General features: G+C 41.8%; 1 protein-coding gene across 5 annotated transcripts; it reads right to left on the reverse strand.

Moving 5' to 3' along the window:
- Positions 1-486: 486 nt before the first annotated feature.
- Mospd1 (motile sperm domain containing 1) lies at positions 487-26,492 on the reverse strand. 5 transcript variants are annotated; one of them, XM_029473522.2, is made up of 7 exons: positions 26,376-26,492; positions 13,444-13,697; positions 13,280-13,355; positions 11,516-11,733; positions 7,539-7,661; positions 3,697-3,749; positions 487-1,878 (listed from the first exon to the last, which is right to left on the reverse strand). In XM_029473522.2, exons 2-7 carry the CDS (start codon positions 13,595-13,597, stop codon positions 1,807-1,809), a joined length of 696 nt encoding a protein of 231 aa, XP_029329382.1. In that variant the 5' UTR covers positions 13,598-13,697; positions 26,376-26,492; the 3' UTR covers positions 487-1,806. The 5 variants fall into 5 exon arrangements, with proteins under 5 accessions (XP_029329382.1, XP_029329381.1, XP_085694351.1 ...); XM_029473521.2 differs by having other exon boundaries at positions 3,588-3,749; XM_085838225.1 differs by lacking the exon at positions 7,539-7,661.
- Between the last annotated feature and the right edge of the window lie 42,789 nt (positions 26,493-69,281).

Raw genomic sequence — 69,281 nt, forward strand, 5'->3', positions numbered from 1 at the left:
CTGGCACACTCTCTGGCCTATGTGGGTACCAAGCACACATGTGTACATAAGGGTTAATTTATACATATAAAATGGATTCTTTTAAAAGACATTCAACTATTTTAGAATGTCAAGAAGCTCAAGATAGAGATCTCTATGTCATTTATTTCAATATTTTTCTTCTTGTATGATACTGGTAATTGAACCCAGGGCCTTATATATTACCACTGAGCTGTAACTACAGCTATTTCAGTTATTATTTTCCGTATTTAGCTCACAGAAATATGAATCAACTTGAAGACAGAGAACAGATAATTTTTTTGGTGTTCCCCAGAGATGACGCAAAGAAAATGCTTAAGTCAGTAAAACTCAAGACTCCATTTTCTTTTCTTTTTAAAAATACTGTCTATCTTTTCTGATGTGCTATCAAACACAAGTGCATGCATGCATATGCACTCACACTTGCACTCAGTCACGCACCCTTAAGAAATGAACAGAGAGATAACAGAGCTTCACAAACATGTTTTCTTTATGAGTTCAGTGTGCCTTTCAATCATTACACAATGTACAGACATGATCCACTGAATGATTGCTGCTCCACAAATGGGTAAACGATGATTTATGAAATGCTAGACAAAAAGCTTCTACAAGCAGAGTATTGTTTTCTGCCAAAAAAATCAACTTCAGGCATACATTTGTGTGTACATATATTCCTTGAGAGTGCTACATTAGCAGTGCATAAAGTTTATTCCATAAAAAGAGCTAAAAGAGAATTCGATTTTCAAGAGACTCGATGCATTGTGCTTTCAGATAAAAATCCTAAGAGGAGAAAGATCAGTTGCTGTGACAACAGTTAAACACACAGATGTGAGACGCCAGAGAACACTATCAAGAAATGGAAGTTTTTGTGCTTAGGGGGCTTTTTTTTGGTAAATTTATTTGAATAAATAAAAACTTAAAAAACATCCCAGTGGTCAATACAAAATAGACACGGGCATCTAGGGCTTTCTCTACTTGGCTTAAGAGTTTGAATGTAAAAAATTCATGTCCTCAGAAACTAATTGTCATCTGACATTCCTAACAGGGCAAGTCACTTACACTCAGGCAAGCAAGGGACCTGGGAGAAACCCAAAAAGTGATTTTCTCCTTAATACATCAAGGATTAACCAGAAGTAAAGCCAGGACGGACCAATTAATTTAAAAAATGCCTACCTTTCTTTAGAAACAGAAAAACCAGTCTACTTCTGTGAGGTGCCTGTTGTCTGAACCACAGTCTGTTCTGTAGTTCACAAAAAGCTAATTTCGATACATCTTGTCTTCTCTGAAGAGTCCAGGGTAAGCATGATCGCTCAGTAAGTACCTTATGTTTTCAACCCCTCACACACTGACTGTTTCCCCTTAGAAACCCCACAGCAGCTCCTTGTAATGATAGGAGGAAATCTATGACTTACATAGTAATGTTGCTGCTTGCGTCTAGGCAATAAATGTCATTTTATATTTGCAAGCTGGTCAGTTGTTCATTTAGGTCTAAAACTTTGAAGGACCCATGACCCTTATCAAAGTGAGTTCAAAATAAAAAAGATGAACAATCTCGTCGAAGTTATTTGCACAACAGGTATAGATTTAAAAAGAATGTCTTCAAATAATTTCCTAGGTGTCACTCAGAAGTATCTTTGTTGTCTGTAACATTAAGTGCTACAGTCCTTCAAATAAAATTATAGACTAATTGAAAATATATATTATACATTTGCAGTTATTTGAAATCATTCGATAATTTGTAGTGTGTTAATGGAGTGAAAGAGATAAAAGGCAGTCCACATTCATATTTTAAGATAAATTTGCTTTAGAAGTCAGTTTCAATCCTTGCTCATGTTCTAAGTATAGCCATTGTGATAAGACCTGAAAGGGGAAAAATGGTGGACAGTTAGAGAAATGCATTTTATAAAATCTCCCATTCAATAAACAGTTGTTTGGCACTCAATGAGCAGATAAAATACAGAGCCACAGGCAGGCACTCTACCAAGAGCTCAAAAGTCAATTTGAATTGAGTTGATATTATACAGAAGAAATTCAATTTACAACAATAGGCAGTCACTGGATAGATTTTAATGAAATCACTTATGTCTGGTCATAGCTAATTCCACCATCAAACATACCTCCTACTTTATCCAGTCACATCAGCTGTAATAACAACAGACATGCCATTTAAGTGTCTGTAAAACCAAAGGGGCTTCAACCGCCTATTTGTATCAGGACCCTAAGGCCAGAAAGACTCCACATATAAAACCATAACCATCCAATAACATACTTCAACTTCTGACTTCTTTTTTTTTTTTGGTTTGGTGTGTTGTTTTTGTTTGTTTGTTTGTTTTTTGACAAGATCTCTCTCTCTCTCTCTGCATAGCCCTGGCTGTTCTGGAAATCACTCAGTGGACTAGCCTGGCCTTGAACTCACAGCGATCCACCTGCTTTTGCCTCCCAAGTGCTGGGATTAAAGGTGTGTGCCTCCATGCTGAGTTGCATTCTCAGTCTTAAATGCTGGGGAGGAGTAAAAAAAAAGAGCAGTGTGAAGGCAGATGAGTGCTTGGGACGAGTCAGAAACAGTCTCCAAACCTCAGGAGAGGGGCAGGAAAGATTCAGAAGGAAAGCGGGCATTTTGAGAAAGGGCCCAGCATGAGCAAGACTCTAGAAGGAGGCCTGGAATTCCAGATGACACTTTCTAGAATCAATGAATAGTTCAGCAGGCTCTGTTCAAAGATGGATAAAGCAGGTTAGCTAGAGATGAGCTTAGTGAGGTTTGTTAGACAGCTCTGTTGTAAATGCTAAGCTATGGGATCCACTCTATCCCATGGATTTTGGGGACTGAACAGAGACCTTTAGAGCAGGGAACCATCAAGAGCCTGAAACAGAAGGACATCAATCTCATAACAATGTGATGGATGGTCTGAGGGGTAAGGTCAAAGGGGAAGAGACAGGGAGAGTAGGCACACAAGAACAGAAAGCCAGGCCTGATGGTACATGCCTGTAATCCTAGCACCTGGGAGGCAGAAACAGGAGGCCTCCTGCTGAGTGTGGGGCTAGCCTGGGATACATATTAAGCTCCAAGGCAGCATGATCTGGAGGGAGATACTGTCTCTGAATTAAACAAACAAACAAACAAACACACACACATATACATACATCATACATACAAACAACAACAAAAAGCAAGCCTAGTGTGATGGTGCATGGTTGTAATCCCAGTACCAGGGAAGTGAGTACAGGAAGGTCAGGAGGTCAAGGTAATTCTCTGCTATACAGAGTTCAAGGAAAGCCTGGGCTATGGTGAGATTCTGGCTTGAAGAAGAAGAAGAAGAAGAAGAAGAAGAACAACAACAACAACAAAGGCACTCCAGGGAACCCTGAGCACAAATTCAAGAAAGAATTGGCATCAAAGAGGTGACAGGAGACCATCAGTAAAGATGGAAGCTGGCCTCAGACTCACTCTAATCCTCCTTGTCTACCTCCCACTTACACCTCTATGCCCAACTGTATTTCACACATATTCTGTAACAGGAGGAATCAGTAAGCCCTACAAAGACGTACCAACGCATCTTTAAAACCCTTACCTAAGATATAAGCAGCCACTAGTTTTTGATTCACACTTAAGTGGAGGTAGAGAGGCACCAGCGATTCCATATCCCCTAGAGTAGGCAGCATCAGGGCCGCAATACATACCACACCCAGGAAGACAGTTAGCAAACTAGGTCCTGAAGAGACGGCTCTGTTTTCTGTTTTGGAAAAAAAAAAAAAAAGGATAAAAATAAAAAAAATCTCCAAGCTTGCTTCTAAACCCAATGAGTAAGACAAAGGTTCCGTCACAAATAGTGACCACCATGCATCAGTGTTTTGCATGTGTGTTTTGGCTGTCTTCACCACCATTCTAATTCCATGAAGACTTTCATCTTGTATGCATATGGAACTCCATCATGTAACCCTTAGTCATTTTCCACTGGCTTGTTTAAATGGCTATGGGAGGTAGTGAAAGAACAGTATTACAAACTCCTCAATCTACAGGAGAAGACAGTTTTAGAAATATGTATCATAAATACCTGAAGGATTTCATTTGTTTGTTTGGTCTCTACATATAGTTCTGGCTGTCCTGGAACTTGCTATGTAGACTTGGCTGGCCCTAAACTCACAGAGATCCACCTGCCTCTGCCTCCCCAGTACTGGAATTACAGGCGTGTGCCACCATACCCAGCATGTTTTTTGATCGTATGCATGACTGCTGGACTAGTACATACACAAAATGGAAAGCATACAGATAGTTCTAAAAGAATGTGGTAGAAACGAATGGATATTCAACACCTTATTCCTGTACACCAGTGGATTACTTGTTTATCCCAGCAAGTCCTGGCTTAAGATGGCTCAACTGTACACTGATATGAAATGCAATAGGTATTACAGAAACCACGTCCCACGTTGTGACTTCTGCTTTCAGGCTTTACTGACATATGTATGGCATGGTAGTCAGGCTAACTAGGCTGCAGCAGTGAGCTAGCTGTAGCACCCAATCTGCACAGCAATCTCAAGAGAAAAACACCAACACCCAGAAGTAGACTGCGTAATCACTGCTTTCTCCACAGATAACAAGTGCAATTTATAATGGGATAATTGGGACAGATTGGGGATTTAAAACAGTGAAATCCATAGAATCAGAATTGGGGCTTCTAGGACCTGGAAGAAGAGCCGAAAGGGAGCTGCAGTTCTGTTCACACAAGTCTCAGGCAGATGAGATTTTTGTGGCTCTGTCTAAAGACACACTCTACCACATGGGAGCTATATTAAATGCCCGTGGTGGCACACACCTCTAATTCTAGCACTTGGGAAGTAGAGACAGGTGGATCTCTGTGAGTTTGAGGCCAGAATGATGTATGGCAAGTTTCACAACAGCCTAGCCTACCTAGTACAGCCCTGTCTCTCAAACAACAACAAACTCCAATAATTAGTTGAGAACCTGATGCAGTGGTTCTATCATCCCAGCACCCAGAAGGCTGAGGTCAGAGGATCACAAGTTCAAGACCAGCCTGTACTAGATAGCAGACTATCTCATGTTGAATATGCTTACAATGAAAAATGAAATAAAACAAAGCATGGTGGCTCACACGTGCAATTCCATCTATTCCAAAGGAAATGGTGGCCCAAGTCTGTAATCCCATCCACTTCAAATGTTGAAACTAGGAGGCCAACTTGAACAACTTAGTGAGGCCCTGTCTCAAAAATAAATACAGAGTTAGATGATTTACAGGGGAAAGTGCTTGCTGCATTAAAGCAAGAGGACTTGAATTTGAGCCCAGCACACACAAAAACCTACCAATACTATACATACACACAAAGTAAATCTTGTCAAGCAGGCTGGATGTGTATCTATAGTATATATCCATCTTTTAAAGAAACCCACTGTGATGGCAAGCTAATCGTGGTTGCCAACTTGACTACACCTGGAAGTAATTAAAACCCAAGCAGTTAGGCACACTGTGAGTTAACTTTCTTCGCTGGATTATTTGAGGTGGGACACCCATCCAAATTCCTGTTCACCAAGATCAGAAAATCCATCCTAAACCTGGGCCAGACCTTCTTTCTGGCGGCAGCCCACATAAAAGGAATGGAAGGTGGAAGCTTGTCACTTCTGTCTGCTTGCCTCACTCTTGCTGGCAAGCTCATGCATCCTGACCCATTCCTTTGCTGGTATTATAATCTACTTGTTCAGGACTCCAGCATCAGATTGCGAGAGCTGAGACATCCAGTTTCATGGATTGAACAACTACCAGCTCCTTGGCTTTTCTGTCAGGAAACAACGATTGTTGCTAGCGAGCCACTCTTAGTAATACTAATATATATTTTACACTATAGTATGTAATAGATCTCTCTCTGTCTATCTGCCTCTGCCTCTCTCTCTCTCTCTCAGTCCTGTTTCTTAGAGAACCTTTGCTAATCACCCAGTAACCACATTTTTCTACTATGTACCTTTCCCTACTAACCTTCCTTTCATTAAAAGGAATAGCCAAGAGCTACACAATTTGTGATTTATTAATGAAATAATGCTGTTCATTCTATTATTAAGTGAAACTTTTCTAAATTATTAATACCTTAGCTATTGTGAAATTTAATTGAACTTAACCAAAGCCAAATAGGTAAAACAAAGTCAAATTTCCTAGGAATCATTGCATGGGATGAAACATTAGCATAAATAAAAACCCATTATTTATATTTGTTGCAAGATTAATTTTAAGGAAAATGACAACTACACCATGGACTGAAGATAATTTCAAAGATCTGGGTGTGGTGGCACACACCTGTAATCCAAGCAATTGGGAGGCGGAGGCTGGAAGATTGCTTAAAACTCAAGGCCAGGCTGAGGGTTACATAGTGAGTTTCAGGAAGTTCAGGTTACCTAGCAAGACTCATAGTGAGTTTGAGGCTAGCCTTGGAATTTCAAGCTGGGTGTGGCAGCCCACAGCTCAAATTGTACTTGGGAGATAGAGGGGGCAGGAAATCAGGAGTAACTTGGGTCTACAGAGTCAAACCTTGTTGAAGAAAAAAAAAATAGTAAAAATAAAATCCTAGAAAAAAAATATGTCCTCATCTCTTCCTACAGAGAGCTCTATTAACAACTTTCAGATTTCATAAATGCCCACATAATCCTATAAACGAGGGGCTGGAAAGATGACTTCCTGGATAAAATGCTTGCTGTATCAAGTGTGAATGCTTGGAGAGTCCCAGAACCTACATGGATTGTAATTTCAACACCAAGGGAGACCTGATAAACAGACATGTGACCAAGATATACTGCCTCAAACAAGGCAGAATGACCTGGAGACTGACTTCTACACTGGTGTGCCATATAAGAAACACACACGCGCACACACACATCTTACACATGCAAAGATAAAAAATGTACATAAGTTTTACATAAATAGCATGTTATATAACTGCTTCTCCCATTTGCCAATGTACTTACAACTTTTAAAAAGATTTCGTTATTTTTATGTATATGAACATCTTGCCTGTGTGTATGTCTGTGCAACACATGTGTGCCTGGTGCCCCTGGAGGCCAGGGAAGAAGGTGTCAGATCCCCTGGAACTGGAGCTACAGTCAGTCCTGAGCTACCATGTGGGTGCTAGGCATCCAGCTGGGATATTCTGTTAAAGCAGGAAGTGCTCTTGACCACTGAACTATCTCATAAGCAGCCATAATCTAATCACTTCCCAACTGGTGGCCTTTCAGATTATTTTCAGGTTTTTATTATTGCAAACAATAACAAAGAACATAATTTTCTGAATCCAGAAGGCACTGGCTCAAAGGTGTGACAAAGGCTTTGCAGTTCATTATTGATAGAACAAATTAAGATAATCTACCAATATTCAGCTGTCTTCTAAAATATGTCTTTAATAGCCTGGGCTAGTATTTTATGAAAGCATATTTTATGTATTTCTCTTAAATTTACAGTTTATTTCTGTTACATGAAAATATTCACAAAATATAAAACCATTTTCTATATGCAGGCAACACTTACCCAACTTGTTAAGTATGTGAAACTGTAGATGTTTTTTTTCCTTTTTAAAATTTGTTTGTTGCTGTGTGGCTTTTGTTGTTTGGGGCTGGGGGCAGGTTCTCACGTAGCCCAAGCTTGAATTCCCTACGTAAGAGGATAACTGTCAGCGAGATGGCTGACTAAAACAGGTGCTTGCTGCCAAGCCTGATGACCTGAGTCGCATCCTTGGCACTCACATGGTGGGAGGAGAGAAGCTATTCCCACAAGTTGTCCCCTGACCTCTAGACATGGGCCTCAGCTCTTGAGGTCAGCCTCCTTTTCATTAAAAAAGGAATGTAAACTTTAATATATAAAATGTAGATAGGGCACTGCTTTCTTTCCCAGGCTGACATGTAACTCTGGAGCTCAGGCTAGCCAGCAAGTTGTAGTATTCCTTCTATGCCTGCCTGCCTTCTGAACACTGGGATTATAAGCACGTGTCTTCATGATTGGCCTGCTTTATGTTTTTATACATTACATTTATATAATTTCTTGAGGCTGACCTCAAACTCAACATCCTCCTGTGTGTGCACTCCTCCATGTAGTTCTCAATACATTTCAAAATCCAGACATTTCATGTTGTACCCTTCAACCCATTTCTAGTTAACAGTGAGCCAGCCACATTGCACTGTTTTACTTATAATAATTTGCTTTTGTTGAAATCTTTTAGTAGTAGCTTACAGAAAAAAAAAAAAAACATTTTAAAACTTCCTGGGGAAGCAGGAAACCAATCTCAATTTGTTTAACATTTCAGTTCAGAAAAAAAAAAAGAAGAAAAAAAAAGACTTGATCCCTACATCCCCACGAAACATTATTATCACTGTATTTACTGGCACGTGGTGAGATGAAGTAAGGCACCTACCCACCAATGAGACCACATGCTTTCCTATAACTGTTCAGTGTATCTAATGCTGAACAAGATCAAAAAGCATCTGCTCTCACCGAGCATCTCCACATAAACAGAGACCGCCATGTATCGGGCCAGCCTCACTATAACTCCTCCACCTGCAACAAGATTACAATTACATAGCTCTCTCTACTTTAGATGCTAATGTTCATTCTAAAAATAAGGCTAAGAGCAGTGGCAAATGCATGTAAAATAGCACCCAGAGGAGCAGGGTGATAAACCACACCGAGGCCAGCCCTGTCTACATAGTGAGTCCCAAGACAACTGGGGCTACATTATGAGACCTTGTCTCAAAAAGACAAAGAGTCAAACTAAGTAAGCCTAAGTAATTAATCAATTAAGTAATTAAAATATGAATCTAGGTACAGTAGCGCATACCAGTAATCCTTGGAAGGCAGAGGCAGGATTGTTCTAAGTTTCAGGACACCTTGGGCTACAGAATGAGATACTATTTTAAACATCCAGCCAGCCATACACAGATACACTTATAGAGATACACAGGCACACACAGACACACCTATTGTGACTATTCAGCTCTTGGTGTATGTGTGTGCATGCCCACATTTGTGTAAGTGCAGGTACCCATGTGTAATTGTGAGGGTGGAAGTCAGAGGATACCTTAGGTATTAATCTTTTGCCTTTCACCTTTTTTATACAGATCTCTTGGTTGTTAACCATTCTATATTCCAGGCTAGCTGGCTGCACGCCTTTATGAATTGTCCTGTCTCTGTCTTTCAGCTCACTGTAAGAACACTAAGGGTGCCAACATACATTATTATATCTGGCTTTTACATGGCTTTGGGAGATTCAAACTTAGGTCCTGACAATTGTATGGCAAATGTTTTACCCACTGAACCATCTTCCTAGTCTGCCTGCCTCTGTATCTCGGTGCATGTGTGCATGTATATGTATTTAGCCCTTTGGGATAATTTCCATCCTTCTAATGAAGAAATAAAAAGAATAAAGTTCAGGATAGAGAGGTGGCTCAGCAGTTAAGGGCACTGCTAGCTGCTTTTTCAAAGGACAGGGATTCAGTTCCCAGGACATGGCAGCCCACAACCATCTCTTTCTCCAGTACCAGAGGAATTCATGTGCTCTTCTTGCCTCCATGGGTATAGACACATATGCAGGCAAAATGCCAGCACATGTAAAATAACTACGTAATATTACAATAAAATTTGAAAAACGGTGCTGGAGAGATGGCTCAGTGGTTAAGAGCACAGACTGCTCTTCCAAAGGTTCTGAGTTCAAATCCCAATAACCATATGGTGGTTCACAACCACCCATGAGATCTGATGCCCTCTTCTGGTGTGTCTTAAGACAGCTACAGTGTGCTCACATATAACAATAAATAAATCTTTAAAAATACTGAAAAACATCTCTGTGTTTTAAATATAAAAATGAACTCCAAGGACTTTATTTCTGATTATTCATTAAATGTCAAGAAAAATATATTCAGGACTGGCAAGATGGCTCAGCGCGTAAGAGCACTGACTGCTCTTCCAAAGGTCCTGAGTTCAAATCCCAGCAACCACATAGTGGCTCACAACCACTCATAATGAGATCTGATGCCCTCTTCTGATGTGTCTGAAGAGAGCTACAGTGTACTTAAGTAAAATAATAAATAAATCCTTAAGAGAGAAAATATATTCAATGGCTTTTCTTGTTCTGGAAGCATTTTCAAGTGGGAATATTTTATCTCATTAAGTAAACACCTTCAAAATATTGATTTGACAAGATGTTATGTCAAAGAGATTCTAGAGATTCTTTTTTTGTTGTTGTTGTTTTCTCCTTTGAATTTTGAGGCAGGTTCTCACTTAGGCTAAGCTGGCCTCCAACACTATGCAGTCAAGGATCATTCTACACTCCTAACCCTCAAAGTTCTCTCTCACTGAAGAGAAAACAGAGGCCCTGTCAGTGAATATTTCTGCTAGGACACTGAGGCCTAGTCCATAGTCCTAGCATTAAGCAGAAAGTCTAGGCCCTCCCTGCATGAACTGGAAAAACTGCAGGGCCACACCAGAGCTAGCACTTCCTGCCTTCTCACAATACACATTTGAAGATGAGCTATGGATTCATATGCTTCAACTCTTTTCCTTTTTGTCTTTAATTTATTTTTTAAGTTTTAGCTTATTTTAATTTCCTATGTGTACCATATTTACAAGATGTTTTTTTTTTCTTCATTTGTGTTAGGGATGGAACTTGGGGCCTTGCTGAAGCCAGGCACACTATACTGTTGAGCCCTTTCCCTCGCCTCTACTCTGTTTTGAGGGAGTCACATGGCAATACTCCTGCTTCCGCCTCTAGCATGCTGGGATTACTGGCATGTGCCCCCGCTCCTAACTATACACTTTGGGTTCAGAGACAGCCCTTTGTTTCTCTATGGAAAATTCTCTCTCTCCTCCCTTCCAACAGGACCAGAGGACAACACTTCCAAGTCGGGAGGAAGGAGGAATGAAGTCTGAAAGGTGGAGTTGAAGAAAGTGTCACTGTTGAAAGTATAGATCACAACGATTCTCAGTGGCTAAGCTGGAAGGAAATGAGGAATGGAGAGGGAGTCAATTAATAGCCCCCAGGGGATATTATAATCTACTTAGTTTAATTAACTTCAACTTTAATGAGATTTTTTTTTCAAAATAATATGAACAGCACACTAAGCTTGGCCTATTGCCAAAATGAATTTCTCTCCTCCTTCAAACTAATTAAATGAGAAAGGATATAGGAAAGTCATAGAAACCATAGTACATAATTGTTAAACTGTACTGGTATTATAAAGTATGGTACCTGCATTCTTTAAGTCTATATATCTATAGATTGGAGATATATGCCTAGGGTGGCAACTGTCTACTCCTGCTACCTAAGGTAGTGAGTGCTCCTTTCTTCCTTGAAGGCCAATGGCCAGTCTCTGGCTGTATTTCAGGCACCTGTTTCTCCAAGCTCCACTTTGCTGCCTAGGTTTAATGTCGCTATCATGTGAGGTGTTAGCTGCAGCTCTATGATTAAAGTTGGAAATGTCTAAGGAGTCGTTAAGGGGCTATAAAATCAACACTACCTGGTTGACATGACTGCTCAAAAAACACACTCTCGGTTAAGTGTTCCTTTATTCTCTTCTCCTCCTCTTCCTTCTGTTGTTCTTTAGCAGATGGGAGAAGGGTGGCAATAACCTCTTTCCTTCCCAAGGCCTTCCTCTGGCTTTGTTCAGAAACCTGGAGGCGGAATTTGTCAATCACACCATAGTGACAGGATCGAACATCTCTATGACGAATCACACTGAAAACAAAATAATAACAATAAAATAATGATAATGACAACAACAATCATAAAATCAAAATCTGCTTAGGTTTCTGGGGTCTATCAAGCAGAAAGCATCAAAAATATTCCAAATGGGTAAAAATAATCTTGCTGATTATAACTAAATACTCAAAATTTGCTAATGACACCGGGGGGCGGGGGAGAATCGTCTTATAGCCTAAGAAAGAAAGTGAACAACTGTGAAATATTAGATGAACACATATAGTAAAAGCATACAATAATTTTTTTTTCTGTGTGGATGTGGCTGAGGACTGAACCCAAGGCCTCAACATGCTAAGCAAGCAAGCAGTCTACTATTGATTTATGGCTTCTGCTCAGAATCAAAGTCTTCGGTAAAAGGATGATAAAGAAAGTTGCCTTTGGCAGTGAATTCTTTCCTGTCCATCTGTTAAAGATTTCTTTTCTAAATTGAAACACATAAAATAGTTTCTTCCTCACAGACATGTAACAAATTCCTATTGTTACTCGTTATTGAAGTAAGAAATCTTCACTTTATTGTGCCTGATTCTTCTTAGGAGATGCGAAACAATTAGGTCAAGGGTAATACTTTTTTTTTGGTAAGTCTACATTTCTTTGGAATAGTCCTTGCTTACTGTGTACTGGATGACAACCCAAAGCAATGTGCAAAAACCTGTTCTTAAAAGACATAATCTATGTCAGTGGTCCTCAGCCTTCCTAATGTTACAACCCTTTACTACAGTTTCTTATGTTGTGCTGACCCCCAACCATAACATTCATTGCGACTTCATTACTGATTTTTGATTTTTTTTCATAACAAATCATAATGCAAAAAATATTTGCCAAAGAGGCTGCGATCCATAAGGCTGTGAACCCCTGGCCTACGGCTTTGAGCAAAGGAGAAAACTCTGCTTCTCACAGAAAACTTGAACAAATCTCGCTGACTTGGTAGCTTAAATGAAGGGCTGGCCAGTGGATTCATCTGGTCAGACCCAGTTCTAAAGTAAAAATTAAATCTGAACAGCTTGAGCAAACAATCGTTCCTCTGACACTCTAAAATGAAATTATCTGGAAGCACTCCGATGACCTTTTACAGATGAGTAGTTCCACACTTGCTTCCTGTTTAGATTCAATTCCAGGCTCATTAGCTGAATCATTTCAGATGATCTTACACTGTTGTTCCAGAATGTAGTAGTAGTTGTTTCACAAATGTCACTATAACAGCAGGATGCCTCAAAGAAAGCTAAATTCTCTATCATAGCTGCAGAAATTTAAAGGAATAAGCCAGAACTTGACTAGACACATCACTGCCTACATAAGAACAATGGGGAATTGTTATTTTTTTTTTAAATCCTGGCACAAATTGTTTTAAGTATTTGATTGCCTTATTCTTTCAGAAACAGCTCAAATTTTGATAAATGTTGAGCCCCAAGTCAAGAAGCACAGAAGCGCCTGCTTACGAGTAGCTCTGAGAAGGGAGCACTTTACAGTGAAAATATACAAATCCACACTGAGAATGCACTACCAGGACGTGACCCCGACTTACATATCCACACAGCACTGTGGCTTCACTGCACCGGCAGCATCAACGACAACATACTTATTTGGAGTCGTACACAAAACTGAAAGAAAAAGTCACAATGACCATTAGTGTGATGAAATCGAAACTTCGGAGGAACAAGCCAAAACTTCATAAGCTAGGAGACTCACCTTTGAACTTTAAGGCAAACTCATAGGGATTGTACAGAGTCAACACTTGTTTATGTGTTGACTGATCATCTGCATAAAATATTAGCTCCGTGGGAAACACAAAGACAGGAAGATTCCCTTCCACTAACTCTGGTTGTCTTTTTTGTTGATGCATTGGCACTGGATCCCCCTTGCTGCAGCTTCTGTCTTTACAGTCTCAAATCTATTTTGGACTTTCTTAGATTCAGTTAAAAACTCCAAAGCATTTTGGCAATCTAGAAATGAGAAAAAGAAACTGCATGATACGGATTTTCCGAAATCTATAGTCACTCCACGAAAACAAACAAAGCATGTTTGGGGACCAGCAAGACATCGAAGTGGAGCAGATGCTTGGTTCCAGGCCAGGTCTGATGACCCACATTCCATCCACAAGTCCCACGGGGTGGAAGGCAATAACCAATGGGCCAGGCAAGCTGTCCTGACTCCCACACACCCACTGTGGCACACTCACATGAACATATGTATGAAAACATGCGCACACACACAAAGACAGAGACAGAGAGAAACAGAAACAGAAAGAAAGAATGACTCACTGACTGACTGAACAAATGAACAAACAAATAAAAGCAGTCTAGGTGTGGTGGCACATGACTTTAATCCAACACTCAGAAGGATTCAGGTTCATCTCTTGTGAGTTCCATGACAGCCAAGGCTGTGAACATAGTTGTGTGCTGCCATGGGTGCTGGGAATTGAATCAGGATCCTCTCTCAAGAGGATCAAGAACAATCATCTTTCCAGCCCCACCCCTCCTCATATATGTGTGTGTGTATCTGTGGTCTATCTACATATATAAGGATGTCTTCAGAGGGCAGGCTCTCCCATGGACCTGGAGCTACAGGTGGTCTATGTGGGTGCTGGGGACCAACCTTGGGTCTGGAGAGATGGCTCAGCTATTAAGAGTACTTCCTGCTCTTTTAGAGGACCAGTGTTTAGTTTCTAGAACCCAACCCATATTAAATGACTCACAACTAACTACCTGTAGCTTTTAGCCACAGGGGATCTGATGTCCTCTTCTGGCCTCATCAGGCACCCCCCTACACACACACTAAAATATAAAGTCTTTTTTAAAAAAATAAAAAATTCCATTATTTCTTGTAGAAAAACTTAAGAATCACTTTTACACCGATGTTAATGATTTTTTTAGTACTCTGTGGAAATATGAGGAAGACTTTTTTTTTCCTACTGAAACATCAAGACATCTGGGAGCTAAAAGAATGATACTTGCTAAGAAGTGCTCAGTTTTCTTTGAAAATTTGAAATCACTCAGTGCTCTTTGGCACATGTGGCACCTTTCCTCCACCCGAATGTCGTTACAGCGTCTTCATGAGACCTGGGCCTTTTCCAACTTTGGAAGCTGTTTTGGATTCCTTCTGGGGTTCTTGAATGGGTTCCAGGTAGTTGTAGCTGGCAGAAGTCTGCCTGTTCTAACGTATGTTTCTGTTTTTATTTGCTAACCTCACTGGAATCAATATTCTTATTTCGCAAACCTCCTTATTTAGCATAACAATACATGGTCTGAGGATGTGGCTCCATTGGTGGAGCGCCTGCCTAGCATGTGCAAAACACTGGGTCCAATTCCCAGCTTTGCATAAAACCTGCTATGGAGACATATGCCTATAATCTCAGCATGGAAGGGGCAGAGGCAAGAGGATTAAATCATCCTTTGCGAAAGAGAAAGTTTGAGACCAACATTAGTGACTTGAGACATACCTTTTTTTTTTTTTCGAGACAGGGTTTCTCTGTATAGCCCTGGCTGTCCTGGAACTCACTCTGTACACCAGGCTGGCCTCAAACTCAGAAATCTGCCTGCCTCTGCCTTCCAAGTGCTGGGATTAAAGGCATGCGCCACCACTGCCCAGCACAACATACTTTTAAAATAGGCTCTAAACCATTATGTAAGCTGAGTTCCCTATACATTTAAAAGGGAGTATAACCAATGAATCCATTATTTAGTTTTATCGGCTGCCAGGGCTCTGATCCTTTCTGAGACTCTCTGAACTTTCACCAAAAGAGGATATAATACCATCATATGTGAAAATGTAGATGGAAGTCTACCATCTACAGGGCCTACCATCTACATCTACCTACAAGTCTACCATCTACATCTACCAGGGCCTGCCATCAAGATAGTCAACTCTAAACTGGGGTGTGGTGGTTCATACCTTTAATCTCAGCACTCAGAGGGCACAAGCAGGTGGTTCTCTGATTTTGAAGCTAGCCTGGACTACAATCATAGCAGGTTCTAGGCCAGGCAGGCAGGGCTACATAAGTAAAACCCTGTCTTAAAAAAAAAAAAAAAAAAAAAAAAAAAAAAAAAGAAGAAGAAGAAAAGGAAAAAAATAAAAGAAATTCAACTCTGGACGTAAGGTGTTTCTGTTGTATACCTGTAAGTCTCAGGCTTTTGAAGGTAGAAGCAAGAGAATCCACAATTGGAAGCTATCCTGGGCTGTACCACAGACCTTGTCTCAAAAAGAGAAAACCAAGAAAGTGTACACACAAGCATTAGGAGGAGGACATGCAGGCCAAGAGCAATGCATATGAGAAGGCATGGAAATCTGAAGGCACAGAAGTCCAGGCTGCCTCAGATAATCAATCCATCAGCTCTCTAGCCACTACTTTGGAGCACTGTAATGTTGGATTTGTTCCTGCGTTTGGTTTTCAATAAGCTGACTATCTGTTGACATTTTCGTGAGTAACAATATATAATGTTTGTATAATTGACAACAGATTACCCAGATTTACGTTAACTACGAAGACTGGGTGACTGATAAACTCTTGTTGCTTGGATTATACTAAGTGCTAAGTGTTCCCTATTATTATTGGTGGTAGTGGTGTTTAATTATGAATAGACCAGTCCGAAATGGACAAGCAAACAAATATCAAAACATCATCATCAGGTTTCCTGCCTTCTACACCAGTATTCTTTCCACTATACAAAAATACTTCCACAAGAGAAGGAATATTGAGAAAAGCATCTGACTTCAGTTATTCTATTTAACACATTTTCTCTGATTTATTTTTCATCATTGTCCATTCTTCTCTGCTACTCCCCCCAGATCCTTCCCCCTGTTTTCTTGACAGGGTACCTCTTTCCAATTGCACAGCAATTCTGCATCAGCCTCCCAAGTACTAAGACTTCAGGAATAAGTCACCACACAGGGCTTTGAATTCCTTTCTTTTGCTCTAAGTCACATATATTTCTATCTGGATGATATACTCTTAGAAGTTTTCTATATATTTTTTATTTATTTAAAGAAAACAAGAAGCTCTATAATTTGATTCTTAAGAAACTCGGCTATTAGGAAGATCCAAATTTGACATCATTAAGTGATATGCTCTGACTCAATTGTAAAACCTGGTTCTGAGGGAAGGAGTTTATGATTAAGAGATAGCAGCTCTGATTTATAGAAGACATAACCAGTAACTATTGGTCAAGCTAGGGAGCCATCTAGAAAATAATTAAGTTGAATTAAGCATTTACTTCCTAAACCATGGCCAATTCCAAACAAATTAAAACTTTGAGTGTTAAAAGGGGAAGAAAAGCCATTAAAACAGAAGAAACCATAGGAAAAAAAATTAAAAATCCTCTCAGGCTAACAATGACATATAACTAAATCCCAGAAATATTGACAAATTTAGCTACATGAAGTATAACAGCTGGCCTGTAATCTAAGAACTTGGGAAACAGAGGCAAGAGCATCAGAAGTTCAAACTTAGCCTTATGCATATAGCAATTTTGAGACCAACCTACCAGCCTGGACTACATGAGAGCTTGTCACACACAAAAAAGCAATTTTTTTTTTTTATAGGAAAGGGGCTTGGCTTACAAAAAGCCATTTAACCTCACAAGAGAAATATAAACTAAAGCCACGCTAGGATACATTTTAAAGGATATTGGATTAGTTAAAAAAAAAAAGAAGAAGCAGCAAAACCATAAACAAACTAACTTGATAACTTGATAGCACGTGGTTAGAGAAATCAAGCATATTATTATATTACTTGTGGGGATATACAGTAGAACTAGCATCCTGCTAGGATGAGACACTCATATCCGCAGAGCCACAGATTTTACTTTTTGAATATTTCTGGAACATATACCACCCTCATCACCCTTCTCCACCCCCCCCCCGTGTGTGAAGTTCTATGTGTGAACTTTTATATGAAGTGCCGAGGAGTAAAAGAAATGATTTGTGTGAAGTTTGCTAAAAAGGCCTTGGTACTCAATATAAGCCAGTTGTTCATAGCAAACGAACGGAAACAGCCCAGCTCCCTATTAACAGGGGATTTATTAAAGCATGGAATATCCATTCTTTGGGATACAAGATACCTGTCAAAACAATAGAGGACACTCTTTATGTAGCTGGACATGAATAGAGCCTCCCAATGAAAGATAAACCCGGAGCTGGTGACATAGTCCAAGGCCAATAATCCTGGCTACATAGGAAGTTAGAACAGGATGTTATCAAACTCAAGATTTGCCTAGATACTTAGACTCTGTATCAGAAGTGGGCTGGGCTATAGGCTAGTGATAGAACACTTGCCTAGAATGTGTGTGGGGTCAATCCCTAGTAAGAACTAAGGCTATAGCCACAAGCAAGAAGGTGTGGGCTGAGGATAAAGCTCAGTTGTAGGGTCCAGGTTCGATCTCCAGCATGTTTTTCCCCATCCCAAAACAAAACTGAGAAAAGCAAGGAGCACTGTGTGAAGCATATACTATTATCCCTTGTATGAAAAGGAAAGATAAGCTGGATGGTGGTGGTGCACGCCTTTAATCCCAGCACTTGGGAGGCAGAGGCAGGCGGATTTGAGTTTGAGGCCAGCCTGGTCTACAGAGTGAGTTCCAGGACAGCCAGGACTACACAGAGAAACCCTGTTTCGAAAAACCAAAATAAAGAAAAGAAAAAAGAAAGTTGGAGGAGCTAGAGAAAGTACCCAAGGAGCTAAAGGGATCTGCAACCCTATAGGTGGAACATTATGAACTAACCAGTACCCTGGAGCTCTTGACTCTAGCTGCATATGTATCAAAAGATGGCCTAGTCAGCCATCACTGGAAAGAGAGGCCCATTGGACTTGCAAATTTTATATGCCCCAGTACAGGGGAATGCCAGGGCCAAAAAGTGGGAATGGGTGGGTAGGGGAGTGGGGGGGGGGTATGGGGACTTTTGGGATAGCATTGGAAATGTAAATGAGGAAAATACCTAATAAAAATATAAAAAAAAGGAAAGGAAAGGAAAGATAAAAGCATGAAAGATACCCTCGGGTGCGATGATACATGCCTGTTATCTCAGCATTTCAGAGGCCGGGGCAAGAAGATCGGGCATTCAAAGCCAGCCTCAGCTATACAGGGAGTTCCTGGACTAGCATGGGTTACATGACACCCCACCTCAAACAAATAAACAAATACTAAAACTTTTCAAACCCTTTAAGCCAGGTATTGTGGCAAAGGCCATCTCAGTAGGGAAACTGAGGCAGGAGGACTACAGAGTGATGAGACTATCTTACAAAAAAAGGAACACGAGACAGCTCACAAATCTTACAATGAAGTCAAAATTAACCACGCAGACAAGTGCCTCAGTTCTAACTTTAAGGAGAATTTAGCTGGCATAGGTCAGAGTAGGACTGTTATTAGCTTGGAATAAAGTGTAGAAAAAAGTTTTATCCTTGCATCCTGAGGCTTTCTCTCTCTTTGAGAGTTAAAGATGTACTTCTTGCCCCAGGAACCACAAACAGGCCAGGCCCTTGTCAACAATAAAGGAGGGTTTACTTGCTTTTGGGCAGTCTGCTGTTTCTATTCATTGTCCTTTTCCCTATTCATCACTTATCTTAGCTAAGATAGAAGTTGCCTCCTCAACTCCAACCAGGGCTGATAAGGGAAGAATTAGCACCAGGTCGGCAGAGGAGCCTTAGCATTGACATCAAACATCCAGGAGCACAACCCTCACCTGTGACTGTTGGGTTTCTGGGAGACTAACACTTTCTCTTTGCCCTACTTCATATTACAAAATGATTAAGTGCAAAAAAATCCAGAGGAAAGATTATATACTAAGCTGGTGTAAACAACAACAACAAAATCCTTAAGGCACATCAGTTTTATGAAGTTGTCCAAAAGTCTAGTGTGCATCAAGTCAAAGTGTGTTCGCATCTCACAGATAAGGAAAGCAGACCCAGGTTAAGACATTTTCCCAGGGCTGGTGAGATTGCTCAGTGGTTAAGAGCACCGACTGCTCTTCCGAAGGTCCTCAGTTCAAATCCCAGCAACCACACGGTGGCTCACAACCATCCGTAACAAAACCTGATGCCCTCTTCTGGAATGTCTGAAGACAGCTACAGTGTACTTACATATAATAAATAAATCTTTAAAAAAAAAAAAGACATTTTCCCAGACTTGCCCAGGGCATTAGGGACAGAAATATATTGTCTACTCATATCCTTTATAGTATTTCCTCAGCATCTCAATTAGAAGGCCCTACTCCTGCCTTCTGCTTCCCTTCTGTCTCCTCTGAGTCAATCTGGGCCAGCAGTGTTTATAAACCATGAGGCTCCAACATGCCCCTGACCATAAAGGCAGGCAGTCCTGCTGTGAAAAGATGTGGGAAACTGCCTTGTCTTTGACCCTCTCCCTGAAAGTACAGAACATTCATTCCTAATTAAAATTAGAAAGAAAACCTTATGTGTACACACCACCTTGTGACTGATTTAAAACTTCTCTCCCACAGGATGCAATGTAAACACTGGGTGTTTTATCCTGCTTGTCTGAGGCAGGGGTTTGCTATCTAGCCCATGCTAGGTTCAAACTACGGGTCCTCCTGCTCTTGCCTTCTGAATGCAGGGATCACTGGTGGATGTCACCAGATCTGCTGTTGGTCCAAAGAAGGTCCTTGCCCACAGTTGGGATCATTTTCTGTTTTCCTCACTTTGCACTGAACAGAGAAAGGATGAGACAAGACTCTAGGATGAGTAGGGGAGTTTCTATAGACTTCAACACTATAGATTTAGAACACCGGGACTATCATTTAGCAAGCAAGGAAACTATATTGAAGTATATTCTCCCCCTCCCCTTTTAGGAAAATGGAGCCCCCATGGGAATTACTAACCCATCTGCTTAGCCACAGAGGACCAGCTACTTAAACTCCGTACTTTTCTCTGGCTTTAGATACTGATTCTGTTTCTCAGCCCCACCTTTACTTTTATCTCAGTGCAGGAGCTATCTTAGTCCTCCACCACCGGGTACTAAAAACCAAGAAAATGCAAATTAGGTAAGAGTAATAAATTTTATTGCTTTAGACTCTAGTATAAAAGCCCTTTCTCCTTCATGTTGAAAACCTAGCAACAAAGTATGAATTCCAGCACCATCTGTTAGAGTTCTTAATGTTTGATCACCTATGCCACAAATTATATCATAATATTCATTTTACATTTTAATGTCCATTATTCAAGAATGGGTAACTTCTTTAGGTTTTTGGTTTGTGTTATCTTTCTGGTGGAGCTGACTACTACAAAACATGCAGAGTGATAAAACGGATCCACATTCAAAAAATAAGAGTTGAGTAGCACATGGTTTTAAAAGAGCACCCTTGTCAGGAGCAGTGGGATGGGCCTATAATTCTAGCATTGCAGGAAGCTGAGATAGAAAGACCACAGGTTTAAGGACAGCCTGGCTACATAGCAAGGACCCATAACAAAATAGAATTAGAGCCTAGGTATGGTGTATAATGCCTATAATCCCAGAACATGAGATGCACAGACAAGTAAAACTCCATGGGTTCAAGGTTACCCTGGTCTACATAGCTCTTCAGGCCAACCATGGCTACAGAGTAAGATCCTGTCCCCAAAATAAGCAAAACTAGTGATATAAATTTATAGTCCAAACACTAAGGCTGGGGGAGAAGAATGGTGAGTTTAAGGCTGTGCTACATAGTGAGTTCCCTGGACTATATTGAAACCCTGTCTCGAAAAAGCAAATATATATGTATGTATGTATGTGTGTGTGTGTGTATATATATATATATATATATATATATATATATATATATATGTATATGCAAAACTAAACCTTTAAAATGGATGGGGTGTAGCTTGGTGGTAGAGAACTTGCCTAGCATGCATAAAACACAGGACATGATCAAGTACCACACAAAAAGGATTGTCTTATAGAAAGGTCTTTTTGTAACTATATGTCTGGGTGTGGTAGCACATGCCTGCAATCCCAGCACTTAGCAGATATAGATGGGTTATTACAAGACTGTGGTCATCCTGGTCTACGAATGACCAGCCAGAGTTACATAGCAAGACCCTGTCTCAAACAATCAATCAATCAATCAAACAAAACCACAAAAACCTGCTGGGTGTGGTAGTATATTCCTCTAATTCCAGAAGTCAAGAAGCAAAGACAAGCAGCTTTATATTAGAGGGCAGCATGATCTTAGAGGGCAGCATGGTCTACACAGTGAGTTCTAGGTCAGCAAGCCTATATTGTGAGATCCTATCTCAAAACAAATCCAAAACCAAAAGAACACCCCCCCACACACACACGCACACCAAAATACCCTGTAAAAAACATCTTTCCCCGTTTTTCATAAAGGAATTATTTTCACAATTTAAAACATTCTAGTGTCCTTTGTTATTACAAGATGTGCAAAAAAAATCTGTATTAATTCACTGTAAAAATATGTATGCTGCTACATGTAACACGTAGAGTTTTTAAGTCTTTAATTCCAGTCTTGGTGGAACACATCTTTAAGCCCAGGACTCAGGGAGGTAGAGGCAAGAGGATTTCTGTATCAGAAGCTACCCTGATCTACATAGCTAGTACCAGGTCAGCCAGGGTTCTATAGTGACGCTAGTGACCCTATGTCAAAACAAAATAAGAATCTTTATAATTTATTCATCATATACTTAGCCATATATATAATATATATACCAGGAACTATGGAAAAGATCAAAACACTATTTTCACCCTTCAGAACCCTGGCCTAGCAAAAAAGAAAGAAGGAAAGAAAGAAAAAAAGAAAAAGAAAAAAAAAACCAACCATACAGCAAGTATAGAATATGATATCGAGATATTAGGACATACATTGAAATGTCAGTTGACAGGGTGGTTTTTGTTGTTGCTGTTGTTGGGTTTTTTTTTTTTTGAGCATAAAATGGCAGCCTACACCAGGAGTGGAAGGTTGTGAATTGCAAAAAGACTGCAGAGGCATAAAAGGGATACCCACAATGTGTATTGGCACTGCACATGATTTAAATATGCATAGGCAGAGTAACAAGTGAGAATGGGAAGGTAAGTTGGAGGTAGATTGTGGAAGGTCTTAAACTAATTTTCCTATGCTTGAAGCTTGTGAGAAATAGAATTTTAATTCTTGCCCTAGACCTACTGAATCAAGAATGGTAGGAGTAGGGAGGGTCTGGCCCTGTTTTTAGCAAGCTTTCTGGGTAATGCTCAGATTCACCAACTTCCAGAGCTACTGGCCCAGGCAATGTGAAACCTCGAAGGCTTTTAAGGAGCAGACAGTGACCTGATGAGTTTGGAGGTGATCAGTTTTGGAGGTGAGTGGTGGCCATTGAGTCTCTGAAGGTGCTTACAAGGAAAAAAAAAAACTGTTGGGTGACTATGGTTTGAGAAGATGATGTAAGCAGAGGCTAAGGCAGTAGGAATGGAGTCAGATGTAAGAGATGTTTTAAGTGACCAAAGGTCAATCAGGTGACTAAAGTGCAGTCATACAAATGTGTCATTGCAGTGGATTTTACATAAAAGCTGTCATCCTGTTGAATCTATCAATCAATAGACCCCAGAAAAAGGGAGGAGGGAAGCAATTCCTATGTGGTTCTTTAAAGTCAAGAGCAAAGTTTCTCTTAGTTTAGACATGACCATTCTGGTATACTTGGTTTTTCTGCCACTCATTGTAAGCCAGTAGGTTGACATATTAACATATTCACATTTTCTGTGAGTTTAGTTGGCGAGGACCAATCTGAGACTGATGGTATCAGGATGTGCTGACACAAACAAGTTCTGAAAAAGCTGAAATCCAAGCACTGGTTCAGGTGAGCAAAGCCAGGCCTGGGTCAACGTGAAGTTACCCATCCCAATCCTAACTTTGTCACTAAAATCGCAGAACCTGCTTAATTCTAGAAGAAGCTTGAACTGAACTGAAAGAATTAGACTTTGGGCTACACCCAGAAGGTCAAGAGAGCCTAGCAGAGCTGTTATTTCTAATTTGGGAGGTATGATTTAGATGGGGCCATCTTCAATTACCTGATGAAAAGCAAGACAGGTACAGGTCAACCTAAATGACTAGTTTACCTCCTGAGAATCTTTTTTTGTTTGAGACAGGAGTTTCAATATGTAACCCAGGTGGTCTGGTACTCACAATGTAGACTAGGCAGGCCCCCAAATCCCATAGAGCCACTTGCCAAGAGACTCTTCCAGGATATAACTTGCATTTCTATCATGATTCCACATAGTTACCTCTTGCTTTTCTTGGCCAACACATTTGTCCAAAAGTAGTTATCTGTCAAAAATTGCATACTTTACAGGTATGGCGCCTCACGCCTGTATCCCCAACATTTGGAAGCCTATGACAGACAAACTGTCTAGACTTTGAAGCAGGCCTGAGCTACACATAATGAGTTCCAGGCTAGCTGAGGATTCATAGTAAGACTGTCTCAATTCCTTTCCCCACCCCCATCCAAACTGTATACTCTTTGGTAGCCTGAGAACTACTGAGGTCCATAGAGATTAAAACAAATCCTCATAATAAAGATGAGGAAATCTAGAACATTTAAGAAATAAATCGCTTATTTATTGTAAGTAAAGATTCTCCAGACAGTTAAGGGGTGACAAGACAGCCTTTATAATATCACTCATTATCTTCTTTGCTTTTAGGGAAGATTAAAATGTTCTCAATTTTCTATTTTAAACCCTCTCTTTTTGCTTTTGTGTGTGCATACATGTGCTTATGTATGTATGTATGTGTGTATGTTTCTGAGACAAAATTCCTCTGTTATGTAGCTCTGGCTGACCTGGAACTCACATGCAGAACTCCGGAGACTATCCAGCTTATCTTAAACCATTTTTTTAAAGGTTGGAGGAGGGTAGCAATATTTTGAGACATCTCACTATGTAGACCTGGCTAGCCTAGAACTCACAGAAATTCACCTTCCTACTTCTGCCACCTGAGTACTGGAATTAAAGGGCTATGCCAATACACTCAGCCCATCAGTGAGTGTCTTTATTAGGCTTAAGGAAGGAATGGGATGGCTTTTGTAGTTTGTTTTATGTTTTCAGATGGTGAATTTCATGTAAATCCTCTATGAGAAAAAATATAAAATATCTGAGACTAAACATGTCTTTGCCTATAAAGGGATTAGTACTCTACTACAGAATATTGCACATTACACTCGAGTGTGTACTACATGTAAAGGGGGCCTACCAAAACCCCCTTTAAATTTGAAAAATTCAAAAATTTCAAGTATCCTGGCATGGCAGGAAACCTCTATTGCATTCTGACTTCTACATATCCTTCAGAAACCAGTTTAATCTCACATCCTGTTTGAGAATATGGACTGAAAAACTTTAAAGATCCATTTGGCCATGTTTCCTGTTCTCCAAACTTACCACCGATCTATACCAAATATATGAAATATATGTGTAATTGAAAAGCTGGCTGTCTACTCCTTACTCAATTTCCTGAATGTAGTATTTTATAGACAAAGAGCTTTCCTAATACTTACAGGAAGTGTGGACAAGATTTTCGTCACTAAGAATGTATTAAATCCCATGTGTGCTTTTCCCCGAAAAGAGTAGACTTTCTCCTGTCTGGAATTCACATTAAAAACAAAAAGTGTTCCAATAGAACAGGACTGCCTTTTAGGCAAAATTTAGGAACTTGAACTTTTCAGGGTTACTTTCTCTTAGAATTTCCTTAAAGGACAAAATACTAGGACCCTTTGCACTTCTTACTTGCCCTGTGGCTTTCCCAAGTGAACTTTCATTCCATTCTACTAGCACAGCAATGCTACTTCAGTGAGAGAAAGACAAATGTCAGTTACTTTCCCCAGAGGGAAACAGCAGAAGATTAAGGGCTGAGGTCTAGGGAGGGGCTAAAACCTTTCTGCCTAAGACTTCAGCCCCACCTGCTTGGGGCCCAGCCTTTACAGCCCTATCTCCACACTACCCGGCTCCATGTGAAACTGATCATGTGAGCCTGTTTACAGCTGAGCAGCTGGTGCAACCATCAGGATCTGTGCAGAGGTCCAGGGAGGGGTAAGGATACAGGCCACTTACCTCCTTTCTTCCCTATGTAATTCCAAGAAGATACTTGCTTCGACCACCAACCACCCTCCCTCTCAGTCTCTCCACTTTCCTTCATGCCCCTTCAGGCAAAGCCATCCTGGGACGCCTGGCTCCGGTCGCCCCCCGCCCCGTTTCCGTCCAGTTGCTCGCGGGGGGGACCGGCTGAACTGCAGGAAGGGCGAGGACGGGGTCACCCCGAACTAGGTAGTCAACTGACTTCCCTCCCACAGCCCTCCAGGCAATGTCCGCCAAAGAGTTGTCCCTAGAGCTGCATCCCCAAGGCAACTGAACTCTTGTCGGGCAGGCAGCGGGAGGTTTCGGAGGCTGCCTTCGTCTAGGCAGGGGCAGCTACACAACTCTGCTGGCCCTGGAGACCCTGCACAAAGTCCACTAACAGTCCAAGAACGGTGGACCCGCTGCCCGGTCCCCGCCACCCACCTTAGCCCGGCACTGAACAGCCCTGCTGTCAGTCACAGAGACAAGCTCTGGCTACCGGTACTGGCATTGTCTACACCGAAGGGGGAGGTCTCAGCCATGTAAGTTCCACGTCTTCCCCGCAAGTCAGAGAAAGTGGGTGACGGGACATTGAGGGACTCTCACCTCAGCAACACTGGCTCCTCGGAAAGCAGCTGCGACTGCTCCCTGCTCCTTTGTCAGAGTCTCCAGACTGCACTGCCTGCTGGGATATGGGAGGACTCGACTGCCACCTCTCCCCGCCCAGGAGGATGAGTCGCAACTGGGGGGTGGGTGAGAAGAGGAAGGAAAGGCGGGCCCGGGGCGGGGTCTAGTCGGGGGCGGGGCTTCTGTGTTGCCACCTGGCTTCTGGGGTTTCTTCCTTCTCTATGCTTCAAACTACTTCCTTTGTCCTGTGGCCGCCCCTCCTTTTCCTCCGCCCCCCTCACCCGCCCCCAGAGGATTAGAGGCTTTCTCTGAGTGCAATCTCTTTGCACTCATTTGGTGGTGACCTTTGATGTCTGCCTCATTCACTCCTCTCCCCAACTCAGAATGCATTCCATACAATGAATACCCAAGGCTAGTGACTCTTCCTTCCTCTGAGACTCTTTGTCTTAAGCACTAGCCCTCTTCACTCTATCATCGGCGCAAAGCAGACTGCTTAGGATTTGTTCATGCTGCTACAGTAGCTTCCTATTTGGATTCATTCTTTCTATTGTTACTTTGTCTAAACTATTGCCCAGACAGCAATCCAGTTGGCTCAGTCTAAGGTATAGGTGACCCTGCTGTTCTACTTAAAGCTTTAAAAGCCTGGCATGGTAGAACAAGACTATAATCCCAGTATTCAAAGGCTGAGGCAGGAGGATCCTGAGTTAAGACAAATTTGAGTTACAAAGTAACAATTGACTTTTAAAGGGGAAGTCTCTATTCTTAGGTTTGTGGTCTCAGAGTCTTTCAGGCAGGTATGCTGCTACAGGGCTTTAATCTTAGTACTTAGAAGGGGAAGCAGTAGATCTCTGAGACTGAGGCCAGCCTGGTTACCTATGAGACCCCATCTCAACACCAAGCAAACAACAAATAAGAGAGAAAAGACTTTTTGGCTAGGAACAATGGACAACTGTTAAGCCAAGCACCAAAGGGGCAAAGTTCCAAAGACCACAAGGACTTCATATCTCAACAGCCTAGCCTGCCTAGCAAGACCCAGTGTGCTGGACACAAGACAGCCAGGATAGAGAAACCCTGTCTCAAAAAAGAAAAGTAAATGAAATGGAAAACACTTCAAAATTCAAACTTAATTATGTTCAAAAAGGAACAATACGGTTCAAAGGTCCCCTCTCCTCAAGTATAAGACCCCAAACCTTCCTCATTACTCTTAGTCAATGGGTCTATAACAGTAGATATCACTTGGGCCCTAGACTCTGAGACCTTTACTCACAGACTTTGTGCAATGCTATTATCTGTCTTTTGATCCAGGGGAAATGTCACTTTCCCAACTAACCTTTCAGAATCTTCCATAAGAACGACATGTCTTATTTGTTTGTCTGAAACGTGGCCTAACTGTAGCGCTAGCTGGTCTGACACAGGTTATGTAGGCCAAGAAGGTTCTAACTTGCACTGATCCTCCTGTCTCTATCATGCTGGGATTTCAGGCATGTACCACTAAATCCACCAGACGCTCCCATAAAAACCGTTGACCCCTATTCTACTAGCAAAGAACACTGCGAATTCTGTTTTGTAATTCTTCCTGATATAGGTCACCATGTCCTATTCCCTCAGAAAAGGCCATTGCTGCCAGCATCGTGCCCCTTCTACAACAGATTCGTATACAATTTAATTATATGTGATACTTTGCCTCTATTGCATCAGAAATCCTAAGTAGGCCCAGAAAGGACTCCAAGCAAGGCTTCGTATGACAGTCACTCTTTCTTCACTAGCACAGCTCTCCATCTTGACCTGACCAAGTGTTGTTTTTGCAAATAAACTGGTTAGGCAGCCGAACATTGCAAAAGGACCAAAGCTTGTACTCCTCTTGCAGGTCAGACTGGTTTGTGGTAAAATATGTGGTTGTGGAAGACATAACTGATAGAGCTCATGTGAGAAGCCAGTGTAGAAAAGTATATGGTGCCACCGACATTGATTGAGTTTCTAAGCAGATATACTACTTTTCTTTGGGGGGCTTTTTGATTCCTATTGGTTCAGGCCCCTCATCATTTCAAACCTTATGCATTGTTTGTGACATAAAGTCTTTTGCCAAAGTGGGCAGGGAGATGTGCTAAGGGGAAGCTGGAATATGGTGATAATCCTGCAGCCACCCACAGAACAAAGGAAAGGCTTTGCATTTGTAAACTTTAGAAGGTAAATGGTCTGTGAGCTTAGAAGGCTTGTCTTCTGTATAAACTGGAATCCTGAAGAAGTGGCTTCAATTGTCTGTGCTGGCAAGTAAGTACAAGCAAAACAACAAAGCACTAACACTTCTTTTTTTCCCCATTGGCCTTGTGTAGGCTTCCAGCAAAAGGCATGGCCCAGATTAAGGGTGTGTACCACCACATCTGGATTTGGAACTTGCTGCATCCTAGGCTGGCCTTGAACTCGGAGACCTGCTTGCCAGTCTCCTGGGATTAAAGGTGTATACTACCTTGCCTGGGCCTAAACTTTTCATGGCCACTATGCCTCAAGATCTGGATCACAAGTGTGCCCTCCATTTCTGGATTGTAGTTCATTCTAAATGTAGTCAAGTTGACAACCAGAAATAGCCATTACAGCCAGGCAGTGGTGGCGCACGCCTTTAATCCCAGCACTTGGGAGGCAGAGGCAGGTGGATTTCTGAGTTCGAGGCCAGCCTGGTCTACAGAGTGAGTTCCAGGACAGCCAGGGCTACACAGAGAAACCCTGTCTCAAAAAACAAAACAAACAAAAAAAAAACAAAGAAAAGAAAAGAAAGAAAGAAGAGAGGGAGGGAGGGAGGGAGAGAGAGAGAGAGAGAGAGAGAGAGAGAGAGAGAGAGAGAGAGAGAGAAGAAAAAAGAAAACAGAAAAGGACTAGCCATCACAGGAAGATACTAGATAGGATATCCCCCACCTTAATTTAGGAAGCTGATCCTATTGATCCTCCCTACTTTGGGGATGCCACAGGCTTACCAGTTTAGAGAATATACTAGATAGAATGGCTGATCTCCTCCTGTGATCTAACAGTGGGTGCTTTTGAGTTGTTCTTCCATCATTTAAGGTGTGTCGGCCTTTTAATTGTATTATATAGACTATATTATAACTGATGTTCAGAAAAGTCCTTTCCTGGAGAGATGAAAAACAAAGTGTGCCTCCTCCTTATAACAAACCAAAGCACGATTCCACTGAAGTTCAACCTGAAGTATCAAGGAATGTGGGGTTTACTTATAGAACATAAGTGAGGGGTTGCCTATAATTGGATGAGTGACCCCAAAGCAGCCACTCAGGAAAGTCTTTACACACTGAGGCCAATGAGGACAGAATTACATACATACAAATGGCTAGGCAGAATGGCTGGAGCTTCAGGTAAGGGTCTCTTGACCCAGCCTGGCCTGTTTTGTTTTGAAGGAATATCAACAGTCTATAAGCCTGATTGTGATGGTTTCTTGCCGTGGTTTAGTTGGTCTGAAAAAGAAAGCATCTGTTTTCTCTGAAGACCATGTTCTATAACAACAAAGTTTCTGTAACCCCAAAATAGGGACAGATATCCTTAGCCCTACATGATGTACAGGCTCCTTGGAGGTTCTAATATGGTAACATGTGTAGTGTATATGACTCTATAAACTGTATTATACTTTTCAAAATAAGAGGTTTTTTCATTTCAATTCTTCAATTTAAATTTTTTGAAGATTTATTTTTATTCATGTGTGTGTACATATATGTATGTATGTGAATGCTCTGTGTGCATTCTGCAGAGGCTAGAAGAGGGTGGCAGATCTCCTGGGACTGGAGTTACAGGTGGTTGTGAGGCAGTATGTGGGTGCTCGAAATTGAACCCAGGCCCTCTGCAAGAGCATCAAGCGCTCCCAACCACTGGGCTGTCTCTCCAGCTCTGTTACTAAAATTCTTAATGTTCTACAATTTAGCCATATGTGCTTAGGAATCAAATTGCTTTATTGCAAATTCTTGGGGATGATACATTATATATGTTTTGTTTTTTAAGTAAGCATACAAAGTAAACTGTAGGCATTTCCCTACATATGTATCATTCTGTCTTCTAATTTACCCCTTCCTTTTTGCTTTCTTCCCCTGTGGCTGGTTCCCTTTGTTCTCATAAGCAGTCTACCATACTGCTTTCATGTCAACATCTCTTCCTCCCCTTTCATGATCATGTTCCATTTTCTAATTTCATAACACACACTCCTGAGCCTCTCTGTCCCCCCTCCCCCTCTCCCCCTCTCTCCCTCTCTCCCTCCCCCCCCCCTCTCTCTCTCTCTCTCACACACACACACACACACACACACACACACACACACACTTTTAAATCTAGGATCAGCATATGAGAGAAAACATATAGTATCTATTTTTCTGAGTCTGGCTTATTTCACTAAATACAATGATCTCCAATTGCATCTGTTTTGCCACAGTTGTAATTCCAAGTTTTTTCTTTATTGCTGAATTAAACTCCATTGTGCATATGTTCATTTTCTATATCCAAGAGTGGTCTAGCTAGGAAATATGGTAGTTGTATTTTTTAGAGACAGTATATTTAGACCATGACTTTCCAAATCTGCCTAAGGATAAGAATGACCTTTAAAAAGGCAGATTCCAGGGGCTGGAGAGATGGCTCAGCGGTTAAGAGCAAGGACTGCTCATCCAAAGGTCCTGAGTTCAAATCCCAGCAACCACATGGTGGCTCACAACCATCCATAACAAGTTCTGATGCTCTCTTCTGGAGTGTCTGAAGACAGCTACAGTGAACTTACATATAATAAATAAATAAATCAAAAAAAAAAAAGGCAGATTCCAGACCCTATGCCAGATCCACCAAATGTAAATTACTAAAGAAAAAAAAAGATTAACTAGACAATTGAGAATGAGAATGGTACAAGGTAAATCTTATCTTCAGGCAAGTTAGTCTCATATCAATAAAGCTCACTTGGGATTCTTTCTGGAAAAGGCCTTTTGGATGAAGAAGGGGGAAAAAACCTGAAATGGAGCTTGGAAGAAGGCTCCAGCCAAATGGTCAAAATGATGCTGACAGCTAATCTGGATAAAACCTCCTTGCACTTCCTTATCCTTACTCCCAAAGTTCTAAAACCTGACTCCAGTGGAAATCTGAATTGCAAGTAATCTAACTAATTTACCAGGGAAGTCAAAGGATTAAACAGGGTCTTAATTGCCTCAAATTAATTGGTGATATTCCAAAACTTTCTTAGCGCTACAATGGCTTTGAGCAACTACTGTTGTTAGATCCTTTCTTCAGAATTCCCTCAGTCGCTAGCCTTCTGGCTTTAAGTACTGGGCTGTTGTGTTTTTCTGTTTGTCTCTCGGGTGATGAGGGCTAGATCTAGTCTCACCTGCCCTCTTACACCCAGTACTTTGCCCTGAGCTATATATAGTGTCCGGGCTCCCACAGTGGTTGCTCAAATTGCCAGCTCATTCATACATAGACTAGCAACTTATTAGGGGTAGCAAAAGTTCAACTTTGAACCTTTATGTTCTTAGCCTGATGTCATGCACACATTGTGTTCATGTCAATTCATGACAGTGTGTGTGTGTGTGTGTGTGTGTGTGTGTGTGTGTGTGTGTGTGTGTGTGCGTGTGTGTTGACTGAGCCTGGGACCGTGTAACTGGTAGCCAAGTGCTGAGCTACACCCACAGCTGTTATGGAATGCTCTCCATTCAAAGCATGGCCATTACCATCAGAATCCCCTGCCTGGTTCTTTTTCCGAACTTACAGAATCAAACCACAGGAGAAACTGTCCTGTATTTTAAGGCACTACACATCTCTATATAGAAACATAATTAATTATCAGTTAGTTTTTAAAGATAACATTAAATTGTTTATAATATGATCATACTATATGTCTATGACTTTAAATTTTTTGCGTCATTTTGATAGAACCTAGTGGGGAAACCCCCACTCAATTCCCAATCCGGCGTGCACCCAAAGAATCATGAATAGACCGCCCTGATGTAATTATATGAGGTAGTTTAATGATGGAGCTCCGGACCGACATGCATCCCACACAGGAGATAACGGATGTTGGCCACGAGGCTCGAAAGCTAGGGGTTTTTATGGAGTAAGGGGCTTAGGGGTGTGGAATTCAGCATAGCGACACACTATTGGCTTATTCAAACATCAGCAGAAAAATTACATGTACGTGCAGGGTGTCAGAGTTCTGTGAGTTGTTGACTCAGTTCAGATAGCCCTGTTATGTCTTCACATTCCTCTTTATCTTTAAGGTTAAGCTGTTCCCAGGAATGTTTTAACTACGGGGCATGCCCGGGTTTGTTTTTCTTTATTCTCAGCCCCAGGCATCCCCTAGGCTCACAAACAACCAGCAATTTCTGAGTACTTTTTATGATTTACAGGTCTTGAAATTTCATCTTTCTTTCAATTTCTTTTGTTAAAAAAAGATTTATTCAGCTGGGCAGTGGTGGCACACGCCTTTAATCCCAGCACTTGGGAGGCAGAGGCAGGTGGATTTCTGAGTTCGAGGCCAGCCTGGTCTACAGAGTAAGTTCCAGGACAGCCAGGGCTACACGGAGAAACCCTGTCTCGAAAAACCAAAATAAATAAATAAATAAATAAATATTTTTATGTATATGAGTACACTGTAGCTGTACAAATGGTTGTGAGCCTTCATCTGGTTGTTGGGAATTGAATTTAGGACCTCTGCTCACTCTGGTCAACCCCGCTCACTCTGGTCGGCCCAGCTCACTCCAGCCCAAAGACTTATTATAATATAAGTACACTGTAGCTGTCTTCAGACGCACCAGAAGATGGCATCAGATCTCATTACAGGTGGTTGTGAGCCACCATATGGTTTCTGGGATTTGAACTCAGGATCTTTAGAAGAAGAGTCAGTGCTCTTACCCATTGAGCCATCTCTCCAGCCCTTTTGCTTCATCTCTTAAAGAGTAGAACCATTTTCCATGGTCCAGGAGTTGCAGGCAGCTTTAGAAACGGCAAGAGGGCCCTATGACTCGAAATGTAGGTTACTGAGAGACTCTGGGAAGAGCCAAGGATACTTTTCAACCTCTGTTGTGGCAATTAGGGCACCTGTACTGTTTCGTGTCTGTCAAATTACAACACTATTTACTTGGGCTCTCAAGTCATCTTGCTAAAGAAAGCTGATGAAGGCAAAAATATCTTAGGTATAGTACAAAAGAGAAAGGAATTGTTTTTCATCTGTTTCGCTTTGTTTTTTAAAAAAATAGATTTATTTATTTTATTCTATGTGTATGTAGGCATGTGTACCACGTACATGCTTTGTTCCCATGGAGCTCAGCAAAGGGCATTGGATCCCTTAGAACTGGAGTTGTGGGTGTTTATGAGCCACCGTGTGGGTGCTGGGAATGAAACTGCTCAAGCAACAAGTATTTTTAGCCACAGATCCATCTCTAAAACCTAAACTTTTTTCTCTTTTCTTTCTTTCTTTCTTTCTTTCTTTCTTTCTTTCTTTCTTTCTTTCTTTCTTTCTTTCTTTTTCTTTTTTTTTTTTTTTGGTGTGTGTGGGGGGGTGGGGTGGGGGAAGCATCTCACTATGTAGTCCTGGTGGTCCTAGAACTCACTCTGTAGACCAGGCTAGGCTTGAATTCACAGAGATCAACTGCCTCTGGCCTTCTGTGTGATGGGATTAAAGTTACACAGGATCACATTCAGGGTTTGTTTGGGTTTCTGCTTTTGTCTTTTAAATCAGGCTTTCACTCTGCTACCTAGGCTGGCTTCAGACTCCTGACAATTATCTAGACTCAGTCTTATACTGGCCTTAAACTCCTTCTCAAGTGCTAGGATTGCAGGTAAGCACCACCTCTCCCAGTTTGGAATTCTTGCTGGGTGTTGAAGATGGCCAGGGGATAAAAAGCATATGAAGCACGTGGCCTTTCAGAAAACCATGGACTAATGACCTCTGGAAAGTAGGGTAAATTGCTTAACTCATCCCAGCCGAGGAAATAATGTATGTTTGTGTAGAGATTAGAATACAGAAGACCTTCAGTCCATTATACTATTACACAGAATCCAAGACATTCAAAACGTTCCAAGGCTTATAGAAACTGGTTAACGTTTACAGCATCAGGGATTGGGGGTGCTGGGGATGTAGCTCACTTTTGTAGACTGCTTGCAGGAGGCCCTGGGTTCAATCCGCAGTATTTCATAAAATAGCAAAGGTATGGTTACAACATGCCTGGAGTCCTCAAACTTGGGAGGCTGAAGTATATGGACCACTTGAAATTCTAAGCCAGCTAGCACTATAGAATGAGTTCAAGGTCAGCCTTTGGAGACCCTGTCTCAAAAGTAAAAAAATGTCAACACTAATTTTGTTGTGGCTCAAATACTATTTTAGGTCAACTCCAAATTCCAGCACTTATCTCAGTAATAATACACAGGGGCTCCAGGTTACACTTCCCCATAGTTCACTATCTCCCTGCTCTTGGACATTTGTACATGTCATTTTTGGTTCTGTTATATATATAAAATTCTAAGTCTTACCATTTTCTACAAAAAATTCTAGACATACTCATCATTTCCTATATTAGATACTATCTCAACATTTTTATTGAGACAGGGGTCTTATTATGTATCTCTGGCTGGACTAGAAATCACTACATGGACCAAGCTGGCCATAAGCTCACAGAGATCCACCTGCCTATAGGATTAAAGGTGTATATCACCATACCAGCTCATTTTTACCTCACTTTGTAAGTGGTTGTTGTAGAGATCCCATTTTGCATTTTAAATAGTCTCTACTATTTTGTTGAAGGGAAGGGAGATTCGGGCTGGCTTTGAACTTGTGAGTCCTGTATCAGTCTTCCAGGTGCAAGGGTTACAGGTGTTAGCGACCACACCCAGCTTGATATCTTGGATGCACCTTGAAAATTTCTATAGTGTGTCCCCATAGGCTAAGTACAGATGTGAGCCTTAAGAAAACTCAATTTTATTGAATGCCTTCTAAATTTCTAGGCAGAAATTGTTGGGTTAGCCTGGTGGGCCTGCCAAGTAGGAGAAAAGCCAATAGTGTAAATGTGAAGGGCAAGGTCCCGGGTGATACAGGCTTTAGAAAGGAGCACAGTAAAATGAGGGAGACACCGAGATAGTACAGTTCAAACTGTGTGGTCAGAAGAGGTGGCTCAGTGGTTAAGAGTACATCCTGCTTTTACAAAGGACCCAAGTTCCCAGCACTCATGTGCAGCCCACAAATGGCTATAACTTCAGCTATAAGAGGACCCAACATCTCTTGGCCTCCCTTTAAATGTTCATGCGCTCATTTGTGCACACACCAATTGAAAATACTGAAAAAAAATCCTTAAATATCACACTTAGATATTTCTCAATTTCCTTCATAAGGAAACTTGGAAGACAAATGGAACTCACATATCCATAAAACCCGGGGTGGGGGGAGGGGACAATAAACAAGTGTATTTGAAAAAAAGGCACAGATGGTGTAGAACATCTGGAGTGCTTCTTCACAGAGGCACAGCTGAGTTTGCTGACTGAGATGAGTAAGCCAAGCAGGGAGAACCTTCAGTAACACATACTTAAGATGTAGCTTGTATATAATTATACTTCACTTCAGCCCATGTGATTTCATACTTCAAAGTGACCAGCCCTATAATCCAGTTGTATTGTTCCCCAAAGTGCATGGCAGGGGGCAGGAGACCTGAACTGCAGTGACTTAGGAGGAGCTTGGAGAAGATGCATTCTGCTCTGGGTTACCACTTCATCATTGACACGTTCTAGCCATGTATGTGATTGTAGTCAAGTTTGCCCTTTGCAGCCCTGGGTTTCTTATTATAAATCAGAGAAGAGCCTAGTATGGCGCCTTTCTGTGTAATTTCACCTCTTGGGAAGCTATGCTGCTCAGGATCCGCCCAGGAAACCTTGTAGCAGATCAATGTGTTCTCCATCAATGACCTGGGTTGAATGCCTAGCACCCATGGGGTAGAAGGAGAAAACCGACTTCCAAAAGTTGTCTGCTGTCTTTCACTGTCTTTGTCATGTCGTGTGCACCTCACAATACACACAAATAAGTGTAATATGTTTTGTTTTGTTTTTCTAAATAATTAAAATTCTAAAATAGATAAATAAATGCCAAGCCTGCTGAGCCACCTCTCCAGGTTTATCCTTGGCTCCAGTCTGGACTACGTGAGACCTGTCTCAAACCAAACCAACCGAACAACAAAGATCTCCCCAGAGATGTTGGTTCACACTGACGATTTCAGCACTTGGGAAGTAAGGGCAGAAATATCTTTGCAACTTTGAGACCTACCTGGTCAATACAATGAGTTCCCAGCCAACCAGAGCAATAGAATGAGAAGCTATTTCAAACCAAATAAACAAAACCCTCAAACAAAAATAAAGGAAGTGTGAAATTGCTTAAGGACCTTGTAATTCAGTAGTGGAACACTTGCCCATCATGTTCAAGCTCCAGGGTCATCACCAGGATCACCAGAAAAAAAAAATATAGACCTGCACACTCCTTTTAGGAATGGTTCCTTTCATATGAATGAGCCAACTGATGTGTACTGTAGTTTAACAGTTACCAAAGTCATCAACTCTCATCTCATCCTGTCCCTGCTACTCACAGAACCTGATACGTTCATGACCTTTTTCTATAAGACAGGATCTCACTCTGTACAGGCCTGGAACTCAGAGATCCACCTACCTCTGCCTCCTGGTTATTGAGATTAAAGGTGTGCACTGCCATGCCTTGCTTCAAGGGTTTGTTTGTTTGTTTGTGAAACCTTAGCTGAAATTTGGAGGCAGGCCCAAGTCTGCTCCTTTAGGGACAGTCAGGATTAAACTAGGAGAGAGAGCGGTTCTGTAGTTCCATGTGTCCTTCCCTCCCATCCCTACTTAGACTTTTCATTCTAATGTTTGTCATTTGAGGCTGCGTTTAAGACCCTACTTCTTGCCAGATATGGCAACACACCCCTATAATCCCAGTATCTATAATTTGACCTACTCAAGAGATAGAGGTGGGGTGATGCCAAGAAAAAAGTCCAGCCTGAGCTATAGAGTGAATTCAAGGCCAGGCTGTGCAACAGTGAGGACTGCTCTCAAAACAAAAGTCAAAGGAGGGCTAAGGATACAGAGTAGTTGACTAGCCTTGGCAAGGCTCTAGGTCCAAACCTCAAGATCGTGGGATTTGAAGCTCAAATACATTAGAGAAACAAAAGGATCTTGCCAGGCCCTGTTGACCTCATCCATTCCTGTTGCTTCCATCATATAAAAATCTTGCTTTCCCAGTTCCCACATATTTCTTCTAACCTCTAGACTCCCATGTAGCCATTGGATGTCTCCATTTGAACCTCATGAATGCATTTAGCTCACCACATCCTATTTCTTCAGTTCATTTAAAATTTGTTGTCCAGTGCTGCCCAGTGCTTATCTGGACTATTGCTACATCCTCCTCTCTGCTTCTCCCACCTCTAATCCCATTTTCCAAAATAATAGGAAGACTTTCCTTCTCTCCCTCTCTCCTCTCTTCTCTTTACCTCTCTCCACTCTCTCCTCTCTCCCCTCCCCCCTCCTCTCTCCCCTCCCCCCTCCTCTCTCCCCTCCCCCCTCCTCTCTCCCCTCCCCCTTTCCTCTCCCCTCTCTCCTCTCCTTCTCTCCCCTCTCCCTCCTCTCTCTCCCCCTCCTCTCTCCTCTCTCTCTCCCTCCTCTCTCTCTCCTCTCTCCATCTCCTTTCCCTCTCCTCTCTCTCTCCCCCTCCTCTCTCTCTCCTCTCTCCCTCTCCTTTCCCTCTCTTGTTCTCTCTCTCTGTGGTAATGTGGCATATGTGTACGTGAACGTGGTTATATGTGTGGAAACCACAGATAGATGTCAGATGTTTGCCTCTGTTGCTCACACCTTATTTTTCTCGAGATACATGCTCTTGCTGAACCTAGAGCCCACAGACTGACTAGAGCAGTTTGTTAGCAAGCCCCAAGGTGCCTCTTGTCTCCCTCCCCCCATTTCTAGATTTATAAGCACACACAGCCTAACCTGTTTTGTTTTGTTTTGTTTTGTTTTACTAAACATGGGCACTAGGGATCTGAACTCGGTCCTCAGGCATACACTGTAGGCAGTTTACCAAGCGCACCATCTTCAGGCCACTAAAGATTTTTTTTTAAATGTGGTAGAGATCAAGCCCAGGATTTGGCACTCTACAAATGAGCAACTTTTCCCAGCCCTGAGAGATTTTTTCTTTTTTGAAGAGTGGAATGTTTATTTAGGTTGTATTACCCCAAAAGTAGCCCCAACGTTAGTTCTACTCTCAGCTCTGAAGTCCTACAAAAATAAAGCCAAGCTTTTACCACGTGACTTCATCAGCACAGCATTAAAGCGTTGTAAGCTATTTTGAAGGGGTTTAGGTTATCAGGATGCTAATTTTCAACAATACCCTGTCTGTCAGAGGATGCATGCTGTATACCTGAGATCTGACCCATTTACTCATGCAACAAACTTATGTCCCCACCCTCCCTCCACCACCACCTTTAAAATAAACACATAAGAACTGTTTACAATTGAGGAAATAAGGCCAGTGATCTTGAAAAAGAAAAAAAATCAGACAAACAAAAAAGACTGGCTCATTTCAAAGTGAATGAGAACACTTAAGTGCAGCCAGAGGCTGACAAGGACAGGAAGGTTGGGCACAACACACTAGCTTACATGGGTTTCAACACTATGCCTCAGTGCCTGTGGAAGGCAGGCAGGCTCTACATGACACTCAGGCCCTTCCCACTACTTCACTCATCCCGTTAGCCCCAGCACTGACTATCACTGGCTCATTACACAACAGGATCCAGGAAATGTCCTGTCCTTGCCCTGGCCCTCCCGCCCCATATGACTGGGGCTCACCCTGTGCTGGCCCTGCCTGGCTCCTGAGACTTCCTACTTTTAGCAGTTGGGGTACCAGGCCAGCAGCACCAGGGGCCAGATGGGTAGCAGAGTCACATTTGGACACCACACATGCCAAATACAATTTGTTTCCATTTTAAGAGTCAAAAGTGTCATTTTAAAAAAAAGTCCCAAAGCGAGAGATCTTTTAAAAAAATTATGTCATAACTTTTGCACACACACACACACACACACAGAGAGAGAGAGAGAGAGAGAGCGCTATAGAGGCCAGAAGAAGGTATTGGATTTCTGGAACTTTAATAGGCAATTGTGAGCCACCTGAAGTGGGTTCTGGAAACTAAGCTTGGGCTCTTTGGAAGAGCAGCAAGAAACCTTAACCACCAAGCCATCTCTAAACAGCCTATTTTTTTTTTTTTCAGGTCTTACACCGTAGCAAAGCCCAAGCTTGGCACAAAAGTTATTTTGTAGCCCAGCTTGGCTCCAAACTCACCACAACTCTTCTGCTTCAGTCTCTTGAGTGCTGAAAATAAGAGTCTGTACTACCACATCTGGATCAAATATGGCACAGCTTTGTTTAAACCCCTTCAATAAATTCTCAGTGCCCTTAGAATACTGACCATTCTTCTTAGGTTCTCCTGGCTCCTTCCATCCCACTCCTTTTATCCCACAGTTCACATTCCAAGGCCCACATGCTGCCCTTTTGTTTTTCCAAAGAATATCTCATCCTCTGTTTGGTTGTTTTGAAATAAAGTCTGGCTATGCAGCTCAGGCTCACCTCACACTCAAAAATTTCCGTCTCAGCTTCTTCAGTGCTGGAAGTAAAGGTATATATCACAACACTCGGCTCATGTCTCATCTTCTATATACTTTATTTTGACTACTACATAGTTGTTTGGAGATATCCGGGTCTATACTTAGACTCTTAAGACCCCCCAAATTGCCTTGTAAAACCAAAACTACAACAAAAACTATGATCATTGATACATAGTTACTTTTAATTCTATCACTTTTCCAGGGAATCTTTTGTTTATCTTGATTTCTTTTTATTACTGATTGAACACTGTGCTGTCAGACATGGTACCTGCTAAATTGCTATTCCTGCTTGTTTGTTTTGAGACAGGCCTTCACTATATAACTATGTCTGACTTTGAACTCACAGGCTACCAGGTATTAGAATTAAAGGTGCACCATCATCCCAAGCCCTTTAAATTTCATTTTGTGGCAAGGTCTTGCCTGGGCTATTAACTTTGTAACCCTAGCCAGTCTTAGAAAGGATGTAGTCCTACTTTGGTATTCCAAGTTCTGAAAATACGTGCCGAAACCACCAAAACTGGCTCAGGGAAAAGGCTTTTTGGATTCCTTATTAGCTTAGGTCCTCCTGTCCTGCTATCCTATCTGTTCATCTATTTTCTATCTGGATGTGTGTGTTCCATGTAGATGGGTTTGTATCAAGATAGACTAATAGTGACACAAACACTTTGCCTCTTCCTTCTCCTCCTCTCCCCCTCCTCCTCTTCCTACTTCTAGTTCTTGAGTAGGATGGTGATAAATGGAAGGAGAAAGACCCAGAGTATTTGGTGGTAGATGTCTGAAATTCTTGTCCTTGGAATATAGAGGCAGGGGGATCAGGAGTTCAGTCATTCTTGGCTACAGAGAGAATTCAAAGCCAGCTTGGGCTACGTGAAACACTGTCTTAAAAAAGAAAAAGATGAGCATAATCCTTTGATTATTTTAATATAATTTGGCATAAGCATAATATATGAATAATTTCAAGTGTGTTGGGCTGGGCTGCTATAGTGCCTGCCTACAATGTACAAAAGACAAACACAGACATTTTTGTTCAAGCATATTTTGAGACAGTTCCTCACTGTATAGCCCTGGCTGGCCTAGAACTCTCTTTATAGAGCAGGCTGGCATTGAACTCACGAAATCCTCTTGTGCCTGCTTTTGCTTTCTGAGTGCTGGGATTAAAGGTATGTGCCCCAACACTCAGTCCTTTTTGTTGTTCTTGACAAAGTCTTACTCTGTGGCCTAGGATACATACATACACATATATATATATATATATATATATATATATATATATATACAATATATGATATATGATATATAATATATGATATAATATATAATATATGATATATTACATCATACATCATATATCACATAATATAACATATCATATATATGTATATATATATATATATATATATATATATATATATATATATATCCCAGAATGGTCTTTGACAATTATTTTACCTCAGCCTCCAGAGTGTTGAGATTATAAGCATGAGGTGATATATCTAGCCTTTTTATTTATTACTATTACTGGGGATTGAATCTCGGGTCTCACATATTCTAAGCAAGTGCTCTACCATTCTGCTGTATGCCCATCCCCTTAGTTTATCGCTTTTGAGACAGTGTCAATGTCATGGGCTGTTCACCATCCACTTTGGCATGTGAAAAACCCAAGGCCTCATGTATGATGGTCAAGAAACTTGCCATTGCCTCTTCTCATTTTGACACAGTCTCAGAAAGATGTCAAACTTGAACTTCTCCTATGGCCCAGGAAATCTTAGCATTCTCAATCTTCTTCCCCCAGTTTTCCTAGTTGCTAGGATTACAGACTTGTGCTGTTAGGCCTTGTCAACTCTCTCACTCAACTCTCTGTCTGTCTCTCCCTCTGTGTGTGTCTCTCTGTCTGTCTGTCCCTCTGTGTGTGTGTGTGTGTGTGTGTGTGTGTCTGTCTCCCCATCTGTATGTGTGTTGTTTGTTTTAGAGTGCTAAGGACCAAACCTAGGGCCTTGTACAGTAGGCAAATGTTCTCAGTTCCATTCCCAGCCCCAGTACCATTTTGAAACAGTCTACTGCTGCGATTTGTTTGTTGTCTGGTCCTGTCATTTATGAAATTTGCCTGTATTCTTTTACTACATACCCACTAGCTAAAATATTGTGCACACTCCATAAACAAACACATATCCCTTCTTCTCATCCAGTCTGTTCTCATTGCTCTTTCCTCCACTGTGATATTATATCTAGCAGTCCAGACTAAGCCCAATGAAGGTGAAAGACCCACTAAGCACCCTGGCTCAAGTTCCAGGCATACAGAGCTGGGTTTCCAATCCTGTTAGACCTAAAAATACACTAACTGTTGGCAGGTGGCTGGGCTATTTTCAACCTTGGGGGCCTCAGGAATCAAGGGACTCATTCCAAGCCAAGAAGCAAATAAGCAAGCCCTTGTCGGTGGGCTTTAGATAACATCAGCTGTCTAGGGGCAGGTGGTCCGTGGATTCCCAGCTGTTTATTTGCATTGCCTTCTTTTTCTCTGTCTCCCTTAATGGGATTAATCCCATTTCCAGCTCTGTTCTAAAGCATGAACCTGGATTAGTAGATGCAGATATTGGAAGAACAGAGTAGGGGGCAGAGGAACATCTTTTTGTGACTTGCCCAATCCCATGTAGTTCTCAAGTTACAGAGGAGCTGTGAAGTGACACTGACTTCTAGTTTCTCTAGAGTTTCCCTCTTAAACATTGGCATGTCGAGAAAGTAGGTCATGGTGCCTATTTCTGCTAGCTGTGTTAGTTTAATTTTGAGATATGGTCTCACTAGGTAGAGTTGGTTGTTCTGGAACTTACTATATAGACCAAGTTGGCTTTGAACTTACAGGGATCCACCTGCCTTTGCCTTTTGAGTGCTGGAACTAATGGTGCCTACCAACATACCAGCTGGCTGGTTTTTTAAATGGCATTTATTTACTTATTTTGTCTGTGTGAGTGCATGCTATGGGGGTATATGTGGAAGTCACAGGACAACCTGTAACAATTGGTTCTTTTGATCCCCAGGGATTGAACTCAGGTTGTTAGACTTGCTAGTAAGTGCCTTTACCGTGGAACCACCTCACTGACCTTGTTGGCAAAATTAAAATTCTATTATTTTCCTCCCACAGTTTTAGAGGAGATAAGCTGAGGAACATAGAGGTTAGGTAAGTTATCCAAAAACATACAACTAGAACATGGACACTCCAGAGCCAGAGCACAATTTCAGATCTACCAGACTCAAACACTTACACTCTTCTTCACCTGTGTGTCAGAAACTGCCATCCTCCAGTTGAATCCCAGGACAATCAACTCAGAACCTCTCACTGACATGCAAAGGTAGCAACAGAATTTGCATTTCTTTTTATAATCCTAACCGTGTCAAATAATACTATTTTGGATCCAAGAGAAAAGAACATAGGTCAACCCCAATGCATAAATGTTTACCCTGCATGAAGGCAGATAATATTCTATTGATTTAAAAGAAATGTTTTTTAAGTGCACATAGTAATATTCACATTGAAAAATAGGGTTCTATTTCAACAAATCAATGCCATCTGTCATACTAACTGAATATTGATAATTCAAGGTGTATTGACTCTTCAATTTGTTTACATTTTTTTTGTTTGGTTTTTCAAGACAGGGTTTCTCTGTATAGCCCTGGCTGTCCTGGAGCTCACTTTGTAGACCAGGCTGGCCTTGAACTCAGAAATCCGCCTGCCTCTGCCTCCCAAGTGCTGGGATTGAAGGAGTGCGCCACCACACCTGGCAATTTGTTTACATTTAACATGCAAAATCCTTCTCATATTACAGTTATCTATTGGCATGAAGCATAAGGAGTTTATCTCTCATTTTATGATGTCATATGGTTAGTGTTAAAATAAAGCGTCAACACTAAGGTGCTGAAGGAATTCTTCCTGATAGAGAAGGCCCACACACTGCTCAAATCTGAGAAGCTGCTACAAGGGCCTTTGAGGCTATTAAGAGCTGCATGACTGTTTAGGGATTCTTATTATTAGGATCTTGGGTTTTGTTTTGTTTTGTTTTGTTTTGTTTTTTTGCCATTATTACCTTGGTGATATTTCAAGGGTTCTGGTGACCCTGGCATCCTGTCAAGCACTGGCACATGTATGTAATAAAGCTCTGAATCTTTGACATTCTAAAAAACAGTCAGTGTATGTACTCTACCCAAGTCATTTGTGTTTCATGCTGTTGCTAATAGCTTGTGGCATTTCTCAGTTGTATTTTTTTTAAAAATAAAAGTACTATAGGAGTTGAGGTAAGGTAAAACGAACAAGTTTATTTTCTTTCACATGCTCCAAATTGCATATCATTTCATTTCTTTTTTTGTCTCCTTTTAAACCTGGATGTTATTATGAAATCTGCAGTTACTTGGGAGACTGAGGCAGGAGGATTGCTGTGAATTTCCAGCCACCACTGGCTGCATAGTGAATACCACACCAGCTATGGTAGGGAAATAGCTGAAGATGAAGCTAAGCAGGAGTTTGCTTGCTTAGTATGTAAAATGTCCTATGTTCAGTTCTCAGTACCCCAAACAAGCAAGCAAGCAAGCAAGCAAGCAGACAGAAAAGAATTGGGCATGCCCTCCATTCTGTCAAAATCCAAACAGTGGGGATGAAATTCTCCATCCCATGAGTAAAACAAAATTTGGGGACAACATGGAAAAAGCTTTGGTTTATTTCAATGCAAAATGAAGACAAGATATCTTTTAATCTCAGGAGGGTCAGAATAAATGGCATTATATTATATTATGATGTGTGGTATCAACTAGATAGTGTCTGTCACTGAAGTGGTACTCAAAAAAAAAAAAGTCATTTCAGAGTGTAATGGCATGTGCCTTTAATCTTAGCACTCAGAAGGGATCAAGAAGGTGAGTTTGAGGCCACATTGGGACTTCAGGCCAACCAAGTCTACATAGAGAGATCCAGTCTCAAAACAAAACAGAAGTCAGGTATGGCAGTGTATGCCTCTAATGCCAGCACCTGGGAGTGTGAGGCAGAAACCCAAGTTCATGGCCTGCTTAACCTACAGAGTGAATTTAAGGTCAGCCTGGAAAGGTTAGTCAGACTGTCTCAAAATGAAAAGTGAAAGGAGAGCCAGTCCTTAGTAGTCCAATGATAGAACACTCGCTTAGCATGTGCAAGACTCCTGGTTCAAGCCCCAGTACTGGGGTGTGTGTGGAGAGGTGGGGGGCTGGGAATGACCATTCTGTTCATCTCACAGAAAAGTATGCATTAAATATTTCAGTGAGGCAGAACAAAAGAGCTCTAAATGTATTATTAAATTATAATCTGCATTAAGGAGACTTACAGAAAATGTTCCTCAGCCTTTTATTGTACTCTATGGAGGAAATACTCAGACCACATTGAAGCATTCATTCTTGCCAAACATAAAATTTGGCAATGTGTGTGTCAGCATGCAAATCTGATAGAGCTGTTGTCCACAGCATGATCCACGAATTGATTAGAAATTCCGAAAATAATTTATCAACAAATTATATCCCAAGCCTTTTCCATTTGAAGTTCATTTGTTTCTGATTTTGTTAAGGGTTTGTTTTTTATACTCCTTTGTGCATGTGTGCGTGTGTGTGTGTGTATGTGTGTGTGTGTGTGTGTGTGTGTGTGTGAGAGAGAGAGAGAGAGAGAGAGAGAGAGAGAGAGAGAGAGAGAGAGAGAGAGATATTTGTATGGCTGCCCATGGAGGCCAGAGGAGGAAGTCAGAACCTCTAAAGCTGAAGATAGAGACAGCTATGGTGGCTGGGAACAAAACTGTGTTCTTCTGTCAGAGTAGCAAATATTCTTCACCCCAGAGCCATCTCTCCACTTCCCATTTCAGTAGACCAGGCTGGCCTCAAGCTTTCAGAAATCTTCCTGCCTCTGCCTCCATTTAAAGGTGTGTACTACTGTGCCCAGCCATATAACAATATTGAAAGCAGTACAGATTGAAGAAAGAAAGAGTGCCACAAGCTGGGGAAACAACATTGCAGATACGAAAAACAGTAAGTATAAAGACCCTGATGTGTACAGAACCTTTTTAGAATTTGGTTCAGTGTGTTATTTACTAATGAAATGATGAACTCAGGTGGATTCTGAAATTTAGACTGTAAGAGATATAAGTACTTTTAAAGTAAACAATCAATGAAAGAAATTCTGAGATGATAATGTTGTTTCAGAAGAGTAAGACCCTACTGTATGGGGGACCTAGATTCCAGAAAGTGGGAGGGCTTATATTCCTAGGTAATTCCAATCTTGTCAAGTTGACAGCAGACACAGCTTTGTGAATAAGTTGTTACAAGGTCAGGAGGAATAAGATTTGGGTAGGGCATGCTGGGTATGTATTTTAGTTGGTACAATGATGGCACTAGCATGCATGCCAACTCTAACTTTGATCCCTAGCACTGTATAAACTGGGCATGGTGATACATTCTTGTAAGGACAGCTACATATTTCCAGACCAGCCCGAACTACATGACAGTCTGTCTCAAAAATAAAGAAAATACATTAGGCTAGGGAAATGGCTCAGTGGTTGAAAGTTCATATTGCTCGTGCAGAAGACCCAAAGTTTGGTTCCCAGAACACAGGATGAGTGGTTCGCAACCACATTTCACCACAGTGGCAGGGAATTTGACACCCTCTTCTGGCCTCCCTGGGTGCTCCATGCACAGGGTATACATACAGATAAGTAGGCACACACACAGACACATACATTTTTTTTTTTTAAATAATGTTGTTGTTTGAGACAGGGTCTCTCTCCATAGCTCTGGCTGTCCTGGAACTCACTGTGTATACTCAGGATGGCCTCAAACTCACAGAAATCTATCTGCCTGTCTCTGCCTCCCAAGTGCTGAGATTAAGGACATGGACTACCACACTTGGCACTAAAATCACTGTTTTAAACAAACAAACAAACAAACAAACAAACAAAAAGTGTTCTATGCCTGTAATCCCAGGTCTAGATAGGGAAGTCGGGGGTTCAGGGTGATTCTTACCTGTATAGCTAGCTTGGGCTTCATGAGACCCTGCTTCAACAAAAAGTTAGGTGGACTTTATCTTGCCCATCACTCAGTGATTTTTTTTTTTTTTTGAGATTTAGCTTCGGAATTGTTCAGGTGGGATCAATATAATGACAAGGGTCCTTAGGAGTCAGGAGAGCCTGCCATAATGATTTGATATAAAAAGGCTTAGCCCATTCATTTCTCTCACAAGAAAGGAAGAAGGTTGTGAGCCAAGGAATGTTAGGGGCCTTCAGAAGTTGGACAAAGCAAGGAAATGGACTCTTCTGGCACCTTTACAAGGAAATGAAGCTCTGTACCTTATAATGGATCAACAAAAATAAATATAGCCCAGAAAATGAGAAGATCAAAGGCTCACTCTCTGGCTTCAAATTAGTTGTCAGTAAAATGGTGGAGTTTTGTTTTGTTTTTTAAGTCAGTGATGTTCAAACCTGTTTTAGCCATTGTGATGGTTAATGTTATATGTTAATGTGGCTGGGCTACAGGGTCAAGAATGTTTGACTAAACATTATTCTAGATGTGTCTGTGTGGGTGTTTTGGCATAAGATTACTATCTAAATCAATAGACTGAGAAAAACAGGTTAGCCTCTGTAATGTGGGTGGGCTTATCCAGTCAGTTAAATGCTTACGAAGAAGGAGGTTGAACTTCCCTCATGCAAGAGAGAATTCTTCTTGTCTGGTGGTCTTTGAAGTTGCATGTAGGCTTTGCAGGAGCCTTTGAATTAGAACTAAAACATTCTTTTGAGTTCCCAGCTCACCACTCTATTCTACATATCTTGTCACTTGTCAGCTTCAGTGATCCTAAGGGCCAATTCATTAAATAAACCTCTTCTCTCTATAGTTACATACACTTGGTTTTGTTTCTCTGGAGTGCCCTGACGAATACAGCCAGCAAAGCTGAATAGTACCATCAGAAAAAAGTAAAAATTCTTCAATTGTCAATCTCTCCCTCCCTCCCCCTCCCTTTCTTCTTCCATCTGTGCTCCAGACCTTTAATGAAATTATCCCTATACAGTCATCACTTAGCTTTTGACTTGTAACGGTTTCTCTATCCCTCAAAACAGAGTAGAGGGTGGGCAAGACAGCCCAGTGAGTAAATTTGCTTGCTGCCAAGCCTGATGACTGGAATTTGATCCCTGGAATCTCTATGGTGGAAGGAGAGGATATGATTCTAAAAATTAGCCTCTGAGAGTCACTGCTATTTGACAGCTGCTGTAAGAGGGAGAGTCTCCTTTGTTTGGACAGTCACTCGATTGCACAGACCCTAAAGGATGAGTCCACATCTGTACACATATGGGAAGAATTAATTGGACTCAGTGGTTATTTAAACAAAATAAAGAGGACATGAAGTTGGGATAGAAATATGTGGGCCCTGGGGTGTCAAGGAAGGGAGTGGGCATGGGTATAATTACGATACATTGTATACTTGTATGGAAGTTTCAAAGAGTACATTGAAATATTCAAGTTATCCTATGATTGTCAAACTTATGCTGTGACATACACGTGCATGCGCGCGCGCACACACACACACACACACACACACACACACAGTAAATGTAAAAATATTTTCACAATAGCATCCAAATTGGTGTTGGGGTTAAGTTCAACACGTAAAGTTCTAGCCATGCAAATGTAAGCACATATCACCAGAACTCACTGATATACCAGGTAGATATGGTGGCCTGCTTGTAATCCCAATCCTCTGTAGATGGAGACATGCGATCCTCGGAGAAATCTGGCTAGCTAGACTAACAAAAATAAGGTCTGGGTTCAAATGAGATACCTTGCTTCAATATATATGATGAAGAGCAGTTGTGAAAGACACATTAACTCCTGGCTTCCACAAACATGAACACACATGTGCATGAACACATTCACCCCCACACATGTGAACATACATATGTATACTACATATACATATGACTTAGGATTTTTTTTTTTTTTTTTTTTTTTTGGTTTTTCAAGACAGGGTTTCTCTGTGTATCCCTGGCTGTCCTGGAACTCACTCTGTAGACCAGGCTGGCCTCGAACTCAGAAATCCACCTGCCTCTGCCTCCCAAGTGCCGGGATTAAAGGCATGTGCCACCATGCCCAGCATGATTTAGGATTTCTATTCCTCCACAAAACATCATGACCAAGAAGCAAGTTGGGAGGAAAGGGTTTATTCAGCTTACACTTCTTCATTTCTGTTCATCACCAAAGAAAGTCAGGATAGGAACTCACACAGAGTAGGAACATGGAGGCATAGTGGATGCAGAAGCCATGGAGGAATGTTACTTACTGGTTTGCTATGCTTCTCCATGAGACTTTTTTTTTTTTTTTTTTTTTTTTTTTTTGGTTTTTCGAGACAGGGTTTCTCTGTGTATCCCTGGCTGTCCTGGAACTCATTCTGTAGACCAGGCGGGCCTCGAACTCAGAAATCCGCCTGCCTCTGCCTCCCGAGTGCTGGGATTAAAGGCATGCGCCACCACGCCCGGCTCTCCATGAGACTTAACCAGAGAAGAAAGTCTCTGCTGGACTTTTCTGAGACTACCATTGTCAATGTAATTAATATAAATTTCTTTACCTTAGCCTCTGGTAGACTCTTCAGACAAGGGCAAAACCAGCCACATTCTTCAGCAAAATACCACAAAATAGTCTCTCGGTGACATACTGAAATTCTTTTCCATGGAAATTTCTTGGGCCAGGTTTCCACAGTTCAAATCACTCAGCAACAAAATCTTCTGAATTCCTACTAGGATAGCCCACTAAGCCCCACTTAAACCATTCTATTGCTTTCCAAACCCAAAGTCTCCAAATCCACACTCTTCCAAACAAAAGCATGGTCAGGCCTATCACAGTAATGCCCCAGTTCCTGGTACAAACTTCTGTCTTAGTTAGGGTTTTACTGATGTAAACAGACACCATGACCAAGGCAACTCTTATAAGGACAGCGTTTAATTAGGGCTGCCTTACAGGTTCAGAGGTTCAGTCCATTATCACCAAGATGTGAATATATCAGCATCTAGGCAGGCATGGTGCAGGAGGAGCTGAGAGGTCTACATCTCCGTCTGAAGGCTGCTAGGAGAAGGCTGACTTCCACACAGCTAAGAGAGTCTTAATGTCCATGTCCACAGTGACACAATTACTCCAAAAGGGCCACACCTCTTAATAGTGCCACTCCCAGAGCCAAGCATATTCAAGCCATCATAACATGCAAAAAGAAAAGTCTAAGTTGAAAAGTACAAGCGTGTCAGAGAGCGTTAGATGTGTTGATGAAAGCCTATAGTAGCACATTCAGGAGGCAGAGGCAGGAGGATCAGAAGTTCACGCCATCCTTTGCTACAGAAACCCTTGTATCAAATAAGCAAGTGATCCAGCAAACTCTCTTACTTTCATTCCCTTTTCATTTGGCTACATGTTGCTACTGGAACAAATGACCACAAATGCAGTGACTGAAAGTGCAGATTTCTTATCTACAGTTGGAGAGTCAGAGTTGCAATTCTGTCTCACTGGAATAAAAATCAGTGGGTCTCCAAAGAGGAGATGCGTTTGGAAGCTCCTTGGGGAATCTGTGCTGTTGCCTTTCTACTCATCCTCTATAGCATCTTCAGATCTTTATGCGGCTCTGATGCTACTTTTCTGCTTCCCTTTCACTTATAAGACCTTTGTGATTAAGCCAAGCACTCCTGAACAGTTCAGGATAACTTCCTTCACATGCACATCACGTGACCAGCCTTATTCCATCCATACCGTTCATCTCCCCCTACCACACAGGTATGTGAGGATATCCAAAGATATTAAGCCCTAATTACATCATTAGAGAGAAATTCTTTTTTTCCTAACATATGATTCCTTAAAAGTGGCATTAATAATGGATTATTCCAGAATATTCTACATTTATACAAATGTTTATCCATAAACAATGTACTCAAGGTTTCATGTACACATGCACATGATTCTAACTAGAATGTTTCTCTGTACATCTCCTTTTTCAAATAAAATCTATTATGAGATAGGACTGGTGGAACAGGCCCTTGAGTCTTGCTACTTGGGAGGCTGGGACAGGAAGAATGAAGGAGGCCAACCTGAGCAACACAGTGAGCTCTGTCTCAAAAAAAAAAAAAAAAAAAAAGAGAGAGAGAGAAGAGAGAATGGAGAGATGGCTCAAGGGTTAAGAGCACTTGCTGTCCTCACAGAGGACCTAGGGTTGGTTACCAGCACATACACTGCACAAATGGGACATGATGGACCATATCTGTGATCAAGTGTGCTGGGGAGGGAGGCAAGGTGATTAGAAGTTGAAGTCCATTTTTGTCTATGCAGCAAGTTTTGAGCCAGCCTGAAGTACATGGAATGCTGCCCGAGGGGTGTAGCAATGGTGATGGGGAACTGGAAATAGCCAACAGAAAGTCTCAGATGCCAACAAAGCAAGAAGCTCCCAGGACCCAACGGGATGACATTAGCTGAAATACCCCACAAAGGGGAGAGAGCGCCTATAGAGACCATATCCAGAGGTTAGGTACAGCCCCTGGTTGAGGGATGGGGCCACCCATCCATCTCCAAACTTTTAATACAGAATTGCTCCTGTCTAAAGGAGTGGGAATGGAGACAAAGGGACAAAGAGTGGAGCAAAGACTGAAGGAAAGGCCATCCAGAGACTTCCCCACCTAGGGTCCCATCCCATATGCAGACACCAAACCCAGACACTATTGGTAATGCTAAGAAGTGCTTGCTGACAGGAGCCTGGTATGGGTGTCTCCTGAGAGGCTCTGTCAAAGCCTGACAAGTAAAGAGGTGGATGTTCTCAGCCAACCATCAGACACAGCATGGGGACCCCAAATGAGGAGTTAGAGGAAGGACTGAAGGAGCTGAAAGGGTTTGCAACCCCATAGGAAGAACAACAACATCAACCAGCCAGAGCACCCCCCCCCCACCAGAGCTCCCAGGGCCTAAACTACCAACCAAAGAAGGAGGAACCCATTGCTCCACCTGCCTAGGTAGCAGAGGGTGGCCTTATCTAGCATCAATGGGAGGAGAGGACCTTGGTCATTTGAATGCTTGATGCCCCAGTATAGGGGAATGCCAGGGTGGGGAGCAGGGACTGGTGGTGGGGGGCATCCTCATAGAAGCAGGGCAGAGGGGGGATAGGATGGGGGTATTTGAAGGGGAAACCAGAAAGGAGGATAACATTTGAAATGTAAATATAATAAACAATAAAAACATTTTTAAAAAAGAAAAGAAAATGATTCAAAAAATCAAAATAAACACAAATCATCTATAGAGGTCAGATGACAACTTTTAGCACTTAGTTCCAGAGATCAAACATCATTTTTTAGTATTATTTATTTATTTTTATGTATATGAGTACACTGTAGCTGTCTTCAGACACACCAGAAGAGTGCATGAGATCCCATTACAGATGGTTGTGAGCCACCATCTGGTTGCTGGGAATTGAACTCAGGACCTCTGGAAGAACAATCAACGCTCTTAACCATTGAGCCATTTCTCCAGCACAAGATCAAACATCATTAAGCTGTATATCAAGTACTTTTACTATTCCCCTGGCCCCAGAAATTATATTTAGAATTTATCATTTTTCTTTGAAAGGTCTATTGCTTTTACTACAAAAGACCCTTATAACCAGCCAGGCGTGGTGGTGCATGTCTTTAATCCCAGCCCTCAGGAAGCAGAGGCAGGTGGATTTCTGAGTTCAAGGCCAGCCTGGTCTACAAAGTGCGTTCCAGGACAGCCAGGGCTATACAGAGAAATCCTGTCTCGAAAAACAAAAAACAACAACAACAACAACAACAACAACAAAAGACTCATATTTCAATAGGAGAGACTTCTGTACCTTAGGAATAACACTCTTTACTTTTATGTATGTATGCATGTATTTATGTATATATGTATGTATGTATGTATGTATTTGAGACTAAGTCTCATTAGATGTAGACCAGGATAGCATCAAACTCACAGAGATCTATCTGCATCTGCCTCTGCCTCTGCCTCTGCCTCTGCCTCTGCCTCTGCCTCTGCCTCTGCCTCTGCCTCTGCCTCTGCCTCTGCCTCTGCCTCTGCCTCTGCCTCTGCCTCTACTTCTACCTCTACCTCTGCCTCTACCTCCCCAAGTACCAGGGTTTAAGGCATTAACCACCATTCCCAGCTCCTTTTGTATTTATTATTATTATTATTAATTATTTTGAAATGGATTCTAACAGTGTAACTCAGAGCTCCTGGAACTCACTGTGGATGGCAGGCTGGCCTCTGACATGTGGTATGCCTCCTTCTGTACCCTTCATTTGTTTCTCCCTAAAGAACGAAGAGGACTAATACTTTTTATGGACTGGATTCCATTGCTGTTAATTCTGGGCCAGGTTGCTATGCTAAAGGTCATTGCAAACCAGTACCATATCCTCTTGTCCTGTTTTTCTATATAAATGGCAAATATCCTCTTTCTTGCTTCAGTGACTGGCTCACAGCTTCTTTTATATATGACTAGAGAGATAATTAACTAGCTAGAATGGCAAACTTGAACTTCCCCCTCCTCTCCTAGACTCCTGCACACTAATCAAGTTCCCAAAGGGGGCTTGGTCACATGTAAGCAGCTCAACTCTGAAAGACCCCATGCATCCAGAACATTCAATAAGAGGTAAGCAGTCTGTGATTCTTGCCTCTCCACTTGGTTAAATTTCCAAAGAATCTTCATATAGCCCTGGCGCAAGTTGGGGGAAATGTAGACACACACACATGAGCATACAGTAGGGAGCGGTAGCCCAGAGCTTCTGTGTCCCTATAACCAGGATTTTATTTTTATACTGTTTGTTTGTTGAGCCAGTTCCCCATACTTATTTCCATTTTCCAGAGACAGCTGTGAATTACTTATCACCAACCAACAGCTAAGGGCTTCTATCAACCTGAATAGGGTCAAAACCTTTAAAGTACTCTTTCAAATAATAGCAAGTCTGCAGCTAGAGTGGTGCTCATATGGTCTTGGTGCTCATATTTATTAATATCTGAAATGTGAACTAGACAAAAGTATGTTCTTGGCTCTGAACCAAGTAGAGGGCAAGGACCCCCTTGGGTCTTCCTGTCCCATATGTCAGCCACTGGCCTCACATAATTGCTGTCCTGGCTGGTTTTATGCCAAAGTGACACAAGCTGGAGTCATCAGAAAGGAAGGCATCTCAGTCAAGCAAATGCTCTCATAAGATCAGACAGCAGGCAAGCCTTTAAGGCATTTCCTTAATTAATGATTGATGGGGGAGGAAGGCCAAGCCCATTGTGGATAGACTATCCCTAGGCTAGTGGTCTTGGGTTCTATTAGAAAGCAGGCTGAGCAAGCCATGGAGAGCAAGCTTGTAAGTAGCACTCCTCCATGGCCTTTGCATCAGCTCCTGCCTCCACATTCCTGCACTGTTTGAAATCTTGCCCTGATCACCTGAACAGCAATATAAGAGTGTAAGCCAAATAAACTCTTTCCTCCAAGTTATTTTTGGCCATGCTGTCTTATCACAGCAATAGAAATCCTAACTAAGAAACTTGCTTTCTAGACACTTGAAATGTAGGTACTACAAATAGGAAATATATATTACCTTATCAATGATTTTAACATGGAGCATTTGTCAATGGGATAAGAGTTAAGATCTTTTACTTTAGCTAAAATACAACATTAAAAACAACAGCAACAACAAAGGAAGTAAGCCATTTATCAGACTTTTCAGAATTCAGAATTAGCAGGATAATAGCCAGATTTTCCAAAGGATCCAATTTCAAGTGGCAAGATAATGAAGTTCCCTCTGTTTTAAGCTTTGCATGGAAGTAACCTGAATTAACCAGTGTAAGCCATTCTTTTTCTCCCTTCTGCCTTTCCGGTGTTACAAAGAAAGGAACTCTGAAATGACCAGCGCTCTTTTCTTCTTCTTTCTGTTTGCTCCAAGGCTTTGTCTTCAAAACCAAATGCCTTAGGAACATGAGCGCATTAATTGTGTTTGTTTGTTTGTTTGTTTTTAAAATTTTTATGGTATGAAGTTGTGTTTCATTTGAGGATTACAAATAAAGCCAGTTAAAATTGATGAGCCAAGTTATTGGTGTTTCCTCCTTTTTACACTTCTGTTAGATCCCAGAGGCTGCCCCTGTAGAGAGGATCAGCCAGTATGTGTCCTGAGCTACTAAGTTCAGGGCATGTGGCCGCTCCAAGACAAGATGGGTCCAAAGGATTAATTAATGCAATTGTGGCTCCATTAGTGATGGAGCACCTTCAGTAATTGGCTAAGTTCAGAGATACTGCCCTTTACATTTATAAATGTAAGGACTTCTCTTTGCTCTTTGGGTTTCTGCTGGCTCTACATCTTAGTACAGGTTCCCCAGCTGCTACTAGTTGGAGTTCTTAAAGGAGGTGATCATCTGAAATTGGTCTCAGTGTGCCTCTCCACTGAACCCAGATAGAATAGTTAATATTGAAAAATAATGTCAAATAATTTATAAGAAATGGATAGTGTACTGGCTAGTTTTGTGTCAACTTGACACAGCTGGAGTTATCACAGAGGAAGGAGCTTCAGTTGAGGAAATGCCTCCATGAGATCCAGCTGCAAGGCATTTTCTCAATTAGTGATCAAGGGGGAAAGGCCCCTTGTGGGTGGGACCATCTCTGGGCTGGTAGTCTTGGGTTCTATAAGAGAGCAGGCTGAGCAAGCCAGGGGAAGCAAGCCAGTAAAGAACATCCCTCCATGGCTTCTGTATCAGCTCCTGCTCCTTGCCCTGCTTGAATTCCAGTCCTGACTTCTTTGGCGATGAACAGCAGTGTGGAAGTGTAAGCTGAATAAACCCTTTCCTCTCCAACTTGCTTCTTGGTCATGATGTTTGTGCAGGAATAGAAACTCTAAGACAGATAGGAAGTCCACTTTGTCTCTATAGCCATTCTATGCTCTCTCTAGATTGTTTTCTGGGACAGTAGTATCATGTAGCTCAGGCTGCTCTTAAATCAGATGTATGGTAGAGGATGACCTTGAACTTCCTAGTCCTCTTGCTACTCCATCCTGAGTGCCAGAGTACAGAAACTACCATGCTCAGCTTCTTATTTTGTATTTTTGAGAAAGGGTCTCATTCTGTAGCCTAGGCTACCCTGGAACTCATTCTGTATCTTGGACTGGCCCCCTCAAAGAAATCCTTCTGCATCAGCCTTTCAAGGGATAGAATTGCAATCATAAGCCACCTTGCCTGGCAACATAACTTTCTTAACATTAATAAAATTCATAAGTTAATCTCTATCTGATTTTCTGTATATTCCTTTCTTGTTTCAGGTCTCATAGGGAAGTATTTAGCATCCTTAACCTAGCACCCTACCATATACATCTGAGAAATCATCTTTCCTATTGTCCTAGTTGTTTTCTATTGCTGTGGTAAAGATTGTGAACAAAAGCAACTTGGGAAAGAAAGGTTTGTTTGGCTTTCAGGTCTTGATTAATGTCCATCACTGAGGAACGCCAAGGAAGGAACTCAGGGTAGGAATGGATGCAGAGGCCACAGAGAAATGGTGTTTAGACGCTGACAGCATTGCACACACTAGCAAGATTTTGCTGAAAGGACCCAGATATAGGTCTCTCTTGTGAGACTATGCCGGGGCCTAGCAAACACAGAAGTGGATGCTCACAGTCAGCTATTGGATGGATCACAGGGCCCCCAATGGAGGAGCTAGAGAAAGTACCCAAGGAGCTAAAGGGATCTGCAACCCTATAGGTGGAACAACATTATGAACTAACCAGTACCCCGGAGCTCTTGACTCTAGCTGCATATGTATCAAAAGATGGCCTAGTTGGCCATCACTGGAAAGAGAGGCCCATTGGACTTGCAAACTTTATATGCCCCAGTACAGGGGAACACCAGGGCCAAAAAGTGGGAATGGGTGGGTAGGGGAGTGGGGGGAGGGTATGGGGGACTTTTGGTATAGCATTGGAAATGTAAATGAGGAAAATACCTAATAAAATATTTAAAAAAGAAAGAAAGAAAAAAGAAATGGCGTTTAGTGTCTGACTCAGCTTGCTTTCTTATACCACCCAGGACTACACAGAGGTGGCATTGCTCACAGTGGGCTGGGCTGTCTATTCTAATCTTTAATCAAGAAAATGCTTCAGACTTGCCTACAAGCCAATCTGATAGGGATATCTTCTCAATGAAGGTTTCACCTTCCAGAATGACTCCAGTTTGTGTCAAGTTGACAAAAGCTAAACAGTACAGCCATAAAAAATGGCTAACCCACCAAGGGCCAGTGTTCAAATAAGCCTTTTTAATCTAATGAAACTCTTAATGTATGTGCATGTTTGCCCAAGCCCTGGAAGCCAGACATTCCTGAGGCTTGACGCATCCAACGCTTCCCCTTTGAGCTGATTATGAATTAGCTTATCACATCAAATTGTGAGGCTGAGCTCCCACCAATGTGGTGAGAAACAGTCTTCACCTGTTTTAGAATAAAAATGGAGCCAATTCTCATCCCAGTGTCCTTGCAGTTTGGGTCTTTGCATGTCCTGCAAACTGCCTTTATGAATTGCTTTCACTTTGTGTGTTTCTTCGTGAAACACCAGGAATATTCTTTTCCAACATACATAGTCTTTGATTGGATGCTCAAAGAATTCCATTATGTAGTCCCTACCTTAAGTACCTATAGACCGCTGGGCAGTGGTGGCGCACATCTTTAATCCCAGCACCAGAGGCAGGCGCATTTCTGAGTTCGAGGCCAGCATGGTCTACAGAGTGAGCTCCAGGACAGCTAGGACTACATAGAGAAAAACCAAAAAAAAAAAAAAAAACCTATAAACCAAATCAGGCATTGGGAGTGCCACCTGCTTGGAGGTGGAGATAAGATCAGGATCTGAGGACGGCCTGAGCTACATAGTGATAGACTTTCTCATAAAGCCAAAAATAACATAGGAAACAGACTCTGCTGTTCTTTATGTAGGATTCAGGTCACAAACCTGCCTTTATTCCCTTAGTCCCACTGCCTCCCACTCAGACCATTTCATCCATCTGCAGTCCATCTCCTGTATCTCTACTTGGCCATTTCTTTTCTCCCTAAGAAGTTCTCCCCGTTTTTCTTTCTGCCTGCTCAAATTCTAGCCACATTTCAAAGCCAAGGTCATCTTTCTCTGTGAACACTTTCCTGGCCATTCCTGCAGAGTGTGGATTTCTTTCTTGTCTTTAGCACAATAAGTTAATTTTTTTCTTTCTTATTCTACAAATCAATCCTACAGTTAGAGCTTGTAGTCTCAGGAGGACATAAAACCACATATGTGTCTGCTACCTCAAACTTGGGAGTAGTTAGAGACACAGGAAATATTTGTGGCTAGAATCTACCTTTTCGGGCTAAGGTACATGCCTTACTGAGAGTTGCCATTATTCCACGTTTTAAGTCTCTAGGACTAGCAACTATTAGGGCCAGCCACAAGCTCACAGTACTTACTGTAGAAAGCATATGTTTCTGCCCCAATATTCTAGTCGAAACAGTGGTCTGCTTTTGAGGCTATGCAGTGTTTCTCTTTTCCAGGTCAGAAGAGAGAGAAGTGAATTACCTTCTTACTAAGGTAGTAACTATTATATCTCCTTTTCCTGCAGTCACAAGGCTATTGTACTGGTACTCTATCTGATGTTAGTGGGGTTCAGTAATAGATCCTCTGCCTACATCACATGCCCTGAATTTTTATTTCATAGATGACAACATTGCAAATCAGAGAAGTTATGTGTCCCTTGGTGTCAATGGGCAATTGATTTCAAGAACTCTTATGAATACCAAAATTCAAGAATAATCACCTCCCTATAGAAAATGGTGTTTTATTTGCAAAGAATCTTATGCATATTCATTTTAATTTTTAGTGTCTTTGATACTGTCTGTCTGTCTGCTGGTCTATCTATCTATCTATCTATCTATCTATCTATCTATGTATGATGAGTGAGGGTATCAAACAGCAGCCCAGATTGGCCTCAAACTCAATATGTAGTTGAGGCCTTAATTTGTGATTCTCTTTCTTTCATTTCCCAAGTACTGGAATTACCAGAATACTTTGACATGTCCGACTCCTATGTAATCAGTTTAAAAAAAATTTTTTTTTTCTTCAAGTGTGATGGTTCATGACTGTAATCTTAACAACTCTGAAGACTTGAGGCAGGAAGATAGTGAGTTCCAGGCCAGCCTCCTCTACCTATGAGTCCCTGTCTCAAGCTTGCCAAGATTTTTGGTCTGTAGTTAGCTGAATTTGAAGATGTGGAATCTGTATATGAAGGGCTAACTGCAAATGACAGAAACATGATTTGCTCTGTTAGACTGAAAAAATCAATTAGCATGTAGCTTCCTAATTTGTGTATATCAAGGAAAGGAAAGAAAGGTATTGTAAAACAGAAGAGAGATTCCAGGGGAGTATATAACACTAAAGAGGTTTTTAGGAATTCTCTGACCTAAGATTCTGTCAGTATGGTTCCTGCAGCAAGTTGGAACTCTTTTTTTTTTTTTTGGCTTTAAGACTTGGTCTGTCTTCCTTAAGCCCACTCTAGCTACACACACACACAATTAAAGCTGATTCCTTGTCTGGGCTCCTTTGCTTGTTGCATCTGTCTGCCTAAACCTACAACTACATCAGTTCCTCTGTACCTGTTCCCATCCCTCTCCAGAGATCCCAGGTTCCCATATCAGACCCTCAGACTGAGAACTGGGTTCTGGGATCTGACATACAAGCATCCGTCAGCATCATTTCAACATGAGATCATGTGCTATTAGGTTAAACTAAGCATACTGATCCATACCTGTAAATCTAGTACTTGTGAAGCTGATGCAGGAGGATTGCTGTGTGACTGTAGCCAGCCTGAGCTACATAATGAGTTTCAGACCAACTAGCACTAAAGAGTAAGCTTTTCTTTAAAAAAAAAAAAAGCAGTACTACTCCATTTATGTACAGAACAAAATTCCTTCATGATGAAAATAATAACCTTCCACAGATGTTTGCTGTAGCCCTAGCAAAGAAAAACAATCTCTACCTCATCTAAGCTTCTTGCTAAGTATCTGCACGGGATATGACTTACTAAAGCTGCAGGAATCCTGTTAATCTTGATACTAAAATTCCTTTCTTAAGAACATGCATGCAGTGAGAGCTGAACTCAGCATTCACTTATGAAGACTTGAAATCCAGGAGTATCCTCTAGTCTAGCTCACTCTCACAGGGGCTGCCAAAACAGCACAAAGATTAGCTCTTCAAGACTCCCCAGGCCTCAGGATTTCCTACTTTAAAAAAGTGGGTGCTCAGCAACGCAATGTAACTTTGCTAGCTTGATAGGGATTTTTGAAAACGGCATAGTCACTATAATCCGTCTTTTCTTGGATAAAAACATTACCTAATCAAATCCTCTTATTGCAAGGAGTCTGTTTTATTTAGCTTCCTACACTTTTAAATGAACAGATTGCTATTTTTTCATTAAGTTGTGATACTTTTCAGCTAGTTGGGTCACCTTCGAACATGGCGCCATTCCAAGAACAATGTAAAAATGGAAGAAATGCAAATGAAGTCCCCACTCAGATGTACAGTCTAGCATTCTGCTATTGATAGAACCCAAGGGATCCTTGTAAAAGGGATAATTGTCTCCACACAGTGTCAGGTCCTAACATATCTCCAGGCGGTATTGAGATTCCTTTAGTGGAACACCTAGCATCTTTGAATCATGTGAACATTTTTAATATTATCACTAGCTGAGCTTAAATAATTGTACAACAAATGTAGGTATGGTGAAGCTAAGGAGGGAGGATTGCCTTTCTTTGTCCAGCCGTGATTTGAGGTTTGTGCCTAGTCTTCTGATGCACACTGTTATGCCATGTTCAGTTAACATATTTCTGGGAGGCCTGCTTTTTTCCAAATGGAACTGGGGGAGTGAATCTGGGGGAGGTGGAAGGGAGGGAGGGGGACTGGGTTGGGTGGAGGGAGAGAACACTGCTTTCAGGATGTACTATATGAGAAAAGAATAAATATTTTTAATAGCATTTGAAATGTAAATGAAGAAAATATCTAATAAAAATAAAATAAAATAAAGTGTTACATTAAATAAATAAATATTTTTTAAAGAAAGAAAATGTGTGAAAGAAGAAAAAGAAGGAAGAAGAAAAAAGCAGAAAGAAGAACCAGTGTGTACTCTCAGAAAGAACTCTAGTACCACTGACAGAATCTATAATAAATGTCCCCCAGTGCTTCCCTCCAGAGGCACCAATATCCGTGTATGTGTACTTCTGCTGAGAAAGGGTTAGGCACTTTATTAGTCAGGGTTCTCAAGAATCACAGACCTTATAGAATATCTCTATATATTAAGGGAAGTTCTTGAAATGACTTAAAGTTTCTAGTCCAACTAACCCAACAATGGGCAGGTGCGAATGGGAAGTCCAAGAATCAAGTAGTCCCATGAGGCTAGCTGTTTCAGTTTGTCTTCTGTATAAGCTAGAATCCTGAAGAAGTAGGCTCCAAAAGATGTGCTGGCAAGTAAGTGTAAGCAGGCAAAGGCGACCTTCCTTCTTCCAATGTCCTTACATAGGCCTCCAACAGAAGGTGTAGCCCAGATTAAAGATGTATACCACCATGCCTAGATCTAAGCTCTTCTTGAAACTTGTTCTGTCCCACGGTGGGCTTGAACTCAGATATCTGCTTGCCTCAGTCTCCTGGGATTAAAAAGGCATTTATCACCTTGCCTGGGCTTAACCATTTTGTAGCCACTGTGCTTCAAGATCAGGATCAAAAGCTTGTGTCTTCCAGCCTCAAGTTCTGGATCACAGTTGTGCCCTCTATTTCTGGATTGTAGTTCATTCCAGATATAGTCAAGTTGACAACCGGAAATAGCCACCACAGGCAACCATCTATGAGTATAGCAGAATACCATTAGGAATTATTTCTCTTTGGGCTATCCAGCCTTTGGTTCCTGGATATCCAGGCAAAGTCTGGAATGATCGTTTCTCTCTCTCTCTCTCTCTCTCTCTCTCTCTCTCTCTCTCTCTCTCTCTCTCTCTCTCTCTCTCTCTCTCCCTCTCTCTCTCTCTCTTTCTCCCTCTCCCTCTCCCTCTCCCTCTCCCTCTCCCTCTCCCTCTCCCTCTCCCTCTCTACCTCTCTCCCTCCCCCCCCCTCTCTCCTAGTGTGGGTCTCAAGTCATTGGTTGACTGCTTCTATAAACTCTGAGCCACCATTTTCTTAGCACATCTTGCAGGCAGGACAGGTTACAGGTTGAATGTTTTGTGGCTGAGTTGGTGTCCCAGTCCCACCACTGAAAGCCTTGCCTGCTTACAGAAGATGGAAGTACTGGCTCTGTATCCTCCCTAAGAGTCCCTGTTATGGTCACCCTCATAGGTTCCACTGCACTAGGTTTCCACATCACCTCTTAAATGCTTTCTGCACCCCTATTCCAGTCATCTCTCCCCATACTCTTTCCCTTTCTTTTCCTCCCTCCTCCACTTGATCTCTCCTGTTCTTATCCTCACCCACCACCAGTTCACCAGCAAAAAAATTATTCAGCTTTATTCATAACAACCAGACACTGGAAACAACCTAGAAATCCCTCAAGAATGGATAAAGAAAATGGGGGAAATTTACACAATGGAGTATTGCCTAACTGTTCTTTAAAAATGGTATCATGAGCTGAGCAGTGGTGGCACGCACCTTTAATCCTAGCACTTGGGAAGCAGAAGTAGGCAGGTTACTGAGTTTGAGGCAAGCCTGGTCTATAGAGTGAGTTCCAGGACAGCCAGGGCTATACAGAGAAACCATGTCTAGAAAAATGAAACGAAACAAACAAAAATTGCACCATGAAATTTGCAGGCAGATGTACATGGTATATACTCACTGATAAGTAGATATTAGCTGTTAAGTAAAGGATAATAATGCTACAATACACAGACCCAGAGAGGCTAAGTAACAAGGAGGGCTCTATGGAGGAATACATAGATCTTCCTGGTAAAGGAGAAACAGCTTTCCCATTAATTGCTGTGTTCTAGGTTTATGAATAAACTTGAGTCTGGAAATTGATCACAATTTTCATACTGCTGTGGCTGACTTCAACCTTATTCAATTGCTTTAAATGTCTAGGGAGGTTCTTACCTTTTGCTTTTCTTTCAAACAGGGTATTGGGGCTGGTGAGATAGCTCAATGGGCAAGGGATTGCCACCAAGCCTGATGGCTACCACAGGAAGGTACTAGAAGCATGCCTTGGAACAAGTCAGCCAAGCAGCTTTCTTCATGGTTCTTGTCTCTATTTGACTCCTGTTTGACAGTCTTGTCTCTGCTCTGACTCCTCAGTGATGGACTGTCCCCTGGAAGTATAAGTAGGCATAAATCCTTTCTTCCCCGGGATGCTTTTGGTTGTGTTTATCACAGCCCTAAACCTTGAACTGCAACATAAGATCTTGCTGTGATGTTGATGCTGGCTCCAAACTCTTAGACTCAAGCAACCACCCTGCCTCAGCCTCCTGGGGAGCTGGGATTGCATGCGGACATGACTGTGTCTAGTTTTGTCACTCTGTCTTTCTCTCAAAAGTGCCATGCCATGTCCATCAGACTTACAGATTTCTATAAGTCGCAGAATTGCAGTTGCTATTCCAGCTGTGCAGGCTTTGCCTGTCTGGGTTCTGGGAGCAAAGAATCCCAGACTGAGAAATTGTGTTACTTAATGTCTCTCATCAGTGTGACAAAATACCTGATGGAAACAAGAACAGAACACATTATTTAGCTCGTGGCTAGGGAATTTTGTCAGCTGAACCTTGGGATAAAGACCTGAACTTTTGGAGTTTTAGCACTTAGGAGGCAGAGGCCGTAGGGTCTTAAGGCCAGCCTAGACTATAGGCCATAAGTCCAGCACGACAGAGAACGCATAGTAGAACCATGCTGTTGGTGGTGGCAGGATCCTGTAGTTGATACCTCCGACATAGCTATACTACCAAGTAAAGAATGTACACTTGAAGCAGAGCAGGACTATGGCCCCACAGGACCAACCCCTGGTGACCCATTTCTGCTAAGACAGACTCTGGAAGTCTTTCAAAAACAGTGCCACAATCAGGAAACCAAGTTTTCAAGTACAAGAGAAAGTAGGAGGTCATTTACATTCAAGTCATAACAACAGTATAGTACCCAAAAGAACAGTGCTTGCTTGGTTGGTTTCCCCTCATGGTACTAGAGACAAGACCAAGAGCAAGGGGGGTGTCAGCAGGGTTTGCTTCTTCTGATGCCTCTGTCCTTGCCTTATAGACTTTCAATTTGTACTTTCTTCCTGTCTGTTCACAAGATCTTTCCCCTGTGTCTGTTAAGTTTCCTAATCACTCTTCCCTCCTTTCCTTTCCTCTCAACTTTCTCTCTGTGAGATGTCATCTTGCCTTAGCTAACTGTTGTTGGGATTACAGGCTTCTTAATCAGTTACCCTAATTAGTCAGTCTCGGTCTCCTCCTCCTACACACCCCCTCTGGTTTTGTTTTCTTATTTAATTATCTATCTATCTATCTATCTATCTATCTATCTATCTATCCATCCATCCATTTATTTTAGTTTGAAAACATACATTGAGGCAGACATAGGAGTCTAATATAGCCCGGGTTGGCCTCAAATTCAATAGGTAGCTTAGAATGACCTACCTCCCAGCTGTACCTCCCAATATGTGTATGAGATTTCACCTAGCTTTCTTTCTTTTTTGTGAACATATACCTGTGTGCCTCTGTGTGTGTGTGTCCCACACATGCCTGCTGGTGCTTGTGTCTGCATGTTGGGTGTTGTTGTTCTGGCACTCTCAAGCTTGTTCTCTCGAGACAGGGCTTCTCACTGAGCTTGTGGCTAGGCTGGCAGACAGCAAGCCCTATCAATCCTGGAGTCTCTGTTCCCTACTTCAGTGGGGATGCAGGTACATGCAGCCACACTCAGATTGTTTAGATTGGTTTTCAGGGTTAAAAATATGGCCCTTTTCCTTGTATATAAAGTTCTCTTATACACTGAGCTATCTCTTGAGCACCATGGATTCATTCATTTGTTTGTTTATTATTTTTTGAGATAAGGACTCTCACTATGTAGCACAGGCTGAACTTTCTTGATCCTTGGCCTTAGCAAAACAACTTGACCCAGTAATCGGACTATAGGTGCACACCAGTCTGTGTGGGTCTCTCATCTCATTTTGTAAACATACTACTCATGTTGGATTAGCGTTTACCCTAATGACCTGGATTAGCTTAAATGGCTATTTAAACACCCTATTGCTTGGCTGGGCACAGTGCCACACATCTTTAGTCTAGCACTTGGGAGGCAGATGCAGGAAGATCTCTGTAAGGTAGAGGTCAGCCAGGGCTACATAATAAGACCCTGACAAAAAGAGGGAGGGAAGGAGAGAGGGTGGGAAGAGAGACAGAGAGAGGGGGGAGGGGAGGAGGAGGGGAAGGAAGAGGGGTGAGGTAAGGGAGAGGGGAAGAGAGATGGAGATGCAGACAAACACTGAGATAGTGAGGTTAGAGATCCATGTAGTTGGGGGAGGGACATTTCAACCCATAATATGACCTCAATAAAAGCTGGTGTACCTGCTCAGAGTTATTTCCCGGTGAAGGGATGTCTCTGCACTTTCCTGGGGAGCAAGGCCAGGTGGTGGTTTACCTGACCTCACACTAGAACTCCCATTTCCACATCCTCGCATTATGCAATTTATGACTCCTTCCCCACTCTCTAATCAGCTTTGGCGTGTCCACTTCAATAATTGTAGGTTGTTTGCTTTCCCTACTCCCCCATCCTTAACTTCAAGTAGATACCCAGAAAGATTTGAATGCCTTTAGGTCCTTACCAGGCAACTAAACACTGAATGACAGGCAAGAGCTCCTGTGTCAATGAGCCCTCTCTGCTCAGTCAAAACTCAACTAAGCGTTCTGAGGTTCTAGTCTAAATCTCAGCCTCAGTCACAGGCCCACCCTTCATCTTCTTTTTTTGCACTCAGAGAAAATAGCTAGGAGGCCACTCATGATGGAAAATTCTAGGGACTCTCAGGGATCTTCAAGAAGAAAGAAACCTGGAGCTCAGAGGAACTTGTGAGTGAGGTGACCTTTAGCCTCATGATGAGGTAGTGTAGTTCTGTGAGAAAGCTTTGGCTACTGGACACGGTTCCATGGTTTCTGGTCCAGTATGAACTGTTTCTCTGCCCACTTGAACCCTGCTGGCAGTCACACCACCGTCTCTCACTCACCCCCTGTCTCCTGGTCTCCACCCACTTGTTGGACATCCATTTATCTTCCTAGTTTTCACTTTACTGGCTCTCCATTTTTCCACACCCACGCTGCTGCTACACCACCAACCCCTTGATCTCTATAGCCCATAACTGTCAAAGTCGCACACTAGGGCCCAGCCTGTCCCACATGATCTCTCCTCTCCCATCTTCCTCCTTTCCAACTCTCTGTTTCTTTCTGTATCTATCTCTGTGTCCCTCTTTCTCTGTTTTATCTGTCTGTCTGTGTCTGTCTCCTTTCCTTCCACTCACTATCCACCACCCCTGAGTATTTGAGACAAGGTGTCAATATGGCAATAGGCAGCTCAAGCTAGGCTCAAACTCACTATGTAGTCTATGCAGTTGGCTGACAGAACTCTAATTCTTTTCAACACACACACACACACACACACACACATACACACACACACACACACACACACACACCATCCCTTTACAAGGACATGATCTCACTCTTTGTCCAGGTTAGAATATAAAAGTACTATTTGAACTTGTTTGTATTCTAATGCTAACACTATGTCCTCAAGACCAGGTTACCCTAGAGTCCACAAGTAGACCAAAGTGATGCTATGTGACCTTATCCCCAAGTTATTTCTGATAGGTAGATAAAGATGCCAACAGCTAATAGCTGGGCAAAAGAGACATAGGAGGGTTTAGGGTTCCTGGGGCCTGGGTAGGGGCATTGGAGGAGAACCACAAGGGAGAGAGAAGAAGGCAAGGAAGAGAGAGAGAAACCACCATGGGTTAGGTGAGTCATGAAAAGTAGCCCTCTCAGCCAGGCGTGGTGGCACATGCCTTTAATCCCAGCACTTGGGAGGCAGAGGCAGGCAAATTTCTGAGTTCGAGGCCAGCCTGGTCTACAGAGTGAGTTCCAGGACAGCCAGGACTACACAGAGAAACCCTGTCTCAAAAAATAAATAAATAAATAAAATAAAATAAAATAAAATAAAATAAAATAAAATGTAGCCCTGAGGGCTGGCCAATTAAAGTTAAGAGCAGTCCAGATAAAACATACTAAGTAATAACTGGGGGTTATCGATAAGAAAGTAGATTATAATAACATAGAAGGTAGATCTCTACCAAGCTCTTGTGCTGTTTAAGGCCTATTGTAAATAATAAAATTTATGTGTGTCTTTTATCCAGGAACTGAATGGTAAAGGCAGGGTAGAAGCCCTGGAGTGGGATTAAAAATAACTACACCTTGAGGTAGTAAGTCTCTGGTGGTCCCTCAAGGCTCTCCCCTGTCACTCTTACCTTTGTGATAATGGTGATTCCAATCCGCAGGAAATGATCAAGGCCTTTCTTCCTTCTGCCCTAGCTAGACCTCTTCAGCCCCTACTATGCTTTAGCTTCCTGCCCTGTTTGGTAGAAAAAGTCAAGGTCTGTATAAGTCCCCCAAACACGGCAAAAATCATGTATTGAGGTCCAACTTCTAGTACTCAGGAATCAGTTTCTCCTCTCTTCTTTCCTCTTTCCTTTTTTGTATAAGTGCTACAGAAGCAAGGCCATGTTATTGGTTTCGAGACAGGGTTTTCTGCTGTAGGCCAGGCTGGTCAGAAATTGACCGTGTAGCTGAGGATGACTTCAAATTCTTGGTGCTCCTCCTCTGACCTTAGGCTCTCAAGACCAGGGATTACAGATGTCTGTTATCACACCTGCCTTTTTAAAGAAACATGTTTCTGAGGCAAGGTTCACTGAGACCAAACTCAAACTCATGATTCTCCTGCCTCATCAATTACAGTGGTAGGTACTACTATGTTCAGCTTTAAAATCAGTTGTTAGAAGCTAAGTAATTATCAATTGATACCAAGAAATGATTTTATTGCTAGAACTCTGACCTGCAGTATGTGTATAAAGACAGACAAACACATAGAGAAAATATCTATTGAACTATTTCTTTAAAAAGAAAGAGACTGGGGCTGGAGAGATGGCTCAGTGGTTAAGAGCACACCGACTGCTCTTCAGAAGGTCTTGATTTCAAATCCCAGCAACCACATGGTGGCTCACAACCATCCATAATGACATCTGACACCCTCCTCTGGTGTGTCTGAAGACAGCTACAGTGTACTTATGTATAATAATAAATAAATCTTAAAAAAAAAAGAAAGAGACGTTTAAAAAACTACACATTGGCTATATTTGAAGCTGTAGTTTTATTTTAGGGTTTTTTTTTTTTTTTGTTTTTGAGACAGGGTTTCTCTGTGTAGCCCTGGCTGTCCTGGAACTCACTTTATAGACCAGGCTGGCCTCGAACTCAGAAATCCACCTGCCTCTGCCTCCCGAGTGCTGGGATTAAAGGGGTGCGCCAACACGCCCAGCTTAGTTTTAAAAACTTTTAAGGGCCTAGCAAACACAGAAGTGGATGCTCACAGTCAGCTATTGGATGGATCACAAGGCCCCCAATGGAGGAGCTGGAGAAAGTACCGAAGGAGCTGAAGGGATCTGCAACCCTATAGGTGGAACAACATTATGAACTAACCAGTACCCCAGAGCTCTTGACTCTAGCTGCATATGTATCAAAAGATGGCCTAGTCGGCCATCACTGGAAAGAGAGGCCCATTGGACTTGCAAACTTTATATGCCCCAGTACAGGGGAACGCCAGGGCCAAAAAGAGGGAGTGGGTGGGTAGGGGAGTGGGGGGGTGTATTGGGGACTTTTTGGATAGTATTGGAAATGTAAATGAGGAAAATACCTAAAAAAATGTTAAGAACCCTGCCAATAAGGTCTTAAAAATAAAAAGATATTATGGAAAAAAAACTTTTAATACACTTTTAAGTAAAATGTGATTACATTACTTTTACCCTTTTCTTCTCTCCCTCTAGCTCCTCCCAAGTTCCTTCCCTCCAACTTCTCTTTTTTCTTTTTTCTTTTTTTTGTTTTGTCTTCTTTTTTCTTTTCTTCTTTTTTCTTTTTTCCCTCCAACTTCTTCCATGTACACCTCCCCCATTCTCAAATTG

The sequence above is a fragment of the Mus caroli genome, unplaced genomic scaffold (assembly GCF_978045245.1).
Source record: "Mus caroli unplaced genomic scaffold, Mus_caroli_1 scaffold_5, whole genome shotgun sequence".
Lineage (NCBI taxonomy): Eukaryota > Metazoa > Chordata > Mammalia > Rodentia > Muridae > Mus > Mus caroli.

Coding starts and splice junctions, on each gene's coding strand:
- Mospd1 (XM_029473521.2), bottom strand. CDS start 13,597: ATGCATCAACAAAAAAGACAACCAGAGTTAGTGGAAGGGAATCTTCCT. Junction 3,750..7,538: donor TCACATACTTAACAAGTTGG/GTAAGTGTTGCC, acceptor TTTCCAAAACAG/AAAACAGAGCCGTCTCTTCA. Junction 1,879..3,587: donor AGTGGCTGCTTATATCTTAG/GTAAGGGTTTTA, acceptor TTCCCCTTTCAG/GTCTTATCACAATGGCTATA.